The following is a 72,089-nucleotide window of genomic DNA, read 5'->3' as shown; positions in this document are numbered from 1 at the left end:
ACTATGTAGTGAAAGAGCCTGCCTGATTGGTTACTGAGTGTTTGGCTAGATCGGTGTGTCTTCCTATTATAAAGTTTTGGTAAATCTAAAGGAGATAATACAGAGATTGTACCATCAGAATGTATAGTGCATGGCCACCTTTATACACCTAAAATGCCAATAATAAACAAATTCAGTTTTTTAAAAAAAAAACCCACTCAATTGAATCTTAACCACTTGCCCTTCAGAGGATTTACCCCCCTTCCTGACCAGGCCATTTTTTGTGATATGGTGTTGCGTTAGTTTACCTGACAATTGCGTGGCCATACAACGCTGTACATAATTTAAATTTATATCATTTTTTCCCCACAAATAGAGCTTTCTTTCGGTGGTATTTGATCACCTCTGCATTTTTATTTTTTGCGCTATAAACAAAAACAATTTTGAAAACACAATATTTTTTACTTTTTTTGCTATAAAACATCCAATACAAAATTTTAAAAATCTAATTTCTTCATAAATTTAGGCCAAAATCCCAATACATGTAAATTAATTGGTTTACGTGAAAGTTATAGTGTCATATATGCTGGAATATTTTTTTTTTATACTAGTAATGGAGGCAATCAGCAATTTATAGCGGGACTGCGGGACTGCAGGACTGCGGCGGGCATTCTGACACTAAATGGGAACTAACTGCCGCTGACATTCCCAGTGACACTGACACTGTACTAACTGACACTGGGCAGGAAGGTGTTAACATCTGGGGCGATCAAAGGGTTAACTGTGTGCTATGTGTCTTTTACTGTGTGCTGAGTTCTGTGTTTTACTAGGACGACATGCTGTGCAGAGAGAAACAAAACAGCATGCCCATGCTGACAAGAAAGAGACCTGTGTCGTTTACACTCAGGTCTCTCCCTTGTCAGCTTTACCTAATGATTGCCGAGTGCAGGCTGGGAATCGCCATCTGGGACCCGGTGATTGACATCCCTAGTCGCCAATACCGGCGCAGGCAGGGCGGCACGCGTACCCCCTATCCTGCAATGCAAATCACATATATATTTGTGATTTTATGCAGCCCTGCCGCCCTGTAGCAACACTTGTACTATAGGGCGGCGGGAAAGTGGATAAATAGAACTAGTTGGGGATCAGGGGGCTTCTAGACTTTGGTATGTTCTGGCAGTCTAACGCTTAATATTCAGTTATTGTGCCATGTTTTGTTTATGGCATTTTAGTATTTGTAGGCATACTGCTACCACAGTACCATAAGTAATTCATGGAGGTACGATGCTCACACATTTGGAATTGCAGTGGAGCTGGCAAGTGCTGCAAGTGGTGATATAATGATATGGATATCATAGGACGAGTCAGTTCTGAGTGTGTCCTACTTTGTGAAATTAGCAAATTTTGTCTTTGGAGGCTGTGTACAACAGGAAGTGTAGTTTCCCTCACCATCAGGAAGGTACGCAAGTGTAACACCCTGCTGTAAATGTCTAATTCAGGATGTTGAAGCCAACACAGGATGGAAGTGAGAAGGGAGAGATCAAGAGAGGAGCAGCTGGAGTATTGGACCAGGCTACGGAGCCAGAATCAGAGAGGGAGGAGGAACAGAAAGAGTCTGCTGATCGTCAGTCTTGCCAGGCTGCGCAGCAAGCCAATCTGTAAGCAGGAGACCAGACAAGACACCGAATCAGGACCAGAGAGTCTCCCATTTACAGAGAAAGATGGCCCGTTAACACCTGTCAGACACCATCAATTGGGTAAGAGAGTCCCATACACCCACTAAGTGAACACTGACAATTTCATCACATCTGCTATCTACCTGCACATAGTTACGGACACCACACATAGTTACCCCAGTTTACGGCCTAATTTTCCCAGCCGCCATAGTTGGAACATGTTTGTGTTACAGTCTCATCATCCAAGCCAACTGCAGTACACACAGCTGAAGGCCAGAATACAGCAGTGCCAACTGAAACAACAATTTACCCTTCCCAGCTGAACGGGATTTCTACTACTGTTGCCTTTGGCCCTTGTCACCCAGAGAGAGTTGGTCTTGCTCACAGAGACTTATACCAACTGTTACACTTCCCTAATTTGAATCTGTCTTTGTTTAGTGCATTAAAAGGGACCTTGCATCAGTTCACTTCCATTAAGAGAATTAATTATTAACTATCATCTACACCTTAGATCATCTTCACACCAACTGGGCCACAACTAGCACGCAGAAGACTCCATATTGTTCTTAAAGGGACATTGGTTGATTATAGAAGAGAGCTCTCTCCATTTCCAAATCTAATCCTTGCCATCAGGTTCTGATGACCTGCAGCGAGCTTACCTGTTTATTGATAGTTGTTCTTGCTCACTGGGGATTCAACAGTCATCTCAGATTGGAGGCAGTGGATTATTTCTGAAAGCAGGCCTGATAACAGTTACTGGTACTTTACTATGGATGCTGTTACTTTTACTTAAAGTTGACAAGAGTCATTCTATCTGCTGCATATGCCAATGCTATTTTGTACTTTTTGATCAAGCTACGTTCAACTTAAAATGGTTACACTAACTTGTGTGAGTCCATTTTACAGTGGGGACTTATTCTGGTCACAAGAGTACGATGGTGTCAGCAGATGTTGGGCTTTCAGAAAGAGGTCCAGATTGACTGGGAACCCAAAACTTACTAAGCAACCCTTAAGGGGGTAGTACTTCACAAGGTAGTATGACACAAACAGTGTGTCGTTAGGTGTATTGAAGCCCCCTGAGCTTTATCTTGTGTTGCTGTGGCATCTGACATTAGTGGATTTCGTCACAGAAAAAAAATCTTTCCCAACTTCCGCCTCTTCTCTTTTTGATAAAAAAAATAAAAGATTTAAAGAAGAACTCTGTGCAAAAACATATTTACATGTCCTTGTTGCTGATCTCCTACTGTCACTGAATATGTTGTTCATCTTTAGGTTCACTCAGTAGTTGTTCTGAAATAGCCTATTCATTTTCGAAACAAACCGTTCATTTTCTTTGGTTTCCTGTTTTTAAGACCAGTGGCTGCTATGCCTCCTATTCCTCCAGTTACTGGTCTTGGCACATCATTTCTGTAGTTCTTTCTCCTGGAAGCAGTGATATAATTCAGCCCCACTTGCAGTGGTGGGCAGACCGAGACTCTCAGACACATTCAACATGTATAGGCCTAGTGTACACATATTCATAGACACACTACAATTCCCTGTGGTTGATGAGAACTGTAGATTCCTTTTACTGCAGAGACAGGAGAGGATATGATGTAATACCTGCTGTTACACCTCCTCCTTAGCAGAGCAGATGCTGTTATCTTTTGAATTACAGAGATGAGGTCATGAAATACTGTATAATTTAGACTTTCCTCTTAAATGGTAAGGTTTTTCAAAATTTTATTAAAGTGTTACTAAACCCAGGACCCGGCATTCACTTTATCTGGTCTCCCACAGTACACACAACATGGAAATGCAATTATTTTAAAAAATGGCCTGGCCAGGAAGGGGGGGGGGGATCCTTTGGAGGGCAAGTGGAACAGTTAAAGTGTTACTAAACCCAAAACAATAAAATCAGTCTGTATATGCAGTAAAGCATATTGTTATAGTCATTGTGGAACTAGTGCCCCCCTCTTATTTCCTGATAAATCATATTGTGTGGAGACACTCTGCACAAGCTCAGTTTGGTGTGTATTGCTAGAGTTTTTTTCTTTTTCTTGAGAGAGTGCATGTGATCAGCACAGGGCCAATCAGCACTGTCCAAACAGAGGTCAGGGGTTCTGCATCCTCCTAGAGCAAAATTAAAACTCTTCCTACAAGCTTTAACATGTGCTCTGCTGGACACTGATAGAAGTCACAAGACTGCTCTGACTACTGATGGGAAAAAGCATTTAGCAGTTTATATTTATTAAAATAATTGCATTTCCATGTTCTGTGTACTGTGGGAGACCAGATATAGTGAATGCAGGGTTCTGAGTTTAGTAACACTTTAAAGTATTTGTAGGCCCTAGACACTGTGCCTGCAAGGCCAACTGGGAAATCCAGTTCTGGCTTAGTGACATAGATGCTTTTACATTTGACGTGTCTCACTCAAGTACATTCTATTAAAATACTGTCCACACAGCCCAGCTGTCAAAAAAGGCTTGATATGTTCAAGTGATTAATATGTCCTGTGTACATGGAGATAATTTAGAGAATGCTGAAGAAGGATAACTGCCTGACTGCACCATTTTTCCATTGATATACTGTATATTTTTATGCATTATATGTATTTTTTTTACTGGCCAACATTTAAACATTTAACACATGACTAGGAGTGTATTCACACCTGTGACTACACCCTCCCTCTGAATAGATGTGAGAACCCCAGTAGAGGTTCCTGCTGGCTCTCGCAGTTAATCACAACCACTTGTATGTAATCTCTCATGCAGCAATCCCATGTGAGTGATCGGCCCTGGACACAGGTAGTCTTTCAGTGTTGTTGCCTCTTTCAGCTAATCACAGAAACTCCCCCTGGGGTTCTCTCAGCCAGTTGGGGGCAAGGTGCATTCACAGGTATGAATGCACCAAAAGGAGACAGCACAGCATTCGTTGCTTTCTTTCAGATAATCTGGGGTAGATTTACAATGCATCCAGAAAGTATTCACAGCACTTAACTTTTGCCACATTTTATGTTACAGCCTTATTCCAAAATGGATTAAATTACATTTTTTCCTCAACATTCTGCGAACAATACCCCAAAATGACAACGTGAAAGAAGTTTGTTTTGAAATCTTTGCCATTTATAAAAAAAAAACACATGTACACAAGCAGGGGCGGACTGACAACTCATGGGGCCCCCCAGGCAATAGGGGATCATGGGGCCCCTGTGTCCTTGCCCAAACTCAAAAAAGCCTATGAAAAAGGTACCAGGGGCATCTCATGGGGCCCCCTACAGTGCCTGAGTTTCCAAATGGTCAGTCCGCCCCTGTACACAAGTATTCACAGGCTTTGACATGACACTCAAAATTGAGCTCATTGGCGCATTCTGTTCCCACTGTTCATCCCTGAGATGTTTACACAATTTGATTGGAGTCCACCTGTGGGAAATTCAGTTGATTGGACATGATTAGGAAAGCCATAAACCTGTCTATATAAGGTCCCACAGTTAACAGTGCATGTCAGAGCACAAACCAAGCCATGAAGTCCAAGGAATTGTTTGTAAACCTTCGAGACAGGATTGTATCAAGGCACAGATCCGGGGAAGGGTACAGAAACTTTTCTGCAGTGTTGAAGGTCCCAATGAGCACAGTGGTCTACATCATTCATAAATGGAAGAAGTTTGGAACCTCCAGGAAACTTCCTAGAGCGGGCCACCCATCCAAAATAAGTAATCGAGGGAGAAGGGCCTTAGCAAGGGAGGTAACCAAGCACCTGATGGTCACTCTGAAATTAATGCTGTGCTGTCTCTTTATGGTACTGTGCTGTCTCTTTAATACCTTCTTTTCCAGTCCTCGTTGGCTCTTCTCTACTTTTAACTCCCTACATTCTCCGCCTCCACCGCCACCCAGTGCCTCACTCACTGCTCACTGCAAACCACTTCAAAAACAAGATTGACGTAATTCATAGGGACATCGCCACTACACAGACACCCACCCCACTTAGCATTCCTCATACCACACCTCCCTCAACACTTTCCTCCTTTGACCTCGCCACCACCGAAGAGGTCCTTAAGGTCTTCTCAGAAGCCACCTGCCCCCTGGACCCTGTCCTCTCACAACTCCTTCGGTCACCCTCTTCTTCCATCCTATGCTCCTTCACTCACATCTTCAATCTTTCCCTCTCTACAGGTACCTTCCCCTCCCCTCTAAAGCACGCACGCATCACTCCCATACTTAAAAAACCCTCCCTAGACGCCACCAACCTGAACAACCTAAGACCCATCTCCCTGCTGCCATTTACCTCTAAACTAGAAAGCTTAGTCTACAATCGTCTGAGCTCCCACCTCACTGACAAAAACCTTCTTGACCCTTTACAGTCTAGCTTTCGCCCTCTACACTCCACTGAAACTGCCCCACTAAAACTCTCTAATGATCTACTAACTGCTAAAACCAACGGCCACTATTCAATACTCCTACTACTCGACCTCTCCGCAGCGTTTGACATGGTTGACCTCCTCCTCAAAAAATTACAGTCTCTTGGCCTCAGAGACTCCGCTCTCTCCTGGTTCTCCTCCTATCTATCGCAGTGCTCCTTCAGTGTTACCTACAATGCTGCCACCTCCTCCTCACTCCCTCTCTCTGTAGGGGTCCCTCAAGGTTCTGTCCTTGAACCCCTTCTCTTCTCCATCTACACCTCCTCCCTTGGTCACTTGATAAACTCCCACGCCTTCAATTACCATCTCTATGCTGATGACACGCAAATCTATCTGTCTACCCCTCACCCCTTCAGTCTCCACCCGCATCTCTAGCCTACTAAGTGACATATCGGCTTGGATGTCACTCCACTTCCTCAAACTCAACCTTTCCAAAACTAAGCTCCTAGTATTCCCCCCTGCCCGTGCCACCCCCACTGACTTCACCATAAATATCGATAACACCATCCTCAGTCCATCCCCTCATGCCAGGGTACTAGGTGTAATCCTAGACTCCCATCTGTCCTTCCAGCCCCAGATCCAATCGCTGACACAATCATGTAGACTTAACCTCCGCAACATCTCCAATATACGACCGTTCCTAACCCCGGAAACCACTAAGCAACTTATTCACTCCCTTGTCATGTCACGCCTTGATTATTGTAACTCCCTCCTCATTGGCCTACTTCATCGCAGGCTATCCCCCCTCCAGTCTATCATGAACGCTGCTGCCAGACTCATCCACCTCACTAACCGTTCTGTATCTGCCACCCCTCTCTGCTAATCCCTCCACTGGCTCCCAGTTGCCCAACGGATAAAATTCAAAACACTAACAATGACATATAAAGCCATCCACAACACTGCCCCAATTTATATAACCGATCTTATCTCTAAATATCACCCAAACCGTACTCTCCGCTCCTCGCAAGACCTCCTACTCTCTAGTTCCCTTATCTCCTCCTCCCATGCTCGTCTCCAAGACTTCTCAAGGTCGTCACCCATCCTCTGGAACTCCCTACCCAGATTATCACCTACTCTACTTACCTTTAGGCGATCACTGAAAACCTATCTCTTCAGGGAAGCCTATCCCGCCCTCTGCTAATACTGGAATCCTCTACTCTTCCAACCACTCCATCCCCCACATTTATTACCTATTGTACCACTCACCCCTCCCTCCTAGATTGTAAGCTCCAAGGAGCAGAGCCCTCAAATCCCTCTTGTATTGAACTGTATTGTTACTGTATTGTCTCCCACTATAATGTAAAGCGCTGAGCAAGCCGTTGGTGATCTATAAATCCTGTAAAATAATAATAATGGTGCATTCACACCTGTGAATGCACCTTGCCCCCAACTGGATGAGAGAACCCCAGGAGGGAGTTTTGTTTCTCATGTGCTGAGAGTCCCTCGGGTGCCTTTTGTCAAACTCCAGGTGGGCTGCCATTTGCCTTTTACTGAGGAGTGGCTTCCGTCTGGCCACTCTACCATACAGACTTGATTGGTGTAGTGCTGCAGAGATGGTTGTTCTTCTGGAAGGGTTTCCTCTCTCCACAGAGAAACGCTGGAGCCCTTTCAGAGTGACCATCGGGTGCTGGGTTACTTCCCTGGCTAAGGCCCTTCTCCCTCGATCGCTCATTTTGGTCGGGCAGCAGATTCCTGGTGGTTTCAAACTTCTTCCATTTACGGATGATGGAGACCACTGTGCTCATTGGGACCTTCAATGCTGCAGAACTTTTTCTGTATCCTTCCCCAGATATGTGCCTTGATACAAGTCTCAGAGGTCTACAGACAATTCCTTGGACTTCATGGCTTGGTTTGTGCTCTGACATGCACTGTTAACTGTGAGACCTTATATAGACAGGTTTTTGCCTTTCCTAATCATGTCCAATCAACTGAATTTCCCACAGGTGGACTCCAATCAAGTTGTGGAAACATCTCAAGAATGATCAGTGGGAACTGGATGCGCCAAAGCTCAATTTTGAGTGTCATGGCAAAGGCTGTGAATACTTATGAACACATGTTTTTTTTTTTTCATTTTTTTTTTTTTAATAAATTGCAAAGATTTCTAAACAAACTTCTTTCATGTTGTCATTATAGGGTATTGTTTGTAGAATGTTGAGGAAAAAAATTAATTTTATTTTGGAATAAGGCTGTAAGCTAACAAAATGTGGCAACAGTTAAGTGCTGTGAATACTTTCTGGATGCACTGTACTAAAACTGGAGCACTCAAAATCTGATGCAGCCAATCAGCTTCTAACTTCAGCTTGTTCAGTTAAGCTTTGGCAATAAAACCTGGAAGCTGATTGGTTTCTATGCCGAGTTCCACCAGATTTAGCACTCTTCAGTTTTAGTAAATAAACCCCTCAGACTGAAATTGTGAAGGTACATAAGAAAAGAAGGAATGAGTGAATACTATGACTGTGGTCCACATGAAGCAAATTATTATTATTAAATTGGAATTATTAAATTAATCCAAAGTTATTTGGTACATTTGTCAGCCTGTCCTTCTAAGAGCAATTTACTTACCAGACCCAGAAAAAATAATAATGATACAGTGCCATGACTCTAAAAATTCAAAAGCATAAGGTCTTTGCAATAAATATGTAGCCAGTGGGAAAAAAATACTTTTTGTTTATGCTGTCTCAGGAAATACTTACACCAGGAGAGACTGCTGTCACATAATACAGAGCAGCTGGTGTTTAACAGCCCTCCGTTCACTAGAGGGCAAGAAAGGACATGAACTGTTGGAAACCTTTAAGAGGAAACATTGAGGATTGTGGGAAGTGTAGTTCACAAAAGAGACTTAGCCATTAATACAGGTTCACTCTAAACTACAGTTCCCAGAAGTAGAGAGACAAAGGAGGTATCTCCTAGACTGAGATAAAGGAAGGGCTCTCTTGCTGCAGGGAGTCAGGGACTGCTGTAGACCTGCTATGTCTAGGGCAAAGAGAAAGGTGATTTCTACCTGGATGCAGCGGAGGCAGCACTTGACAGAAGTGGTGGTAGAGCAGCCACTATAGCGGAGCACTGGGGTGAGACCTGGACTTCAGGGAGCATGCTGTTCTGTTAAATAGCTGGACACTGAAGACCCTAATAAAGAGAGATGCATATACGAAACCCCAAGTGGGACTTTACAGGCACTGCGTAACAGATTTATATAAAATCAAAATTATTGGAATAAAAAAGTAGTATCTTTATTAAACAAAGTTAACATAAAAGAGCACCGGCTTGCACCCCAATTTCTGATACATCAAATGTAATTGCTCTCAAATGATTGAAACAAACTTGTAGCAAAGCTCCATTCACCCGACGCGTTTTCAGAGATATAACATTCTTTCCTCAGGGGTTTTAAAGATGTACAATCTCTAGAACATAATAAATGTAATTTACAGTGGTCCAAAATATTCCATGTACAGTGAGGAACAGAAGTATTTGAACACCTGGCGATTTTGCAAGTTCTCCCACTTACAAATCATGGAGGGTTCTGAAATTCACATTGTAGGTGCATTCCCACAGAATTAAAAAAAAAATTCAAGAAATCACATTGTATGATTTTTAAAGAATTTATTTGTCTTGCACTGCTGAACATAAGTATTTGAACACCTAAGAAACAGCAAGAATTCTGGCTCTCAAAGACCTGTTACTGTGCCTTTAAAAAGTCCACCTCTACTCCACTCATTAATCTAACTTAGTAGCACCTGTCTGAGCTCTTTAAAGACACCTGTCCACCCCACAGTCAGTCAGACACCAAATACTACCATGGGCAAGACCAAAGAGCTGTTAAAAGACACCAGAGACAAAATTGTGGACCTCCACAAGGCTGGAAAGGGCTACGGGGCAATTGCCAAGCAGCTTGGTGAAAATAGATCAACTGTTGGAGCAATTGTTAGAAAATGGAAGAGGCTAAAGATGACTGTCAGTCTCCCTCGGACTGGGGCTCCATGCAAGATGTCACCTCGTGGGGTATCACTGATGATAAGAAAGGTGAGGAATCAGCCCAGAACTACAAGGGAGGAGCTGGTCAATGACATGAAGAGAGCTGGGACCACAGTTTCAAAGGTCACTGTCGGTAGAACACTACTGACAGGAATGGACTTGCCAATAACGGTGGGACTCACCTGCCTTGTGGGCTGCAGTACCAGAGCTGGCCAGTGGGTGCTCTCAGCAATCAGAGACTCACCCCTGCAGTCAGCCAAAACACCTGAAGCTGATTGCAGGGGTTGTATTTAAGGAATGGCCAGACACAGTCAGGGCCTTGGTGTGTGTTTTTCCATGGGCCCCTGTATCTTGTAACCTGCATTCCTGTTCCTGTTCCTGTTCCTGCCTGGCTTGTTGCCGACCCTGCCTGATCCTGACCTCTGCTGACTTCTCCGGTTTGATCCCTGGCTTGTGACCCTGACCATTCTCTCCGCCTGCTCCTCCTGTACCTACCTGCCCGATAGTTATCGACCCGGCCTGCCTGACTACGTTGTGCTCTATATGTGTATGTACCTGTGTATCTATATCAGTTTAGGTTTGGGTTTGTTTCACCTTGTTGTATGTATTTGTGTTAGTTTGGGGTTTGGTGCACTGCGTTTATATTTGTATTGTTAGTCTCAATAAATTATATTATTTACTATATCTGAAGCCTACGTTTTCCTGTGTCAGTCCACACACTTCTGGTCACACCCGCATCCCTGACATTACACCAAGGCCAATCCTGACCAGAAGTGGCTGCACAGGGAAGCCATCTTGGCTTATTGTTGCTGGGAAGGATGGATCTTGATGAGGTGGTGTATTTATCTCTGCTAGTGTTTGATGACAGGGATTATGCTTATCAGACTCTGAAGGAGTATCCCAGGGATCAACTACTAGAGTGTATAAGGATCGCTCATTGCCTAGTAGATCAGGGCACAGAATTCTCTGAGGTGCAGCCATTGATTCAGGTTTGTGCTGAGTTGGTTTCATCTGGTACCCCCGAATGCAGGGATGAATTTTTGCCGCCATTTAGTGCCGACCAGGTAGAGTCCCTGGTATGGTTATTAGAGGATGATGTGGATTACTTTCTGGAGCGTTATTCTGCATGTTCACAACAGGTACTAAGAGATTGGATAAACGCAATGCAGTCTTTGACCAGACAGGCTTTGTGTAAGCGGAGCTTTGTTCAACCCATACTGCAGACATGGTCAGACTTGTTGCACCCAGCCTCAGTCGGCTTGCAACATCATTCCTCTGCTCAAGGCACTCTTCCTGCATCCCCGACAGCACCCCCAGTGACGGCCCAGTATACTCTGCTAACTACCACATACCAGTCCCCTGCTCCCACTCGCTGCACCTATCCTTTCTTTAACCCTGTAAAGAAGTCCTCTGTAGCAACTGCTCCCTCCTCTGTTCCATCCTCCAGCTCTTCTCTGTCTTCAGCTGCTCCATTCGTTTACAGACCTGCATTTACTTACAGTGCTCCAGTAACTAAAACCAGAAAAAAGCGAAAATTCTTTCCAACCAGTACCATCCTGCCAGTATCCAAACCGGTCAGCCTGCCGTCTGAGAACCCGCCTTCCGTGGTTCAGCCTGGTGCCTCGGCACCCACAATTCAGCCTGATGTCTCTACCCAGCCTGATGTCTCTACCCAGCATGATGTCTCTATTCAGCCTGATGTCTCTATTCAGCCTGATGTTTCCTACCCAGCCTGATGTCTCTACCCAGCCTGATGTCTTTACCCAGCATGATGTCTCTACCCAGCCTGATGAACTGATCCAGCCTGATGATCCTATTATGCCAGGTGACTCGGTGCCCGCTGTCTTGCCAGATGACTCGATGCCCGCTGTTCCGCCAGATGACTTGGTGCCCACTGTCTTGCCAGTTGACTCGGAGCCTGCTGTCGGGCCGGTTGACTCAGAGCCCGCTGTTGTGCCTGGTGACTCGGGGCCTGCGGTCTTGCCAGATGACTCGGAGCCTGCGGTCTTGCCAGATGACTTGGTGCCCGCGGTCTTGCCAGATGACTAGGTGCCCGCGGTCTTGCCAGATGACTCGGTGCCCGCAGTCTTGCCAGATGATCCAATGCCTGATGACCCAGTGCCCACTGTCATGCCTGGTGACCCGATGCCCGCTGTCGTGCCTGATGACTTGATGCCCGCTGTCGAGCCAGACGATCCAATGCCTGATGACCCAGTGCCCGCTGTCATACCTGGTGACCCGATGCCCGCTGTCGAGCCAGATGACCTGATGCCTGGTGACCCGATGCCTGCTGTCGTGCCTGGTGACCCGATGCCCGCTGTTGAGCCAGATGACCTGGTGCCCGCGGTCGAGCAAGACGATCCAATGTCTGATGACCCGGTGCCCGCTGTTGTACCTGGTGACCCGATGCCCGCTGTCGAGCCAGATGGCCCAGTGCCCGCCTCTCCGTCTGGGGGCCCGGTGCCTGCTGCCCTGCCTGGGGGCCCGGTGCCCACTGCTCCATCTGGGGGCCCGGTTCCCGCCGCTCCGCCTGGGGGCCCGGTGCCTGCTGCTCCGCCTGGGGGCCCGGTGCCTGCTGCTCCGCCTGGGGGTCTGGTGCCCGCCGCCCTGCCTGGGGGCCTGGTGCCCGCCGCCCCGCCTGGTGGCCCAGTGCCCGCCGCTCCGCCTGGGGGCTCGGTGCCTGCCGCCCTGCCTGGGGGCCCGGTGCCTGCCGCTCCGCCTGGGGGCCCGGTGCCCGCCGCTCCGCCTGGGGGCCCAGTGCCCGCCGCCCTGCTGGGGGCCCGGTGCCTGCTGCCCTGCCTGGTGGCCCGATGCCCGCTGCCCCGCCTGGTGGCCCGGTGCCCGCTGCTCCGCCTGGTGGCCCGGTGCCCGCTGCTCCGCCTGGTGATCCGGCGTCCAGCCTGATGTGCCTACGTCCGGTGCCCAGCTCGATGTGCCAGTCTTTGATATCCCGCCAGTTACCAGACCCGGGCGGTGGAACATTTTACCCAGCTAGGACTGTTTGGAGCGTCCTGAGGCCGCTCCTTGAGGGGGGGGGGGTACTGTCAGGAACAGACTTGCCAATATGGTGGGACTCACCTGCCTTGTGGGCTGCAGTACCAGGGCTGGCCAGCGGGTGCTCTCAGCAATCAGAGACTCACCCCTGCAGTCAGCCAAAACACCTGAAGCTGATTGCAGGGGTTGTATTTAAGGAATGGCCAGACACAGTCAGGGCCTTGGTGTGTGTTTTTCCATGGGCCCCTGTATCTTGTAACCTGCATTTCTGTTCCTGTTTCTGCCTGACTTGTTGCCGACCCTGCCTGATCCTGACCTCTTCTGACTTCTCCTGTTTGATCCCTGGCTTGTGACCCTGACCATTCTCTCCGCCTGCTCCTCCTGTACCTACCTGCCCGATAGTTATCGACCCGGCCTGCCTGACTACGTTGTGCTCTATATGTGTATGTACCTGTGTATCTATATCAGTTTAGGTTTGGGTTTGTTTCACCTTGTTGTATGTATTTGTGTTAGCTTGGGGTTTGGTGCACTGCGTTTATATTTGTATTGTTAGTCTCAATAAATTATATTATTTACTATATCTGAAGCCTACGTTTCCCTGTGTCAGTCCACACACTTCTGGTCACACCCTCATCCCTGACAACTACGCTGTCATGGTTTCAAATCATGCATTGCACGGAAGGTTCCCCTGCTCAAGTAATCACATGTCCAGGCCTGTCTGAAGTTTGACAATGACCATCTGGATGATCCAGAGGAGGCATGGGAGAAAGTCATGTGGTCAGATGAGACCAAAGTAGAACTTTTTGGTCTGAACTTCACTCGTCGTGTTTGGAGGAAAAAGAAGGATGAGTTGCATCCCAAGAACACCATCCCTACTATGAAGCATGGGGGTGGTAACATCATGCTTTGGGGGTGCTTTCCTGCGAAGGGGACAGGACACTGTATTAAGGAGAGGATGAATGGGGCCATTTATTGTGAGATTTTGAGCAACAACCTCCTTCCCTCAGTCAGAGCATTGAAGATGGGTCGTGGCTGGGTCTTCTAACATGACAACGACCCGAAGCACACAGCCAGGATAACCAAGGAGTGGCTCCGTAAGAAGCATATCAAGATTCTGGAGTGGCCTAGCCAGTCTCCAGGCCTAAATTCAATAGAACATCTTTGGAGGGAGCTCAGCGACAGCCCCGAAACCTGAAAGATCTAGAGGAGATCTGTGTGGAGGAGTGGGCCAAAATCCCTGTTGCAGTGTGTGCAAACCTGGTCAAGAACTACAGGAAACGTCTGACCTCTGTAATTGCAAACAATGGCTTCTGTACCAAATATTAACACTGATTTTCTCAGGTGTTCAAGTACTTATGTTCAGCAGTGCAAGACAAATAAATTCTTTAAAAATCATACAATGTGATTTCCTGATTTTTTTAAAATTCCGTCTCTCAGAGTGGGAATGCACCTACAATGTGAATTTCAGACCCCTCCATGATTTCTAAGTGGGAGAACTTGCAAAATCGCAGGATGTTCAAATACTTCTGTTCCTCACTGTATATACAGGTTGTTATAAAAAAACTGTAGACAACTTACTATTCAGAGAGCATTTTTGGTCAAACAAAGCCGTTATAGTAAAAACAACAGATGGTAGTTGCTAGCCTGCACTTGACCAAGGTGGTGGAAAATCCCCCGTAAAGGAACTCCTGTGAGGGAGCTACTGTAGAGTGCCTTGATGGCCACTGGGGACCATGGGACCCAACCCTGCAATTTGAGATATATATAGCCAATAACAACTCATACAGAAGGCACATAATAATTATAAGTGAATTAAATATATAAGTACAACCAAGATAGGTATTTCTTTAATAATTAATCATGTGATCATACTCATCCATTTATTTGGATTAATAGTACAGACTTCCAAAAAGAGTACAGAGGTAGCCTGTAAATAACAATATAGAAGGGAATTAATATGGAGGTAAAGTCAATATATATACATATAGACTGGTTCCATAACAATGCAGAAAAAGTTATATAGTATGATATAAGCTCCCAGATAAATTATGCCCCATATAAGTTCATCTAGAGCAGCTCATCTCACTCACAAGGTCTCAAAAATCCATTCTGATAGATCAACGCACATAAAAGATAATGCATTGGAGCCAGATAGTCATCATCGTAAGTAGGGGAATAATTGTCCTAAATGTCTGCACCTGAGTGATTTGTTGTCCAGGCTAGCCTCCAAAGATGCCCCATAAACTCTGGCGTGAGGCGCCAACCCGCCCCCATCGGAGAGAGACGTGCGGTGTCACCATGTCCGCAGTGCGGGATGACGTCCTGCGCAGGATGCCCACTGGCATGCAAACTCTCCACTCATAAATGACGTAGCAGAGAGAAAAGTGGGAAGATGACGGCTACACAGAGCCCACACCCATCACCACTCCCACTGGCAAAAGCACCTAGGCAGCCTATGCATGCCGGGTGGCCATCCAGCGCCACCCACAGGATGGAGAGAGAAGAAGCAACAGCATGTGATTTGTACAGGAATGCGGTGCAGTTCCTGTGCGAATCACATGGGATTTACCGCACCGCTGTAGTGTGAACCTAGTCTTAAACAGCACACAGTTAACCCCAGATGTTAACCCCTTCCTTCCCAGTGTCATTAGTACAGTGTCTGTACTTTTTATTAGCACTGATCACTGTATTAGTGTCATTGGGATGTCAGTAGCAGTCAGTCCCCGCCCAGTGTCAGAATGCTTGCCGCAGTCCCGCTATAAGCTGCTGATCGCTGTCATTACTAGTATAAAAAAATAAATAGATACAAATTCCAGCATATATACCACCATTTGTAGAGCTATAACTCTCACGTAAACCAATTCATTTACATGCATTGGGATTTTTTTTTGCAAAGACATAGCAGAATACATTTTGGCCTAAATTTATGAAGAAATTACATTTCTTACATTTTTTTTATTGGGTATGTTTTTTACCAAATAGTCAAAAATGTTTTCAAAATTGTCATTTGTTTTTATTTATAGCACAAAAATGTAAAATTACAGAGATGATCAAATACCACCAAAAGAAAGCTGTATTTGTGGGGGAAAAAGGACATAAATGTAATTTATATACAGCATTACATGACCGCGTATTTGGCAGTTAAATTAACGCAGCGCCGTAACGCAAAACAATGGTCTGGTCAGGAAGAGGGTTAAAGCCTCTGAAGGGCAAGTGGTTAATGAGAGATACTGGGGTTGATTTACTAAAACTGGAGAGTGCAAAATTTGGTGCAGCTGTGCATAGAAACCAATCAGCTTCCAGATTTGTTTTTCAAAGCTTAATGGAACAAGATGAAGTCAGAAGCTGATTGGCTGCCATGCACAACACAGAGTTTGCACTCTCCAGTTTTAGTAATTCAGCCTCACTGTGTTTTTTTTAGGTTGAACGGAATGCAAAGATTTTTCATTTTGGATGGAGTAAAGTAGGATTACACCCTCTGTAATTTTTTTTGCTGTGTCCTGTTGGAGGACATGCAAGAGTACAATCTAAACGCACACGTTCCTGCGTTAAAAATGACTGTGTGTATAAGTGGGTGCTGAACCGACCGTCGGCTGGAACCAAACAGAATCAGCAAGGGAGAAAGTCACCAGCACACCAAGGATCATCAATATGGGTCCAAACGTTTGAATGAACGATCACATAGTTGCAGCAAGAGCAATGTTTCGGAGTCTCGCAGGACCCCTTCATCAGGATAGTTTTGGTGTGCTGGTGACATTCTCCCTTGCTGTTTGGGGGAGATTTCCCTTCACTTCCTTCCCATAGCCAAAACAGGAAATGAAAGAAATCCCTCCAAACTGAGGAATTCTGTGGTTGTTACTGGGGTCACCAGATCTAGTGTCACCATGATAAGTTCTCCCTTGTATTCTTGTTCTGGTGACAACCCAGAATTTGAGATTTGCTTTCACTTTAACTTTCAGTGATATTAGTAAACAGGACAAATAAAGAGAGTGAAGTTTTCTATCAGGGGCACAGACAACAATAAAAACCTGGCAGGTGTTCTAATCCCTCTCCACTCTGTCTAAAACTAAAAAAAACAAGAAAACCAAAAAAAAAAAAGCCATTAGTTATATTTAAGGGCCAATTCACACCAATGCATTTTAGCGCAGCTGGAAAACGCAGACCAACGGAAGGACATCTGACAAACAATATCCTATTGACACCATACCGTTGAGTTGCGTTGCGCTAAAATGCAGAACTTATGTCAACGGACATCAGCGTGCATTAAGACGCAACTAAAATGGATGGAACTGTACATGCATTTTAGCGCAAGTCGGTGTCAAGGGCCAATTCACACCACAAAAATGCCACAAAAATACATTTTTGCTTACAGTTCACACCGCACTCCATTCCGGGGCAGTTTTGGTGCAGTTTGCCATGTTCCAGTACAGTTCTGTGTAGAAAAAATGCAGCATGTTCTACTTTTTTTTTCTGCATTAGAAACTGCACTGGTGTGAAGTAGGGCCATTGGAATACATGGAAAACAGTGCATGCATTTTTGATGCCGAAAAAAAACACACTGGACTGCATCTAGTGTGAACTAGCCCTAAAGGCTAGGTTCACACATATGCAGTTTGCATTTGATCCATTTCTGCAGTGTTTTTTGCGGTGCGTTTTTGCACATGCGTTTTTGATATGTTTTTTTTTCAACTTGTTGCTGGGCAAAATAAAATGCAAAATGCATCAAAATATCATCTAAAACTCATAATAAATGCACTACATGCTTTTCTGCAGCGTCGTTATTGAAGTCTATAGGATCAAAAACGCAATATTTTGCGTTTAAAAAAGTCCCCGATCCAACAACCGCACCGGGTGAAAACGCAGAGATGTGAACCTGTCCCATAGGAAATCATGTTAAATGGGCTGCTGTGCATTTCTGCCAAACGCTGTGGAAAACGCATAGGTGTGAACCTAGACTTAAAGCAGAGTTCCACTCAAAAGCAGAAGCTCCACTTATTTGCCTCCTCCCTCCACTGCCATATTTGGCACCTTTTGGGGGGGAGTGGATACCAGTTTTTTGACAGGTATCCGCTTCCACTTCTGGCTTAGTTTGCCGCAGCGAAGTGAGCTGGAAGTTCGGCTTTCCTCACTTTCCTCCCACAATCTCCTGGGAGCTTTCACAGGTCCCAGAAGACTACTGGACCAATCAGAAGGCACAGTGTGACTTGCGCATGCACAGTGGGCACCAGTCTGTGAAGCCGCAAGCTGTCACAGCCTGGTGCCCACAGTTGAGATGCCGGAACCATGGAGGAGAGAAGGGACGGCGCGGTTGAGAACTTCGCTGGATCCTGGGACAGGTCAGTGTGTGTTATTAAAAGTCAGCAGCTACAGTTTTTGTAGCTGCTGACTTTTAATAAACACAAAAACGGCTGGAAAACAGGTTCACATATATGCGGTATGGTACATCGCATGCAGGGGCGGACTGACCATTTGGAAACTCGGGCACTGCCCGAGGGCCCGGGGTCAATAGGGGGCCCCATGAGATGCCCCTGGTACCTTTTTCATAGGCTTTTTTGAATTTGGGCAAGGACACAGGGGCCCCATGATCCCCTATTGCCCGGGGGCCCCATGAGTTGTCAGTCCGCCCCTGATCGCATGTGATTTGAACAGGAACCGCACAGCATTCCTGTGCAAATCACATGTGAATTGTGTGTGGTGCGATTGAAGCCTTACATTTTGTATGGCTCTAATCGCACCGTATCTGCACCAAAAAGGTCCGCACTAGAATCAGATCGCATGGGTAGCCACACCTATGCGATCCGATTCTGCACATCACACCGCATTGTGTGGACTGATTTCGGGGTGTTGCTAACTTACACACCTGCAGTGGTTTGCATGAACGGGGTGCGATTCTGATGCGGTGAGGAATTCGCACAGAAAACGCTGCAAATTCCGCACCGCATCAGTTTGAACCCAGGCTAAATGTTGGCATTGGCACATGTTCCCTGTGGTAGTGCCCAACTTCTTATGCCTTTAGTTTGACATCAGCTTGATTTTTAGCTTTACAAATAGCCAGAACTGATCTGGTTCATTTCTCTGTAGACTTCACCAGAACTTCCGTGAAGTTCACAAATTGCGTGCAAGAAAGGTGCGATATTTGCGATATTTAATTTTTCTGAAAAGGAAAAACTATTTTTTTTGTATCCTGATATAAATAAAAAAAAAATAATTATTATTAGTCAGGCAGAGGTGCACTTCCTGTTCTGTTGACATTTCCTGTTTTCACACGCAGTCACCCAGGGGTTAAAGGAAGTTTTTCTTTAATACAGGCAGGTAGGCCTAGGTTCCTGTAACTTCTGTTCCTGGAAGGTGCTGGGTGTTTCTTCGTCCTCTGTGCGCATAGGGAAGGAGGAGTGGAGCTGTCACAGAGGACTCCCTCCCTGTCAGCAAAGGACTCCCTCCCTGTCAGGTGTCTATAAAAGAAGAGTCATCTGCTGTGCAGTGCCTGGAATGAAGAGGGCAATGCTGACACTTCCTCCTTCACTGTACATTCATCCAGGAAAACACTGTGAGTACAATGTTTCTCTCCGATCCTCCTTTATGTCATCTAATAAAACACTTCAGAAACTTTGATTTCTCCCTGTCCCAGTACTGAGTATGCTCACAGTGCCTTCCTGTACAGAATGACCCCCAATATGTCACCCAAGTGACAGGTTGGAGGAGCTCGGTGTACTATAGTTGTGTCCTTTACTGGTGACATACAGGACTGGCTGGGGCGGGAGGTGCCAGTGCTGGCCGTGTGCTGTGTGCGTTCCATTCTATTGTGTAATATACTGTCCTTAGTACATTCCAAGTCAATGTCATTTCGTATCATAAATAATTGCCCTCATTTTTCCGTCATGTTTTCATGAAACATCCTTCATCCTTTTGCTGATCTCCTGCAGCCTATCTGCATCCACTTCTTGTCCACATGGCTGTATTCCGGTGGTATTTTCTCATGATGGGCTTCTGGAAGGAGACAACGGTGTGATTTGTGTTAAAACAGCCAGATGCCTCCATCAGAAGCCCCTGTGACATGGTGACAACCAAAAGCACAACTTGATAATTATATATATATAATTATAATAATAATAATTTATTATTATTATTATTTTGGGTTTTTTGGTTTTGTTTTTTTATTTTTTGCTTTATGTTTTGTTGATTTTTTTTTTTAAACCTTTTTATTATAGAGCAGAGGTCTTCAAACTTTCCAAACAAAGAGCCAGGTTACTTTCCTTCAGACCTTAGGGGGGCCGACATTGGTATCAGTGGAGGGGATATTGCCCCATTATTGGTGCCAGTGAGAGGAATGATGCCCCATCATTGGTGTCAGTGAGCGGAATAGTGCCCCAGTGTTGGTGTCAGTGGGAGGAATAGTGCCCTGTCTTTGGTGTTAGTGGGAGGAATAGTGCCCTGTCTTTGGTGTTAGTGGGAGGAATAGTGCCCTGTCTTTGGTGTTAGTGGGAGGAATAGTGCCCTGTCTTTGGTGTTAGTGGGAGGAATAGTGCCCTGTCTTTGGTGTTAGTGGGAGGAATAGTGCCCCATTATTGGTGACAGTGAGAGGAATGATGCCCCATCATTGGTATTAGTGGTAGGAATAGTGCCCCATGATTGGTGTCAGTGGGAGGAATAGTGCCCCATCATTGGTGTCAGTGGGAGGAATAGTGCCCCATCGTTGGTGTCAGTGGGAGGAATAGTGCCCCATCGTTGGTGTCAGTGAGAGGAATAGTGCCCCATCGTTGGTGTCAGTGAGAGGAATAGTGCCCCATCGTTGGTGTCAGTGAGAGGAATAGTGCCCCATCGTTGGTGTCAGTGGGAGGAATAGTGCCCCATCGTTGGTGTCAGTGGGAGGAATAGTGCCCCATCGTTGGTGTCAGTGGGAGGAATAGTGCCCCATTGTTGGTGTCAGTGGGAGGAATAGTGCCCTATCATTTTTGTTAGTGGGAGGAATAGTGCCCCATTGTTGGTGTCAGTGGGAGGAATAGTGTGTCTAATCAGTAACAGGAACAGTGCCCCAAGGGCCACATAAAGGCAAGCAAAGGGCCTCATTTGTCCCCCAGGCCACAGTTTGGAGACCACTGTTATAGAGTATAGATCTGTTTGTCCCAAGCATGTTTGAAGCCACTTACTGTTGACTGACTCACTGCATCTGCTGGAAGTCTATTGCAAGCATCAACTACTAAGTAACTTTCAGTAAAAAAATACTTTCTAAGTCTAGGTTCACACTTAAGCATTTTGCGGTGCGTTTTGCATTTTGCAGAAACACACTACAGTCCATTTAACATGATTTCCTATGGGACACGTTCACATTTCCATGTTTTCACCCGGTGCATTTCTTGGAAAGGGTCAGGGACTTTTTTAAACGCAAAATGTTGCATTTGGTTCAATAGACTTAAATCAGTGTTTCTCAACTCCAGTCCTCATGGACCCCCAACAGGTCATGTTTTCAGGATTTCCCTCAGATGAAACAGCTGTGGTAATTACTAAGGCAGTGAAACTGATCAAATCACCTGTGCAAAATAATGGAAATCCTGAAAACATGACCTGTTGGGGGTCCACGAGGACTGGAGTTGAGAAACACTGACTTAAATGGAGACGCTGCAGAAATGCATGTAGTGCGTTTTTGATGCATTTTGTGTTTTAATCTGCCCAACAACAAGTTGGAAAAAAAATGCAAAATGCATAAAAAACACAAAATGCACCACAAAAAGCACTGCAGAAATGGATCAAACACAAACTGCATAGGCGTGAACCTTGTCTAAGATTAGTTTTGAAATTTCCACCTGCTAGTTTGAGGTCATGTCCCTGTGTTCTTGATCTTGGCTTCATATTGAAAATCTTTCCCTCCTGAACCTCAGACTGTTATAGCGTATGTGAGATTATAGTGATTGGGATACTTTAAGGGCCAGTTCACACTACATGCGTTTAAGTTGCTTTTTTTTCTGCATCCAAAATGCACAGAAAGTAGGTTATATGGTTGTCAATGTCATAGTTCACATCAGTGGTTGAAATTCCAGTGCGTTCCGGATGTATTAGAGCATGCTGCATTTTTTCTGCACAGAACTGTACTGGAACACAGTAAAACGCAACAGAATGCACCAAAAACGCACTGGAATGCATATGTCCCTATTTAAATTGAAGAAAAAGAAGGGGGGAAATGAACTAGAATGCATAAAAATGCACTGTAATGTGTAAAAAAACACATTAAAAACGCACCGGAACGCGCCAAAAACGCACATGCAAAAACGCATCCAGAAAGCATCTGGACTACGTTTCTATAGTGTGAACCGGCCCTTAATCTTTTATTTCATAGGCCCCTGTGAGCCTGGAATTGCTTCTAATGCTGGCCATGTATGGTTATATTTTCATTTGAATGGAAACTAAAAGATCTTGTCATAACTGAGTCAGCAAATTTTGTTCCAAAGCCCTGATTGCATGCTGTTTTTTGAATGGAATCCATTAAACTGGTTTTATTAAAATATGTACAATTTTTCCCGATTGGAAACTGCATTCACAATTAAAATTTTAATGATGAAAAAGAGAGGAGGCCGCCTTTAAGTGCAGTATAGACAATTTATTAGTGAATAGATAAATTGTACTTACAAGATAAATAGCTAAAAAGATTCATTATGTGGTGTGTTAAGATCCAGGTGAGACATCCAGCCGTCCAGCAGCAGCTCAGTCTATAGGAATGGTTCAAATTTTGCTTGTTCAAGAAAGAGCTTCCATCTTCCTGCTCCTTTGGATTTTCCTATTACTGCAGTCAAAAACAAACATTGATTTGACACCATTTAGAAAATCGGGCCAGCTTAGCCACAGTTGCAAAGTGAAGCATTGCGACTGCAGCATGTAATCATCCCCCTCCACTGCCTATTGCAGTTTAAGTGAGCCGGTTGGCGGGCGGCAAAAATGCAGCTCACTCACGTATTTTTGCCACCTTCCCCGCCAACCGCATGTCTAAGGCCCCATGTACATGGGACACTTCTGAACGATGGAAACTGACTGCTGGAAAACGTAGGTTAAAAAAAAGTCTGTTTAGCTGCGTTTGCATAACGCATTTATGTGCGTTTGCATTTAGAAGCATTTTTTAAAGATAAGCACAGGAGAACCTTCAAAATGCCCAGAATGCACTGAAAAGTGGTAAATTATTATTTATTATTTCAGACTGTTTCAGAGAAATACAGAGAGTAGAAGCAGAGACAGCAGTATGTGTTGAGATTAGCTTAGGTGTGAGTTGCTCATTAACATTTCTTTTGTTTCCAAGGGTGGGAAAGGTGTCTGGTGGAGTGAGTCATTAACCTCTTCACGCTGGCCGAATGCAAGTGTGCGGCCTCCCTGCGTCCGGGCCTAGACGCTGAGCGGCCGCACATTTGCGTTCTATTAAAAAAGGACATATGTGCCGAGAGCGAGCTCCCAGCACACATGTCCGGTACTCACGGAAATGTCCCGATCTCCTCTTTCGATCTGAACCTTTCCCGATCATGTGACCGCCGTGTTGGCGGTCAGGTCACATGACCCTAAACCCCGCCTCCTGGCTTCTGAAACTCTTAAAGGGCCGGGAGGTACCAGCGTGAAGGGGTTAAGGCCCACCTGGCAGGGGGTCTTCATGAGGAATTTGAGATGTGAATGGTAATTAACATATCTTTTGTTTCCAAGGGTGGGAGAGGTCTGAGGTGTGAATTGGTCATTGCAATGTGTGACAAGCTTGGTAGGAACATCCTGTGTTCAGTGTTTTGTCCATTTGAGTACCTCGAAAACGCTTTGCATGTATTTTTCATGATGAAAAAAGGCTCTGGACAGCATTGGGAACTGGAAGAGTTAAAAAAAAAAATTCAGTCGAAAACGCTTATAAACACGATTTGCCACGTTTTCAAGCATTTTGCATTTGAAACGCTGATAAAATCGACTGCTGAACGTAAGTTTTCTGCATTCCAAAAAACGACTGTAAACTCATATGCCTGTTTATGACTCTAAGCGACGATGTGTACATGGACACATAGGAGAACATTAGGGGGAGTTCAGGGGCTGCTGAAAAAAAACGCTGAACAGTTCCTAAACGTGAGTTTATCAGCTGCAGTGTACATGAGCCCTTAATGAGGCCTAATAGAGATGCATTCCCCCCTCGTGTGTGTTATCTTCTGCACCGCACTATGTTGGGAGGTGTGTGGGAGCATTCACAAGGTGTGGTTAGTGATCGACTGTGAAGTTATGAACGCAGTCAATGCATTCATCTTATTTCATCACCAAGTAAATACAATTCAACTGTCATTCATAGAATTTCCTTTGGAGAGCTGGAGGTGTGTAAGAGGAATTGTCCTAGCCTGCGTGACCTATGGATTGCATCATTCATCTGTCACCGTGATTCATGAAAAAAATGGTCACTGCTTTTGTGTATATCTTGGCTTGCCAGTGTTTGACGTAAATTCACATGCATATCAAACGTGAATGCAGCTGCATAGTTCAGTTCCTTTAAAACAATACTGATGCTACTAAAAACAAAACAACATCCTTTGCAATTCTGTATACTAAAGGCAAAACTTTTTTTTCTTTTTTTCTTTTATTTTTTGAGAAGGGAACAATTAGACTAGTTATCTGTGGTGCCACAACAGGAAGTGAAAGGAATTCTCTCCAAAGTAAGGGGAAATCCCCTTATAATTGTTGCTGGAACAGGTGACCCAGTTAAGCCACATTCTCACACGTTCAATGCATTTTTATTAGTGCTTCTTGCAGAAACGCACAACAGTCCATTTAACCTCCCTGGAGGTATTCCCGAGTGTAGCTCGGGGTAAAGTTTCAGTACCACAAGCGGTAACCCCGAGCTACACTCGGGAATACCATGCAGCGTTGCTCCAGGATCTATTCTTCACTTACCTTGTCCTGCACTCCCTCGATGTCCCTCCTGCAGTGTCCCCTGTAATGTCCTCCTGCGGATGCCGGCATCTGTCTTCCGGGTTCTGTTCCCTGCGACGTTGGGACGTACGGGGGACGGAACTGGCGGGAAATTTGAAAGTTGTAAAAGTGACATTCACTAAATTCACTAAAATCACATAGTAAAACATTACTGTATCAAACCATTTCACATACATTTTGTCCCTAGTGCTTTGTCCTGTGCCCTGCCTGCATTTTTACTGTTCTTTCTGCCTGGAAACTGAGAAATGTCCATGGAATCCAAAAAGTGTCCCTTTTGGTCAAAAGCGGTTTTAGACCATCTAGAGAACAGCGATCGTAAATCAGAACCACTAGCAGAATTGAGTGATAATGATTCGTGGGGAAATTCGTCATCAGACACTGAAAACGATTCTGCGACTTTGCTCAGTGATGTGCGAACTTGGCGCTATATTTCAAATTTCAGTGTTTTTGGTTTGATTATATTATTGAATTAAATTTATTATTATATTATTATTTTTTATGTTTATTATATTATAATTTATGATTTCGTGTTTCAAATTTTATCATATCCGTAATGTTTAATAGACTCTTGTTCGGACAGATTTCAGTGAGTTATTCCTAAAAATTACAGGCCTACAATAAAAAAAATACATATTTCCATGTAAAAAAATGTACCGCTTTGAGCACAGAAATATGGACATAATCAGACCGCTAGGGAGGTTAAAAAAAGCAATTTATCAATCTGACTAGTCTACTACAGGAATTAAAGCGGAACTGAAGGCATTTTCATAACACTTGCAAGTAGGCAGGTCATTTACCGCAATATTATAATTTATGATTTTGTGTTTCAAATTTTATCATACCCGGGATGTTTACTAGACTCTTGTACAGACAGATTTCAGTGAGTTATTCCTAAGAATTACAGGCCTACATTGAAAAAAATACATATTTCCATGCAAAAAAATGTACCGCTTTGAGCACAGAAATATGGACTTAATCAGACCACTAGGGAGGCTACTATGGTTTCCTATGGAACCTGTTCACATCTATGCTTTTTTGAGCTGCTGCATTTTTGGAAATGGTCATGGACTTTTTTAAAAGCAAAAAGCAGCGTTTTTGCTACAATAATGTTCAATGGAGAAGCTGCTGAAATGAATGGTAGTGCGTTTTTATTTTTCCCAGCAACCAAAAAAATGCAATTTTAATAAATAAAAAAAAAGCTAATCAAAACGCAAGCGTGGTAAAAACGCATGTAGAAAGAAGGCAAAGTGACCTGCAAAAAGCCCTGCAAAACAGGCAAAAAGCAATCTGCATAGGTGTGAACGGATCCTTTACCCCGGTTCACATATATGCGGCTGTGCGGGCCGCGTCTTGCGGGGGCACGAGAGCCCATTCATTTGAATGGACTCCCATGCCCCGTGACACGCAAGGGAGAAGTCCCTTCCTTCTTTGGAAACAGCAGCCCGAGCGGGAACCTCAGTTCCCAGTGCGGTTGCGATTTCCAGTGCGGGCGGTGTGCCATTAGAATTAATGGCACCTGCCCGTGAGTCCGTATTCTTCTGTGTGGGTGGTGCGGGTGCATGGATTTGTGTGCGGATCCGCAGTGGCACTACCCGCATAGGTGTGAACCTAGCCTAAAGGATTCCCCCTCTCTTCCTGTTTTAGTGACAAATGTAACATTTATGATTTCTCATCACTCAGAGGGGAATTTACTAAGGCTAAGTTCACACCTGACTGTACTGGAATGGTGGTTGTGGGAAATCGCAGCTGTTCCTGACCCGCAACCACCCGCAGCCAAATTGCACTGCTCTGTAGAGCAGTGGTGTATTTAGGTTTTGTGCTGCCCTAGGCAACACAAAAATCAGACGCCCCCCCTCCCCCCCGGCGGAGAGAGAAAGACATCCAACACCAGACCTCCCCCCCCCCCCCCCCCCTGCCACGGGAGAGCCTGACAGTGACTGTCAACACCCCTGACCTATCCCCACCCCCAACCGAGAGAGACTTCCACAAATGCCTACACCCCCCCCCCCCCACTGGCAACAGAAAGTAAGACACTCACCTCCACAGTTCTGGACATCCTCGGGAGCGACAATCGGGCTCTGCATACACAATCAAGCAGCCCACAGCCTCTCTCAGATCCCACCTGGTCCCCATGCCGCATATGTCCTTTCTTCCGGGGGGCAGTGCTGCCCCCCTAAAAATGACACCCTAGGCAAATGCCTTGTTTGCCTTGTAGTAAATACGCCCCTGCTGTAGAGATGCGCGGGGCTGTCATTCATTCTTAAAGTGGTCCTAAAAGCTCAAGGTTTTTACTAAAAATCTTCTGTGTGTAGCAGCCCCCCCAAAGCCTGAGCCCCATCCCGATCCTGAGCAATGTCCGTGAGAGCCTCGGTTCTCCAGAGACTCTCACTCCTGATTGGCTGAGGCAGCAGTGGGAACCAATGGCTCCCACTGCTGTCAATCACAGCCAGCAAATCAATCAGGAGAGGGAGGGGTGGGGCTGAGCCGCGGCTCTGTGTGTGAATGGATGCACAGAGCCGCAGCTCGGGAGCCCCATAGCAAGCTGCTTGCTGTGGCGGCAGCCGACAAGAGGGAGGGGCCAGGAGCGCTGGCAGGGGACCCGAGAAGAGGAGTCTCCGGGCTGCTCTGTGCAAAACCACTGCACAGAGCAGGTAAGTGTGACATGTTTGTTATTTTACAAAAAACAAGACTTTACTATCACTTTAATGGCACCCCCACGCATCTCAACCTGCAGTGGGTTTGTGGGTGCGGGAACCGCAGAGAAATCACATGGTTCATGCACCTTTTTTCTGCCGGAAATGCAGGCACAGCAGCCTATTCAAATATATACTGGCCGCAAAACCGCTAAAGTGTGAACCTAGGGTAAACTGGAGCAGACAGAATCTGGAGCATTGTAACCAATGAGCTTCTATCTTCAGCTTGCTCAGTGAGAGACACAGAACTGGCCAGGGGGAGCTGCTGGTGAGAATCACTAGATTCTCACCCATGGTTTCAAATGCACCCTGTGCACAAACAGCTGCAGCTGTCAGATTTGTGTACCGAATGAATCACTGTCCGGCACCGCCACTGTTCACATGTAACTGCTCATCTGAATGTTTGTGTTGAGTTTCTGACCAATAGCGTGCGTCCAGGATCAGCGTTTCTGCAGAGTTTTGCCCGCACACTGGCTGCAGCTAATTGGCCTGTTTTTTATGTGACCATAGCACAGTGTTGCTGCATCTATTACTGTATGCCATCACCTGTGTAGTGCAGGGACCTGACTGTTTGAATGTGATTTAAATGGATTGTTTAGGTTTGTTCCCAATGGTATGCCGCTATTCTAGTTTCTAGTTAATTACTAGCCACAAACCTACACATTGTTTATGATTTAGTCCTCATGCACACTGGACATTTTTACAGCGGCTGTTTTTGGCTTTTGACGTTTTTTTCTACAGCCAGTAAACCCCCCAGCATGTTATCCTATATGTCCATGCACACATAGACTGTAATCAGCGTTTTTTGGCAGAGACGTTTTTGGCTGGAAAAAAAAAACAGGACTCGTGGGTTTCTAGAGGAGTTTTTTAGCTATAAAAACGCTCTAACGCTGAAACATTCGGCAAAACACGATAGAAGGCCGGCGTTTTTGGACCTTTTTTGACCCAAAAACAATTTTTTTGGGAAAAAAACACTAAAAACTGCAAACGTGAGACAACTCCGCTAAACGCGGCAAAACGCCAATGCAAAAACACTAAAAAAGCTGAAAAACTCACGTTTTTAACATGACTTTACACAGCTAATGTTACCAGTGTTATCAAAACGTCCCATGTGCATGAGGACTAATTCAGGCCATAGACGGTCCGTTTATCGGCCGATTTTTCATCTGAAAGAATAATTGGCCGATTTTCGCACTGTTAGTGAGGCAATGGCATCGACCGATTTTCGTGGTTCCTCCTCATTTCTTTTATCGGTCATGCTGGAAAATTTGTGAAAAATGGCCGATTTTCGCAATTATTGGTGGCAACAGAACAACCGATGTTTAGTTTTTCGGACGAAAAATCAGCCAATAATGAACTATCTATGGCCTGAATTAGGCTCAGTTCACACTAGCTTTGTCAGCAGGCGTCAGACAGGCGTTTCGGAAGCGTTTTTAACACTTTTCAAACTCCTATGAAAATTCTGCACATGGCAGCACACAGTGCTGTTGACACTGAAGCGTTAGCGATGCGTCACATTGCGTCACGACAAAACTGATGCCTCTTGTCGAGTCAGGAGGAGTTGAAGCCTCCCATTCAAGTCTATGGTGTCGCTCCGCAAATGCCTGGCAGGCTTTTGCGGTGCGGTTACAACGTGGTTGCGGAGCGTTAATATCATTTAACTTCATTATAGGCATTTGTGGTGCAGTTTTAACGTTTGGCAAACTCCTATCAACTGCCTCAAAGCCGCACATAGGGCGTTTGGGGAGCGTTTGAGGAGCGTTAAAAACAATTCCCAAACGCCTGTCTAACGCCTGTCAAATGCTATAGGGTCGTTTGGCAAGAGTCAGAAATAAAGTCAAGTGTGAATGAGCCCTAAATGTGCAGATAAGGCAACTCCAATTAACCCCTTGGCGCCGGCGCCTCCCGGCCCTTTAAGGGTTTCAGAAATCGGGGTTTTAGGGTCATGTGACCGCATTTTTACGTGCTTTTTGCAGAAATGCTCTAAAGTCCATTTCACATAGTTTCCTATGGGACACGTTCACACCTATGCATTTTTTCGTGCTTTTTGCAGAAACGCTCTAAAGTCCACTTAACATGGTTTCCTATGGGAAATGTTCACATCTATGCATTTTTCAGCCGCTGCATTTTTGGAGAGGATCAGGGACTTTTTTAAACGCAAAATGGGGCATTTTTGGTTAAATGGAATTTCTGCAGAAAGCACATGAAGTGCGTTTTTGAGGCGTTTTTCCCTTTTTAATCTGCCCAGCAACAAGTTGGCCAAAAAACCCCCATAAAAACCGCAAAAACGCATGAAAATGTGTCAAAAAACAAGCATGTAAAAACGCAAAAGGCGCTGCAAATAGCACTGCCAAAACAGATCAAACGCAAACTGCATTGGTGAACCAAGCCTTTCACTTTCGATGATAATGGTAAACAGGACAAATTATTTCATGTATTTATTTATTTCAGGTACTTATATAGCGACGTTAATTTACGCAGCGCTTTACTTATATATTGTACATTCACATCAGTCCCTAACCCTCAAGGGGTGTACAATCTAAGGTCCCTAACTTACATTCATACATACACATACTAGGGCCAATTTAGACAGGATCCAATGAACCTACCAGCATGTCTTTGGAGTGTGGGAGGAAACCGGAATACCTGGAGGAAACCCACGCTGGCACAGGGAGAACATGCAAACACCAGGCACGTGGTGCCTTGTTTGGAATAGTGGGGGAGAATCTCCATAAAGGGGACAAAGACAGGGGCAGACCGACCATTTGGAAACTCAGGCACTGCCCGAGGGCCCAGGCTCAGTAGGGGGCCCCATGAGATGCCCCTGGTACCTTTTTCATAGGTTTTTTTGAGTTTGGACAAGGACACAGGGGCCCCATGATCCCCTATTGTCCGGGGGGCCCCATGATCCCCTATTGTCCGGGGGGCCCCATGATCCCCTATTGTCCGGGGGGCCCCATGATCCCCTATTGTCCGGGGGGCCCCATGATCCCCTATTGCCCGGAGGCCCCATCAGTTTTCAGTCCGCCCCTGGCCACAGACAGCAATTAAAACTTGAAAGGTGTTCTATTTCATCTAATTTTTATCCAAAACTAAATAACAAAAACAATTTTGCATTTAGTTCTACTTTAAAGATAATTCTGTATACTTTTTTTCTAACTATATTCATTTCAAACATCCAATCATGAGCAGGAGAAAGAATATATTTTTTTTAAATTCCTTTACACAACTTCATTAAACTTTCTATGATGTTAAATGAAGTGAGGATTTCTGAATATAGATGTAAATGATGTATATTATATGCGATCCCTTTAAATGAATGTTTGTGTGCAGTTTGGTGTTGAAGTTGTAGAATGGATTCTGCCTGCTGTTAACTGTCTTGATATTAAACACCAGATGAGTGTAGGAATGTGCAGTTACTGAACTTGCATGCAGTTCTATACTTTACTATGTTTAGCAAGTGACAGTCAACAGCAGCAGATTGTATCACTAACAAGTCCACAATTTGCAGTAAATGTAGCTTTAAATCACCGGATCTGCCTTTGTCATTACCACCCACATGTACACGCCCGACTGACTATACTGTAGCTTCCTGTTACATAAAAACACAGAGGAAAAATGTCACAGGCAGGCCTTCGCTGCAAGTCTGAGCCTGGAAACTTCAGCCCTTCTATTCTACTTGTCTGTGCGGCCACGATCATCTGGTAAGAAAGACCAGTCTTCTACGCTAACTTCTCTAATGTCGCCAGGAGCTGTGACACCATAGCTGGGCAAAAAAACACCAAAAAAGCAATATCATCGCAATATGTAACCTTTGCCTGTGCTTTAAAACGAAGAGTTTTCAGCCATTTCACTCTTTTCTCTTTATTGTAGATGCACAGCTGGAGAAACTTTCCATGTTTATGATTTGTGATGTTTTATTGTGTATGTATTTGATAGGTGTTTTTTTGTGTTAAATTCATCATTGTTTGTTTTGAAGTTTATTATTCTAGTCTACTTAACCTTCCAGAGGATTTACCCCCCTTCCTGGCCAGGCCATTTTTTTTTGCGATACGGTGCTGCGTTACTTTAACTGACAATTGAAACTGACAACTGTCAAATTAAATTTATGTCCTTTTTTTTTTACCACAAACAGAGTTTTCTTTCTGTGGTATTTGATTACCTGTGCGGGGTTTTTTTTGCGCTATAAACAAAGACTGACAATTTTGAAAAAAAAAAAAAACAATATTTTGACTTTTTGCTATAAAACATATCCAGTAAAAAAAATCAAAAATCAAATTTCGTAATAAATTTAGGCCAAAATGTATTCTGCTACATGTCTTTGCTAAAAAAAAATCCCAATACGTGTAAAATAATTGGTTTATGTGAAAGTCATAGCATCTACAAATGGCGGTGGAATACTGGAATTTTAATTTTTTTATATACTAGTAATGGCAGCGATTAGTGACTTATAGCCAGGGGCGGACTGACCATTTGGAAACAAAAAAAGACTGACAATTTTGAAAAAAAAAAGAATATTTTGACTTTTTGCTATAAAACATATCCAGTAAAAAAATTAAAAATCAAATTTCGTAATAAATTTAGGCCAAAATGTATTCTGCTACATGTCTTTGCTAAAAAAAATCCCAATACGTGTAAATTAATTGGTTTATGTGAAAGTCATAGCATCTATAAATGGCGGTGGAATACTGGAATTTACATTTTTTTATATACTAGTAATGGCGGCGATCAGTGACTTATAGCCAGGGGCGGACTGACCATTTGGAAACTCGGGCTCTGCCCGAGGGCCCGGGGTCAGTAGGGGGCCCCATGAGATGCCCCTGGTACCTTTTTCATAGGCTTTTTTAAGTTTGGGCAAGGACACAGGGGCCCCATGATCCCCTATTGCCCAGGGGCTCCATGAGTTGTCAGTCCACCCCTACTTATAGCAGGACTGCAGTGGGCATTCTGACACTGGGTGGGAACTGGCTAACTGCCACTGACATCCCCAGCAGGGGCGGACTGACCATTTGGAAATTTGGGCACTGCCCGAGGGCCCGGGGTCAGTAGGGGGCCCCATGAGATGCCCCTGGTGCCTTTTTCATAGGCTTTTTTGAGTTTGGGCAAGGACACAGGGGCCCCATGATCCCCTATTGCCCGGGGGCCCCATGAGTTGTCAGTCCGCCCCTGATCCCCAGTGACACTAATACAGTGATCAGTGCTAATAAAAAAGCACTGACACTACTAATGACACTGGGCAGGAACAGGTAAGCTTTTGGGCGATCAAAGGGTTAACTGTGTGCTGTATGTGTTTTACTGTGTGTGCTGTTTTACTACAGAGACATGCTGCTTTGTATTTCTCTACTGCGCAGAGAAATACAAAGCAGCATGTCCTTGCTGCCAGCAGAGACCTGTGTTTACACACAGGTCTCTCCCCTGTCAGTTCTACATGGCGATCACCAGGTACCAGCGGGGAATCTCCAGCCGGGATCCCTAGCTGCCAGTGGCGGTGCGGGTAAGGCATGCGCGTGCCCCCTACCCCGGAAATGCAAATCACACATATATATATATATTTATATATTCGTGACTTTGTGCAACCCTGCCTCCCTGTAGCAGTAGTTCTACTATAGGGCGGTGAGCATGTAATTAAATTTGTATCGCACTAACTATTTTATAAGCCTGCTGGTTTATTGTGATCCTTTATTTAAAAAACTGACTTGGTAAAACAAAATTTATGATTGAAAATGTATACTGAAAACATATAGGAACACATAGAACACGCAGGTTATGCAATAGGTATTTTTACGGAGGTGCTTTTTAAAATAAATCTTTTATTATACTATGTGTTTTAAGGTAGAACTAGGGGAAAAACTTTTTTCCATTTTGGATAGACTAAGGGAGGGTTATAACCCCTGTTTTTTTTATTTTTTGTGCTGTATGTGTCCCATTGGGGAGATCCCCCTACTATTCCTTTCCCACAGCTAAAGCAGGATTAGAGAGGAAATCCCTCTAAAACAGCCTTTCTCAACCTTTTCAACACAGCGGAACCCTTGAAATAACTTTCTGGTCTCAGGGAACCCCTGCTAAAAATGACTACATCTACAACTCTTGGTACATTAGTGTTATGGTCAGTGGGGAGAATGCACCTTACACTTGTGGTCATTGGGAAGAATTCCCCCCTTACAGATAGCAAGAAAAGATCAATGGTGCCAGTGGGAACATATCTGAGAGGAGCCCTAATGTTCCATGGAACCCTGACTGAGAAACCCTGATCTAAAGTAATGGAATCCCTAATTGTCACCAGAGCTAGTGTTTACAATGGAGGATATACTCTCTCTTCCTGTTCTGGCAACAACCCAAAATTTGGGATTTCATTTTCAGTGATCACGGTCACCAGGAAAAGTATAGAGGGTGAATCTCCTAATGGGGGCTCTGACAGGTGTTGTAACCCCCCTCCTTATAATACAATGGGAAAAATTCTAGAAAGGTGATAAGCAGCATGAAACTACAGCCCCCTATCCTTCCTTGTAATGTATTTTCCCCTCTTTGGTGCTTCTTGTGAAGACAAAACTCCAGCCATTTTTTTTTCAATTTTGGATGGAGCCGTGAAAAGTTTTAACCTTTGCTAGGTTTCCAGAGAGACAAACAGAAGTAAGTGAAAGTCTACTGGAAACTAGGGGAATTTCACCTGATGCATTCATTACTAGAACAGGCATCCTCTTTAAAAGATATTCCCTTTACCTCTGTTCCAGCGGCAACCACTTTGCTATCCCGTTAAAGTGGTCACCATGAATAGTTAATGTAGATCTCCCCAACAGTGACACAGACAGCCATAAAAACCAGACAGAAGGTTCTCAACTATTTCTCCATTCAGAAGTAGAAGAAGACCTATTGAATAGCGTTCTGCTAGACTGGTAATAAAGTACACTGCTCAAGAACATTAAAGGAACACTTTTTAATCAGAGTATAGCATCAAGCCAATTAAACTCCTGGGATATTGATCTGGTCAGTTAAGTAGCAGAGGGGGTTGTTAATCAGTTTCAGCTGCTTTGTTGTTAATGAAATTAGCAACAGATGCACTAGATGGGCAACAATGAGATGACACCCAAAACAGGAATGGTTTTACAGGTGGAGGCCACTGTCGTTTTTTCCCTACTCATCTTTTCTGACTGTTTTTCACTAGTTTTGCATTTGGCTAGGGTCAGTGACAGTACTGGTAGCATGAGGCGATACCTCGACCCTACAGAGGTTGCACAGGCAGTCCAACTCCTCCAGGATGGCACATCAATACGTGCCATTGTCAGAAGGTTTCCTGTGTCTCCCAGCACAGTCTCAAGAGCATGGAGGAGATTCTGGGAGACAGGCAGTTACTCCAGGAGAGCTGGAGAGGGCTGTAGAAGGTCCTTAACCCCTCAGCAGGACTGATATCTGCTTCTTTGTGCAAGGAGAAACAGGATGAGCACTGCCAGAGCCCTACAAAATGACTTCCAGCAGACCACTGGTGTGAATGTCTCTGAGCAAACAATCAGAAACAGACTTCATGAGGATGGCCTGAGGGCCCAACGTCCTCTGGTAAGCCCTGTGCTTACTGCCCGGCACCATAGAGCTCGATTGGCATTTGCCATTGAACACCAAAACTTGCAGGTCCCCCACTGGTGCCCTGTGCTTTTCACAGATGAGAGCGGGTTTACCCTGAGCACATGTGACAGACGTGAAAGGGTCTAGAAAAGCCATGGAGAACGTTATGCTCCTTGTAACATCGTTCAGCATGACCGTTTTGGTGGTGGGTCAGTGAAGGTCTGGGGAGACATATCCATGGAGAGATGCACAGATCTCTACAGGCTAGACAAGGGCACCCTGACTGCCATTAGGTATCGGGATTAAATCCTTGAACCCATTGTCAGACCCTACACTGGTGCAGTGGGTCCTGGGTTCCTCCTGGTGCAAGACAATGCCCAGCCTCATGTGGCAAGAGTATGCAGGCAGTTCCTGGAGGATGAAGGAATTGATACCATTGAATGGCCCCCACACTTGTCTAACCTAAATCCAATAGAACACCTCTGGGATATCATGTTTCGGTCCATCTGAGGCTGCCAGGTTGCACCTCAGACTGCCCAGGAGCTCAGTGATGCCCTGTTATAGATCTGGGAGGAAATACCCCAGGACACCATCCGTCGTCTCATTAGGAGCATGCCACGACATTGTCAGGCATGCATACAAGCACATGGGGGGAAATACAAACTACTGAGTACCATTTGGAGTTGCTACAATGAAATTTCAGCAAAATGGACTAGCCTGCTGCATCATTTTTTCACTTTGATTTTCGGGATGTCTGACTTCAGTCCTCTGTAGGTTGATAATATTAATGCCCATCAAACGATGTGGCATCCTTATGTTCCTAAAATATTACCCAGTCCATATTAGTATAGATATCCAGCATGATATTTATTCTGATGTGTTTTCAAAGTGCTCCTTTAATTGTTTTGAGCAGTGTATATTACTAAATTACTGAAATTTGGTTTCTTCTTAAATTCTTCTTATATTGACACTTATAAGGTAAAGTGCTTCTTTTACATAGTGTCCCACCTTTACTAATGAGTTATGATGTGCTGTATCTCTATAAAGTTATACATGACCCTCTTGTTTTACAGCAATCTCTCCATACGACTTCTGAAAATACAGTATGGGGGAGATTTACTAAATTTGGAGCACTCAGAATCTGTCTCAGCTGTGCATGGTAGCCGATCAGCTTCTAACTTCAGCTTGTTCAATTAAGCTTTAACAATAAAGCCTGGAAGCTGATTGGTTTCTATGCAGAGCTGCAGATTTTGCATGCTCCGTTTTTAGTAAATTTCCCTCTATATGTCCACCAATATGCTGTGATGCACAGCTTCTTAGAAGTTTGAACTGGAAATTGCCATCTTTTGCTTTGTTTGACCATAGTCAATAGCTGCCACTTACGATCAGATGGTATAACCCCATTCCCTGCCTGATACAGTATGTAATCTACTAGTACTACAGATGTAGGTGGTCACTGTTGGACTTAGACTAGAAGGGGATTTGGAAACACATCCCCTGCTGCTTTTTTGACATTGCACTAAATGTGTGGTTAGCTTCTTGACACTTTCTGCATTTCTTGTTTTGGTTCCAAGAGTCGTGGATCTCTCCAAGAATGCTTGCAGTTTGTCATTTTAAAGTCTAGGGAGTGTTTTCTGTCTAGTAACAAAATGTCTTGTGGTGACTTATTTCACAATGTTCAGCCTGTCTTACCTAATTGAGTTACTGACCTTATAACTTCAATATTCAGCCATATAACCATTAAGAAAAGCGGAAGTCAAACCACAGTTATAGGAAATTGAAACTTTTAAACTATAAATAATGTATATAAATAATGTATGGATCATCACATCAGTAGATTAGGTTGATTGAGCAATGCTGACGTTAGAAGAGTAAAGCTGAAATCAGGAAAACTAAAAAGTTCTTCTTTACAATTCTTTGCACTGCAAAGGTCAACTGGATGGTTAATTCTAGAGGACTGGGTACAGCAGTTTTATTTACCCGATCCTCTGTTTCCGCAGGCCCTTCCATGCTGCTAGATCAGTTCCCACTGCCTCTTCCCCTGCACTCCAGCAGTCTAAGGTCCTCCATGGTCATCAAGAGCTGGGGAACCGCAAGGAATGAAACCTTGCATTGGACATGCGGTAACTGAGGAACAGTCCACTGCTGGAGCGGAGGGGAGTGGTGTTTGCTGGGGAAGCGTATGATCAGGTCAGTAAAACTGCTTTTTCTGTCCCCTAAATGAGCAGTTAACCCTTGTAGATATCTTGTGTAACAGTTGGGATTCCAAAACTCTAACATGATAATCATTCCCCCATAATAACTGTACTTTTATTTTCTCCATCAGCCCATTCCCCACAGCTAATATCTTTTGCATCTTTTGGCCCTCCCTCTTAGATTGTAAGCTCTTATGAGTAGGGCCCTCTAATTGCTACTGTATTGAATTGTATTGTAATTGTCCTGGCTGCCCTCAGGTTGTAAAGCTCTGCCTAACCTGTTGATACTAAATAAATCCTGAATAATAATAAAAATAATAATTCTAGCTGTTAATAAATGTATACTTCATCCTTTTTAAACATCCATTCTAACCCTACTTGATATCCAGGTCATAATCACCTTGAAGGTATCCTTAGGAACTGCTTTTTTTCCACTTATAGTTTTGGTTCATTTTTACAAGGAGAAATGTTTGCTGGATGAATGCCATTGATCATTAACCTCTGTAGAAAGTTCTTGGGATAATGTAATGAGGGGAAGTGAGGTATGACATACTGCAGTTAATACCACTGTTAAAGGAACTGAAGTTAATAATCTATTTTGTGTTTGCAGTTGAAACTGGAGGTCATCACAGCATTATAGACTAAAGAACTCGGTATGGATAGTCTTCCATATGATTTCAACCAATATTTGGATATTTCAAGATGGAATGAGCCCAGTAAGTCAAAGGGGAATGAAATGCCAAAGAATGACACAACTGTGAGATATGGGGACACATGTGACTCTGGCTTTCAAAGCCTAAACTTTGTTCCCTCCCGAGGAAAGGCTCATAACGGCAAAGCTGACTGGTCACCTGAAAAGTCCAGTTTACCTGATGTTGCGGACCAATCAGAGACGCAGATGAAAGTGGATTTCTTCCGAAAACTGGGTTACTCTTCAGAAGAAATTCATTCAGTCCTGCAGAATCTTGGTATTGAAGCAGATACAAACAGTGTGCTGGGAGAACTAGTGAAACATGGAGGAAACCCGGAACGGGAGACTGTGCCTGAGGAGACCCAAGATCCTACTTTAGTCTCTCGAGGAGGTTTGGGGACAAGGGCAACCACATCTTCTGAGGAGGGTGACAGTAACAACCTAAGGCCAATTGTCATTGATGGAAGCAATGTTGCTATGAGGTTTGTTGTGTATCTTCTTTGATTGGGGGGTCATGACAAAACAATAATTTCCAAGGAAGCTGTAGATAGCCTGTTTAGTAACCTTTTCTGAATGTTTGACATTTCTATTATCTGGCCTACTGCAGAACTGTGCTGAGATAGATATTACATGACTCATATATTTGCCTATGCAAATATGATACCATAATGCTGGGCAATACGGAAAAGCACTACAGGATTTCTCACAATAGGGAGTGTATGCATATATGTTTACATGAAACAGGACGTAGGTAAAACAGGTCATCAGCAATCATTTGAATCAAGCTTGTTAAACATAATAAAATGTAAAATACAATTTGTAAAATGTAGCAATCCACACAAAAATAATCTTTTATTGGTAATTCTGCTGTGAAAAAATCTGACTGGCTTGGTATAATTGGCTATACATTTGAATAATCTTTGTATATTCGGTTAATTTGACCTTTTTTTAGAACTGATTTATTTCCTGAAGCAGTATTAAAAACGTGTTGGTGGGGGTGAGCTTTCACCAAAACCTGCATATAAGTTGGCACATCCGTCTTTTGTGTCCTTCAAAAATGATGGGTCCAGGATCCTGTTAATATTTCACCCCCCAATACCACCATCTCCACTAATGTTTATTTTGGGCTCTGCAGCGATCCTCTTTCGCCAGTGGATGATACCCAGCTCTACAAAATACTGTACACCTACGTCATGCAGTGTACAGAAAGTACACATAGTCAACAGGAGCCAAGGCTAATCATTTTTGGCAAAACAGAATTTGCATGATTCTTTTGCTGGAAAAACTCTACCTCCTGGTGATTTTTTGATTGGGGAAGTTTAGTTCCACTTCCAGATTTTGCCAAGTTTACCATTCATGATGTCATGTTCCCTTTGATTTAGTCAAGCACAATATGAGTTCCTGACTGCAGCAAGTATGTTGCCAGTGAAATGTAAACCATCTGAACATCGGTGCCACCTGTCATCAGTGTCAGCACCTATTTTTTATTCCTGCAGGTTTCTTTTAATTCTTAGTTTTAGCATTACCTAATTTGGGAGTTTTGCACACATTCTAATCATCACTTAATACTGACTTTTTGGCCCAGTTAAGTAGGTCAGTAAGCCTGATGTGTTTCGTGTGACAATCAGTAAGCAGCACAATACAAGTTGGTAAAGCCTATGCAAAGTAATGACGCGTAGACTCTGTTGATTTGTGTAGTTTACAAGCAAGACTTGCTGCTGAATCATTTCCTGTTCTAGAATGGGTTTGCTAGCTGATTTTGAAACCTATTTCAGAGAAATTAACTCTACAAGATACAAACTCTTTGACCCATATTTAAATAGTAAAACAGTCGCACTTATGGCACTTTTTTTTTACCTTTTTTGCTTTTTGCTTTTCAGATGAGTTTTGTTTTAAAAAGTATATAAACGTTTAGGAGTGTACTGTATACATACCAAGAAAAGTAATAGGATTTTTTTTTGTTTAGATTTGGACTGTGAGGCGAAGGGTTAAAACCTCTACCAGGGTTTTACTGCTGATGTATGACCCTTGATGAGATTCTCCTTCACTTTATTTTTTGATGACAGCTGGCTAAAGCAGTTGGTACATATACCCAGTGAAGTGACTGTCCTCGGGTGATACATAGAGATGAAGTAAATCCTCCTACATTAGTTGTACCTGTCTATCTACAGCAGGGGCGGACTGTGCCCAAGTGCCCACGGTCAGTATTTGGCCCCATGAGATGCTCCTAGTACCTTTCATAGGCTTTTTTTGGGTGTAGTTTGAGTGTGGGAGAGGACACAGGGGCCCTATGATCCCCTGTTGCCTGGGGGCCCCATGAGTTGTCAGTCTGCCCCTGATCTGCAGTCTATCAGCCGTTTCAAGTGCTGGATTTATAAAGCTTGTCTCAGAGTTCAGAAAAAAGGGAGCAGAGAGCTGATTGGAGGGAAGAGATCGACCCCTCCCTCCACGCAGCTTACAGGTACATAGCAGAGTCTCAAACTATTGGAGGTCTCGCTCCTGTCAAAACTTGTCACAAGTGACTCATGCTGATAGCGGAGGAAATGAGTACACAGAAATGGCATTTAGTACTCTGGACTGAGACAATTACATACTATAGAGGGATGTGCTTTGCTCATATTTCATGTTTGAGGTTTACAACGACTTTAAAGTGTACAGTTTTCAGTTGAACAGTGGATGGGAAGTTTCCAAATATGGACACTTGCTCCACTGATAGCAGTCAATGGTGGGATTTCTTGTAAGTTTGAGATTTCCTCTTGGTTCTTGTCATTTCTATGGACAGAAGAGGAGGAGAATCTTCCCAGCAAGCACCCATTCAGCCATGTAAACCTGACATATTTAGAACATTTTCCTTTTCTATTTGAAAAACAGTTCTGGCTTAAAGTGTAATTAAACCAATCGTCGTGTGCTTTAACGTATGTGCTGTATAGAATAGCATTATAACTGTGGGCCATATATTGAAGCAATAAAATGGCTGCCGATATCTTTATCTTGATTTTCTGTAAGTTGGTCATGTGATCAATATACAGCTCCACTGCAGTCACTGTGTAGCATGTGGGTGGATCTCAGCATTTCACATGTCCTGCACACGTCACAGCAGTGTTTGTATACCTGGCTGTTGGCTGCCCAGAGCCGGTTGGTGCTCTGGCAGTCACCTGACAATTTGTAAAAAAAATCTAAATATTAAAACAGTAATGAAAAAGCTAATTGAAACCATGCCTGCTTTATTAAAATGATAGTCATTAAAAAAAAAAAAAAATCTTTATAATGTGGTCAGCCTCCCCACGTGACACACCTACAGGTTTGGGGGGCCAGGGAGTTCCCAGCTCAGGATTGAGAGCAGATTACTTATTCTTTTCTCCCCCTGTGGTTCAACTCACCTGACACGGGTGATTGTGTGACCATGAGTGAATGGAAACGGAAATCTACATGGATGTAGAATCATATAAAAAAAGAATTATATACATCGACAATGTTTATTTAAACACAATATTTATTATAATCATTTCAGTGCTTGGAGCAGTTTATTTTGACTGATAGCAAGGAGGAGTTTGTGCGCATTGACTTCTCCTGTCACACCCAGCATCTATGCACAGGAAAAATCAATGCATATAAACTTGCGATCAATCAACATAAACTCCCCCCTACCCCAATCATTAAAATGACTATAACAAATAATGTGTGTTTAAAATAAGCATTGTCAATGTAAGCAAGCATAGGCAATCATTCATTCCATGAACATTTTATATGATTTTACATCCATTTAGATGTGGTTTGTTTTCCCAGTTACTCATGGTCACGTGATCCCCCATGTCAAGTGGGCTGGACCACATGGGGAGAAAAAAAAGTAATCAATCTGGAGGTTTGGCCACCCTGTTTATACCTAACTGCTCTATGCAATACCATCGCCTGATCCCCCCCCCTCCTGGGGTCCCCCGTTGGTGCTCTAAGCTCCTCCTCTTTTCCGGTGCCACCATAGGAATCCACTTTCTTTGATGGCATACATGCAGGAGCACTCCAGAGCCCCACTCTGTGTGTCCATAGACACACACAGCGGCGCTCAGCCCCGCCCCCCACTCACTGCTCACCGCCTCATATGACATATAGGAGTGTCACATGGTGAAGAAATCAGGGGAGGAAATAGTGCCTGGTTTCATCTACACAGAAAATGGAGCATGCACAGACAGAGTGGCAATGCAGAAGACTGTGGATCAGGCTCTATAGCATTGCCACTCTCATCAGGGAAGTCTTAGGCACTGGCAAAATCAACAAGTGTTTACCACCTTATTTTTTCAGTACACACAGTCTCCTATAACATTTTTAGAGCTAATAAAGAAATTGATTTTGGAATCACTGACACTGAAGATTTTGTAAACCTTGTAATACCACTGCACAGAGCAGGTTTATACCCCCCTCCTCTGTGCAATGATATTTTACAGAGCAACCCCGAACCTACTCTTCTGGGGTCCCCGGCTGGCACTCTTCTTCATGTGCCATCATATAAATCCACTTTATGTGGCAGCATACGTGCGGGCTTGTTCCCAAACCCTGCTGTATATGTACATAGACACACAAACTGCAGCTGCCCTGCCCGCGCTCTCTGCAGTCAGGATTTGATTGACAGCAGCAGGAGTCAATGGCTCCTGCTTCTGCCTCTCTGTCCTGTGAGAGAGGGTAGAGAGCCACTGCAGATAGGCCCAGCACTGGATTGACACAGGACTCAGGTAATTATATAGGGGGTGAGAGGGTAATACAAATATTGGAACATTTTTTACATTAATGCAGGGAATGCATTAAAGTAAAAATGTTTCCTTTTAGAACCACTTTAAAGTTTACTTCTATGGTTTGTAGGTTTCTATATTTATTACTCTAGGGCAGTGCTGTCCAGACTACAGCCTATGGGCCGGATGCAGCCCTTTTCCTGATTTCATCCGGCCCTTGGGGCATTATTCCACTTCTGTCAGCAACAGTGGGGCATAGTTCCTGCCACTGATAACAACAATGAAGCATTGTCTCTCCCACTGACACCAATGATGAAGTACTATTCTTCCTACTGACATCATTGATGGGGCACTATTCCTGCCACTGCCACCAATGATGGGGCATTGTCTACTGACACCAGGACATTTTCTACTCCCGCTGGCCACAGTCCAAGCCCTCCCCCCAAAGTTTGAAGGACAGTAAATGGGCCCTTTGTTTAGAAAGTAGAGACCCCTATTCTAGGGTATTTGGAAAAAAAATTGATGTATAATACCATATTTGTTTAAAAGAAAAAATTGGGCCTTATTACCAGATAAGCTAATTTAGTAAAGAGCAGTTTTGCTCTTTCATTTGAAGTCATGTTAAGTGCATACAGATTCCTAAACTCATCCTTCTACAGTGTAGATTTGACAATTTGTCTGTGGAGTAATATATAAACTCGTTTTTTTTTTGGCTGTGCTTTTCCACTCTTTGGGGTTAAAGACATCTGACAATAGAACTAATAAGCATGCACGACGAAGAAAGCAGTTTCAGACACTGTGAGCACTTGTTTATTGTATCCAACCAAAGAAATATGTTCGAACAACGTGCAGAACAAGTACAAAGTTTAATCTGGTGTCAGGTGGACAGCAGGGAATTTCCACCTTTCTGTTTCCTGTTTGCTTAATCTGCTAGTACTACATTATTCTCTACTGATTCACATGCACAAAGTCCTACCTGCCTGAACAAGCTCCCTACCAACATTATGCAAATGCAGTTTATGTAAATATACCTATTCTTCCTCCTCCTGGGAATTTCTCGGCATTTGAAAAAACTCATACCCCCTTGTTAAATGCTCACGCCTTTCGGCCTTAGGCAAATTTTGCAGGTAGTTGCAAGGCTAGTGAGGATTTTTACATTTGAAAACTCTTTAAAAATAAAAAAAAAAACTAATATGAAATACTGTATGTGTGTGTGTATGTATGTATATGTGTATATATATATATATATATATATATATATATATATATATATATATATATATATATATATATATATATATATATATATATACCGGTATATGTAGGAAAGCGCCCCCCATGCTTTGGATTAGCTTTTTCTTTGTGTAATGTTGTTAAGTAGACAGATAAAGATAGTGTGATAAGTATTCATTCCAGTGTTTTTTTCTGACCATTCAGTCAAATAGTGACTTTGTTTTTCAAAGGGGAATACATTTGCAGAACTGACTGTTGTGATTGCAATTAGTGATATCACCTTAGGGGCCATCAGCCCGCTTATCTGTACCATGTAATTGTTCTCCATTCACTTCGTGAAATGTTACATTGAATGCAGGAAAGCATAGCACTCATTCCAAAATTTCTGAAAACTGTGCGGTATCAGTGATTGATGGCATAGGAGTGCAGGTACTATCAAGAATACCAACCGGTGAATGCCTGTTAGGAGTCCCACACTGCTTTTTACATTGGAATGTAAAACTTCAGCTTATCATATAGACATACTTCACAGATATTAGGGCCTGACTGAAAGTAATATTAAAGGTTCAGCTTTTTTTTTTTTTTCTTTAAATAACAAATATGTCATACTTGCCTGCTCTGTGTAATGGCTTTGCACAGAGCAGCCCCAATCCTCTACTTCTCGGGTCCCCCTTGGCCTCCAGTAGCAATCTGCTTGCTTTCTCCTTCCATAAGTCGTCTAGAGCCGTGGCTCGGCCCTACTTCCATTCTCTCCTCATTGGCTTAATGGCTGTGATTGTCTCAGCCAGTCAGGAGAGGGAGTCCCAGGACAGCCGAAGCTCCCATGCACATCGCTGGATCAAGAGGGGGATCAGGTGAGTATTAGGGGGGCTGTGGGAGGAGCAAAACACAGAAGGTTTTTTACCATAGAATGCATGAAGGTAAAAAAAACCTCAGCCTTAACAACCGCTTTTAATGAAGTTAAAGTGGTTCTAAAGGCTGAAGGTTTTTTACCTTCATGCATTCTATGGATGAAGGTACAAATACATTTAGCAGCCCCCCTAACACTTACCTGATCCCCCTCTCAATCCAGCAATGTCCACGAGAGCCTAGGTTCACTGGAGACTCTCACATCTGATTGGCTGAGGGACCTGAGAAGAGGAGGATCCAGGCTGCTCTCTGCAAAACCATTGCACAGAGCAGGTAAGTATAATATGTTTGTTATTTTAAAAGGAAAAAAACAAGACTTTAGTATCTACTTTTGAAGTAAACACACTTTGTCCATGAAGGTTCCCATTTTTCTAGGTCATGGTATACCTTGTAGTAGTTAGTCACGTTACACTGGACATGTTCTGTAATGCTGAAGATGTTTAGCAGCTTACCATATATATCCACACAGGTAGTACAGACACTTTAGCACATTAGCATTATGGAATATGTCAGTCTCACTAGGACAGAGATGGAAATTGGAAATACATGTGGTAGACATATGATATTGAAGGTTCCCACCCCTGATCAGAGATGGTTGTTCAAGTTTGATGTACTGTAGATGGCCTTTTTAAGGCCACTTGCAAACCAGATTTTCCCTATCCAAAATGTCCACCTTACTTTCCTCAAAAGAATGTTCCTTTTCCTAAGGTGTAGGAACAACCATCTCTGAATAGGAATGGGGGCCTTGACACCAGTTGCCTTAAGCTAACCATAGATGGAGTGATTTTCTTTCCTGTGACCACAGACGGTGGATGGGGAATTCCTCCTGTAGAGCCACTTGCATTAATTGCATGTAAAATCCAACAGGCTGGTTGTACCCAAGTTGATCGACCAATCAACTTGGGTGCATTCAGCCTGCCCCATACATGGTTCAAATCTCGGTCAGTCCCTGCTGAACTGGCCAATATTCGAATCGTCTATGGCCAGCTTTAGGCCAATTTCTAAAAGATAGTTTAACCGGTGGTGCCTATTACAATCTGATGCCATTCACTGATATGAAGATTGCCTGTTAACCCAACTTCAATCTCCTTACTGAGCTACAGTTTTTTTTGTTCTGTTTTTAAGGGGACTTTAGGATTTCTTGAAAGAAAGGTATACAAGGTACTTATGTGTGGTGGGAACTTTTTTTATTCTATAAAACACTGCTTCACACTTTGAAACATGCATGAACAGTTGATGCATGCAAGACTGTCATTTCAACATATGTAAACCAGGAAGTTCTAAAATCTAGTTGATTTGTACCTGAGACTATGCAGCTAAAACAACAGCCTTAATGACCATGAAAGCGAACCTTGTTCAACACAGAACCAGGAAATCATCTCCAAAAATATACTTGCAAAATAACAAGGTGAAGGTCGACCGTAATATGAGATGAGTGCTATTTTAATTCCTCTTAATTTCCCGTTCTGTAACCTATGATGAAACAGTTGTTTGTCACTCTTGACTTTAATAGCAAGGCATATTGAAATTCAGCTAGAGGAGCCAATAAAGTTAACACTTTACTTGGACAATCTGATTACAAATTCCTTTCAAAGATGCAATTGTTTCTATAATCTTTTTTTTTTTACTATAAAAAAATGTAATTTGAGACTGTAATAGAACCTGCATTTCCAGTTAATCATTGGATGTATGACAAAAACTACATGGCACTTGGGCAAAATCTTAAAAGGTCAGTACAGCTTTTTTACTGTCAGACCCAGGGGTGGACTGACAACTCATGGGGCCCCCGGGCAATAGGGGATCATGGGGCCCCTGTGTCCTTGCCTACACTCAAAGCACACCCAAAAAAGCCTATAAAAAGGTACTGGGGGCATTTCATGGGGCCCCCTACTGACCCTGGGCCCTCAGGCAGTGCCCGAGTTCTCGAATGGTCAGTCCACCCCTGGTCAGACCAGTAAAAAAAAAAAGCATGTGAAGTAAAGAGCATTTGGTAAAAGGAGCACACAGCTGGTAAACAGAAGGGGAAGGAGGCAGTTATGTTTTAGCCCTACTCTGTGGTCAAACGACTTCAAGTGGAAGTTCAGCCAAAACCTTGGGAGAAAATGGCAGTTATAATTGTTTGAACAATCTCTATTGCACATCCTTTTCTATGAGCAATTCACAGTTTTTGATTCATCTGAATATTTTTATGTCAAACTGCCTGATCTGTGAACAGTCCCACAGTTGAGAAATTCAGTGGTAAACCTGGACAGGGATCTGTTTTCTTTTGCCAGTTGAACAAAATCTGCAGTAATTTATTTGCTTGAATCAAATTAGACCAGGATTAACATTTAGGCAGTTAGGTTATGCTAAATGTCTTCTAAAATCTATGGTTAACCTTGACCAGACTTGCTGATTGTGTGAAAGAAATCCATCAAAGATTCAAAATAGCTTGTTAAAGTGGAGGTCCAGGCAAAACCTTGATAATGTTAAACCTACTCCCAGTCCAATTCTAAACCTAATCTATCTAACCCTGTAGAGAAAAGATTGCTATACCTACCTATTCTGAAGCCGCTGCAGGCTGAGCTGTCACTGGCGGCCTCTGTATAGGACAGAGGTGGCCGACAACGGATGCCCAGTAGTAAGTCTATGGGTGATGCCATCTCCTATTCATTTCCCAGCCGTTGTTGGCTTTCTCTCTCTACACAAAAGCCACCGCTGGAGACCAGACCAGAGGTCTTCAGAGCCAGGGGCGGACTGACAACTCATGGGGGATCATGGGGCCTCTGTGTCCTTGCCCAAACTCAAAAAAGCTTATGAAAAAGGTACCAGGGGCATCTCATGGGGCCCCCTACTGACCCCGAGTTTCCAAATGGTCAGTCCGCACCTGTTCAGAGCAACACGTTGTGGCTTCGGATGTCTGCAGGTGCAGGAACATATGCAATTTAAAAGCATTCCTACACCTACATTAGTGTGAACCTAGCCTAAAAGATAAACAAAGGCTTTATTTTAATACTGTTTATTTTGAAGCAGAAAATTATTTATGCCCCTGGCAAGTTAAGTTTTGTCTACCTACAAAATCTAGTTGTAAAGTTGTGAAGCTCTCCAGGTTATCTCCTCTGCCCACTGCTCATAAGACCTTACTGACCCTTTTAAAAAAAACAGGAAAACAGAAAGTAAAAAGGAAGAAATTTCAACAATTTTGCTATGGGGGAAATTGTTTAATTAATTGGCTGCTGGGCAGGAATGTAGAGCAGGAACCTGTGGCTGGAATTTAGTATCTGGTTCAAGAAGTATAATACCAATTATGTTTTAAAGTGGTTGTAAACGGTAAAGGTTTTTTTTACCTTTGTGCATCCTATGCATGAAGGTTAAAAACCTTCAGTGTGCAGCAGCCCCCCCCAAACTTCATCCAGTGCTGTGCACTGGAGCCTCGGCTCTCCCGGGTCTCTCTCTCCTCATTTGCTGGGACACCGTAGCGGGAGCCATTGGCTCCCGCTGCTGTCAATCATAGCCAGTGAGGAGGGAGTGGAGGACGGGATTGAACCATGCTCTGTGTGCCCCATAAACACACAGAGCTGGCTCGTGAGCGAGCACTTGGCAGGGTGGTGAGGGTTACAAGCTCCGGCAGGGGACCCTAAAAGAGGAGGATGCTCTGTGCAAAACCATTGTACAGAGAAGGTAAGTATGATGCGTTTGTTATTTTAAAGAAAAAAAATAACCTTTAGAACCACTTTAACTTCTACCTGCATGCTTACAATATACAGTATAACAATCTGTCCTTCTACCTCCTACTCTATATTTTTTTAGTTGATCTCTGAAAACTTGTCTCTGCGGGAAGGCTACCCCATCTCCACCTAAAAAACTGAACTTTTAATGTTTCTATCAGTTCATCCCTTTCACAGTTATTATCTTTTTGAACCACTTGCCCCTCACTATTAGATTCTCAGCTCTCACGTGCAGGGTCCTTTTGACCCTCTTGTATTGAATTGTAAAGACTGTAAAGCCCTGCACAAACTGTTGGTGCTATATAAATCCTGTATAATAATATTCATTCTGTGTAGCTTTTCTATTTCTGCTTGGATTTTAGCTTTAAAGTGATTGTAAATCTTCACATATAACCAGTAAAGTGACTGGCCTCAGGTGATACACAGAGATGAGACAAATCATCCTGCACAAGTTGTACCTGTATATATGCAGCCTTCTCCTCTCTATTTCCATTCAAAGAGCTGAATTTATAAAGCCTGCCTGAGAGTTCAGAAAAAAGGGACAGAAAGCTGAAATTACACACTGCAGAGCTCAGTGAGGAGAGCTCTGATAGCTGACTGGAGGAAAAAGACACACTCCCCCTTCACACAGCTCATATGAAAAGAGCTGAAGCTGTGAAGCTGCTGTGGAGATCCCTTCCCTGTCAACATTTTTCTCTTGGTGACAGGAAAACTTGTCATATGTGTTTATGCTGATAGCAGAGGAAAACGCAGCAGGCAGTAATGGCACTTAGTGCTCCTAGTTGAGGCAAGTACACACTATAGAGGGATATGCTTTGTTCATTTTTTATGGCTGAGGTTTACAACCACTTTTATAAATATTGTTGTAAAAATTCCTGCTACACTAACCATCAGAAGTCCTTTAGTACCTATATTTTTGCCGTGGTATTTGTTTAAAATAAGTAAATTTTTGAGTTATGTGTACATTTCAGATGTTAACTCATCTGCAGGGGAATCTAAACAGCAAAGACTTCCCTTTGTACATGGCTGGATAATTCAAATGGATGCAGCTTTATGTGGGAATTTTAATCCACCCCATGGACTCTCTTTATTTGTCTAGATAGTAAGATATTTTTTGGGATGGATATTCATTTAAATTTACAAGGGTGGAATGCAAGTCAATGGTCCTCCATATGGTATATATACATTTTATTTGTCCAGTAATTCTCATGTATTTTTCTGAAAACTAAACCCCCCAATTTACTTCTTTTTGCAGTCATGGTAACAAAGAAGTATTCTCATGCCGCGGAATTTTACTTTGTGTCAACTTCTTCCTGGAAAGAGGCCACACGGATATCACAGTGTTTGTTCCGTCATGGAGAAAGGAGCAACCTAGACCTGATATGCCTATTACAGGTAAACACTGATGTTTTTAATGGCATGAAATAATATTACCCCAAATTAGGTATAAAATATGTTTTTGTTTTTTTATATGGGCTGTTACAGGTAGCTAAGAAAACAACAAATCTGACTTAAAAAAGAAAAAAATATGTTATGTTATTGCATTCACCCTTTATCCTGTTTAACTGAGCAGTATTCTGGATACAAAATGTGTGATTACAGGAAGAGGACAAAATTATTGGCAGAGGATATCATTATACAGTATGTTAAATATGAAAGCCAGGTATGGCCTTTGTTACATGGTTGCATTGGTCTAGATTGGACCAATGGAACTATGCATATGCTCACCTGTGGGATCCCTCTAGAAGCTGGAAATCACTGTAATAGACACTGCCAATATGGTGTTCTCAGCTAGCTTCTGGGTTGAATAGCGAGCAACTGCCCTGCTGCTTTCTGTAGTAGGGAAGCCTATTACAGTGATTTCCAGCTTCTACATGGATCCCATAGGTATGATATATGCATAATTACATTAGTCCAAGCTGAACCAATGTAACTATGAATAAAATGCCATATCTAGAATTCTTCTTTAATATTGTAGTGCATGCCAGTTGTTGTATAGAAAGCAGAAGACTTTGTCCGGGTTCACACTGGTGTGCTGTGATTTGGCCACAGTGTGGGTGTATCCTCAGTTTTTGTGCATTTTAGCCTTGGTCCCACAGACTTCTATTAGATCACGTATTTTTACCACGTTTTCTGAAAGCGCGGCAAAGATGCAACAAGCAGGACTATAAAAAAAAAACAAGAAAAAACATGTGACCTAATAGAAGTCTATAGGTCTGCTACTAAAAACAAGGGTAAACATACAAAAACCACACATACACCCACGCTGAGGCCAACTATGGTGCACCAGTGTAAACTGAGCCTTTTAATGTGGGATTGGAATGTGGTATCCAAGGAACTGTGGACAGGATCTTTTCCAATAACTAACAGCAGTGTAAAAGAAAATAGCTTAGATTCGACAACCAAAAAATCAGGCAATGCACAAAATAAAACAATGAAGACTAGATTTTATGAACAGACTGGGACATACAACAGATAAGCCACCACTGGTGGAAGAGTTCCTTCAGAAATCGAAGGAAAGGGCATGGGTTTTCTCTTACCTCTTGTACTCTCCCTTTAGACCCCATTCACAGTTGCGACTTGGACATCAAACACCGGATGACAAGTAGTACCCCATGTTTTTCAACTATAACCATTTATGTATGTGCGACTTAAAATTGCAGTGACTTCAGAGTAGTTCATGCACTACTTTGGTCCGACTTTCATGCAACTTGAGGGCCATAGACTTCAACAGTTGCATTAATGTCATACCTGAATGTTCTAAATGCAACATTGGTGCAACAGCGGGTCCGACTTTGCAGAGGGACAGGTCATATCTAAGTTAAACCCATCCAAAGTTGCAACAAAATTGCACCAAGGTTGCACTCAAAAGTCGCAATTTGGAGTCATACAAGTGTGAATGGAGCCTTAATCCTTTTTTACAAACATGTCAGGAGCAGATGAAGTTACCAGCTATTACTGGATACTGACAGGAAGAGGACAGAAGGACACTGGACAGACAGTGAGCTAGAAATAAACATGCAAGAAAACAGGCAATAAACAGAAAAAAAGGAAAACAAATTAACAAACAATATAAAGGTAGCAACAAAAGAGGAAAGCAAACAAAAAAAATCAGAAGATAGTCCAACAATGAAAACTGAACCAGAAGATTGGCCCCAAAAACACAATCTGAAGATAATCACATGAAGCTGGATGAGAATATTCTTCAAAACAACATGAATACAGCAGTTTCCCAAAAAGGTTAAAATAGTAAATTAAGACAAGCCACTCAAAACTACACCAGCTCATGGGAAATTACATACTAATAGATATACGGACAAAACTGCATGGGTTTGACTGGGCAAAATTTCATGGGTTTGACAGGACAAAACTTGATGAAGTTAAATTGCAAGGCTAGAGACATAAAGCCAACAGAGTGAAATCCAGTAGAGGCCTAGAAAGAAGAAGTAACAAAAATCAGAGAAAGGAGCACCATAGTAGGTAATATCAAATCGAGATGGAACCTTATACTATAGGACTACTGTGTATGTTAGGTTATTATTAAGTAGAGGAGAAATATACTGTATTTTGTGCTCAGTAATAGCTTTTAATAGCATATAAATAAAATACAAAGACTATTAATTTTAAGCAGCACAATAGTTATTGTATAATGATGCATGCATTGTGTGTATGTTTATGTCTGTTTATTAATTTTTACTCAAACGTATTATTTTAACTTTTATCTAGATCAACACTTTCTGACTGAACTTGAGAAGAAGAAAATCCTGGTCTTCACTCCATCTAGGCGGGTCGGCGGGAAACGGCTAGTGTGCTATGACGATAGGTTTATTGTAAAGTTGGCTTACAATTGCAATGGGATCATAGTCTCAAATGATACTTACAGAGACCTCCAGAGTGAGAAGCCAGAGTGGAAGAAGTTCATAGAGGAGCGGCTGCTCATGTACTCCTTTGTCAATGATATGTAAGAACATTTTAGTATGTTACATTTTCTAATAACGTAATGGAACAAAATATGTCTATTCATTAAACAGAAAGATGTAACATGTTAGGGAAACATTTGGAATTATTTAATATTTTAATAATTGTAATCATTGTTTTATTTTAGGAACACTATTCTGTTTTAGGAGGCATATGTTGTGCCTCATAGGGGTTAATTTACGTGACGCGTGCAAAAGCTGGAGCAGCTCTACATAGAAAGCAATCAGCTTCCAGGTTTTATTGTCAAAGCTGAAGTTTTTATTGAACATGCTGAATTTAGAAGCTGATTGGCTACCATGCACAGCTGCACCACATTCTGAGTGCACCATTTTAGTAAATCCCCCCCCCCCCCCCCCCCCCAGTGCCTTATTATTGTACTAATATTTCTTCTGGCTCTAGGCAGACATTTCACCAATATATATATATATATATATATATATATATATATATATATATTACAGAATTATCCTCAAAAATATGCCTCCTCTGTTGAATTCATATTATTCTATTGTAACAGGCATGGTACAGTAGAGCCCATGAAAGGGCCGTGTTTGCCACTGCTATAATGCACAGGTATTCCATGCATCCCCATACAGGCAGTCCCAGTCATGTCAATTAGGATGCAGAGGCTGCACAGAAGCTTTAGCATTACAGTAATGACAGTAACCTGAAAAGTGATGTCACGTGGTGTTAGATCTATATTTTATGTCTTAACAAAAACCTTTTAGCATAAAGAAGCTATGTCACCTTAACTGATACACTTAGGTTGCAGTGTGAGTAGGAGTCTTAATTGCATGGGGGCTAACTTCAAATTCTAAAGTTGCAATTGGCCCTGCCTCTTTTTGCCATTCTGTCATCGTTGTTGGTCATTAAAAGCCTACCATCAGAGCTTGGGACCAATAGCTACATATCTGAGATGAAGAAGGCCCATGTGCAACTTCTGCATCTTTTCTGTTGTGCATATATTAAAATAAATGTAGTAACAGTTTGCATGCTGATCAGTTCTAATATGGTGGCTTATGCTATGCATTTTGTAATTTAATCTATTTATTTATTTATTTTACATTAGATTTATGCCTCCAGATGATCCCATGGGTCGAAAAGGACCAAACTTAGACGATTTCCTAAGAAAAAGGCCTCTTGGACCAGAAAACAAAAAACTGCAGTGTCCTTATGGTAAGGAATACTTGCTAGTAACTATTATGTGCGCATTTAATGAAAGCAAGATTAAAAGTAATGATATGTCTGTACCTTGAGTCATTTTATTGATTAAAGAAAGCAAAAGTTCCCCAGCACACTTTTTGTTGAGTAAAGCTGACAATACACTGATATATTTTTTTGTGCAGCCTACAGATGAATCTGCTGCTGTGGCTATTGTATTTTGACTGCCAGCCCTACCGGCTGTAAAAATACCCAAACAGCAGCTGCATCAGATTGGTTGCAGATGATCTTTGTCCAACAGTTATCTGCTTGGCTCCTTAAAATTTTCAGTCAAAGTTTGTTATGTGGGGGGTAGCCAACAGGGCCACCCACTAAATGCATTCTGGCCAGTTCATGAGGAATTGGAAATAATGTACATAGTGTATGGTCAGCTTAAGACTATCATGTGAAGATGATGGGAAACCATGGTCATGATATTGAGAAATGGACAGTTATTGCTGACTTTACATAAATTCAAGTTACAGTGCCTAACTTTAATTAATAATTAAGACCCTCTAGTGTCAGGTTAGCACCTTCTAGGTCACTGTCCTGGAAAAAGTATGTCAATCGGGAGTTCTGACTTTCTGCATACTTAAGGCAAAAAAGCAACTATGCAACAAATAATGTATTTTTAGAAGGAGATCAGTGATGGATGCCCATGTATTCCTTATAAACATAGTATATATACCTTGTAATACCTCTGGCCTCCTGAATATATAACTTATTTATTGCTTTGTTTGTTTCTTAAAAGCTATTTTTTTACTGTGTAACTCACACGATCTTGCTTTTCTGAATGACAATGTAACTGCATCATGTGAACTTTACAAATGCTTTATGAAACTTGCTGTTGTATGGTATTTAGTACCATGAAACGTCCATATGAATACCTGGATTATGATAACAGAGAAGGTTTTTGTATTGCATTACGGTCATATCTCTATTCTATTTGTTTCTTTCAGGTAAGAAATGTACTTATGGCATGAAGTGCAAGTTTTATCACCCAGAAAGGATAAACCAGACTCAACGTTCAGTAGCAGATGAACTCCGTGAAAATGCAAGACTTTCTCCCACCAAAAGCACTACTCACTTGGAAGACAAGAAAACAAGAAAGCATTCTGTTGACACATCCAATGTAGATGCAGATGCTTCCTCTTTCCAAAAACTTCCTTTAGAGAGAACTGGATCTTCTCAAAAAACAAGGCCAATGGACAAGAAAGCATTAGCACAATTTTATGCCAATGGGGCTTCTGAATGGTTTCCTCCATCAGTTAGCTCCAAGGATTCACTTCCTCATAACTCTTATGACTCTGGCGTGGAGTTGTGGACAAGTATATCAAACAGTTGCTGTGATCCTTCTCATGACCCAATGAAATACTGCAGCTCTAGTCAACAGATACCGTGCTGTCATCATAGACCTGATATGGACTCAGATCCTCGTAAACGCTATAATTCTCAGAAAATAGTTCCACATGGTCCTCATTCAGCACCTTACTTTACCTATAACCAATCTTCTCCATGGTCAGCCCCAAATATGTCACATCACATGTACAGAAGGGAAATGTCAGAAACGGTTCCGTCTACTCATAGTCTTCCAGCTGACTACCACACTTCAGCTACTCGCTGGACTGATCCTAATGCAATCCGTCATTCCTCAACTAGATCCCAGTCTAATTACCAAGAATACATACCAGTTCAACCTACAAGCAATGATTACCATCAATGGCAAAACCAGGAAACATACAAAGCAGAGAGATTGGATCTGCGCACTAAGCTTTGTGCTATCTTCAACCCCCAGTTAGTTGATGTTGTCATGAAAATGCACCCACAACAGATGGATCCACAGAGATTAGCAGCAGAAATATTCAATTACCAAACACAAATCCGAATGTGAAAGAGACACGTTATAAGGCAGCCCCGAGATTCATATGGAAAATCCATAGCTTTTAATATCAAAGCTTGAAACAAAAAAAAACAGTGGTTCTATTTCATTCACCAAACTGTGGGTCATTGTTTTGTGGTATATAATGGTTTATGAGAAGCAGCCATGATCCAGATTCATTGGCTTTCTGTGCTGTAATGATGTTTTTTTTTAGCTAGCAGAAGTTTGTTCACCTCATTGTAAACTTATAATAACAGTTAGCAGGGCTTTTTTTCAAGTTAACCACTACCCCCCAAAACCCCTTCCCCCACACACTCCCCCAAACCGTATGAAATAGTGGGTATGTTCAAATTTTACAAACAGTGAGAAGGTATTAAAGGGGATATTAAATACCAGGAGTGCATTACACACAGAGTGCAGAGTTCGATGGGGGGGAGTGTTTTGCACAGAGTGTTTTGCACAGAGATCAGGGGTGTGCAGAGTGCAGAATTCAATTTTCTTCCACAGCTGCTTACCTCTGCATCCCTCATCCACATCTCACTTTCACCCTTCTTCAACTCTTCTGACCTCTGCCTACAACCCCCCCGCCCCCCCCCCCCCCCTCCAATGTCCTCATCTTTTCCTCCCTTCTTAAACGTTCCACCATCTTCCACATATCTTACTTTTGTTGCTGTATTACGTGGAAGCACTCAGCAGGCTTTAGTACTTCCCTGCACACTGTAGGTGGCTCTGCCTTTCACTTGCAAGGAGATCATCCAGTGGGGGTATCGGCATCTGCATTACACCATGGCAGCTGCATCTCCCTTGTCCCCAGCCTGCACTCAGTGGGAGCCACTCAGGAGATCAGAGCTGTGAGAGCCATTGGGAGACAAGCTGTCACTTGTAACACAGAAGCTGGACTTCTGTGTTTACAAGTGATAGTAGTGAGCAAGGAGCAGTGCCCAAGCCAGAGGTAGTGAGTTCCATCAAGTTCCAGCTGAAAAAAAGCCCTGACAATTAGTATTTCTTGTGATTATCCAGACTAAAGAGGTATTCTATAACAGTGGATACAAACATAAGTTGAGGTATTGCACATTGCAAAACCTGTATTTTAACTGCATTAGATATTTAATAGAGTTTTACTTTTAAACACTTGTATATGATGTCTTTTGGGATTGATCCCTTCTTTCCCTTTTCAAGCCTGGGTTAGAAGAATAACATATAAATTCACCTCCACCACTACCATTACCTCTACTTTTCTTTTTCTCCAAAATAAAAATTATTTCTGTTATACCTTTCTTTTAATATAACACATTATTGTATATGTAACTGCATTTTTGAACATTTGAAAATATTTTAGCTAAAATGAAACGTTGTATGTTTCAGCTACAATTTAATAAGGATATTTTATCAGCTCATGCTTTTCTACAGAGCTATTCTTTTTTTTATGTCTGTCCTGCACAGATGCCTAAATGTTTTCGTAAGGGATGCAGTGATTCCAGTATGTGGAATTCAGCTAATCCTTTTTGTAGTATACAAAAGATTCAGAACAGAAAACTGGGACTCATTCAAATCTTTTTCTTTTAATTATGACTTCAAATAACAAAATTCAAAACCAGATGCAAATGAGAACTAGTATTGAGCATAGTATACCTTTTTGATGGGGCTTCAGTTTTCTGTCAAATTCACATGTATGGATTAGGTAAATCCCTACGTTTTAAGCGAAAAGAAACTTGGCATGTCCTCACAAGAAAAAGATGTGAATAGAGCTATAAGTAGATTTTTTTTAAACATCTGGATGTGCCTTGTGAAAGGAAAAAAAAAAAAAAAACAATTGCTAGAGAGCAGTTGGCACGTTGATACATATTGTATCTTATGCAAATGTACAAATCCAGTGGTTGGTCTACAATTGTCTAGTGAGACGGTTAACACAATGCTATAGAACATATATATAAATATATATATATTTTTATATATATATATATTTTTATATATATATATATATATATATATATATATATATATATATATATAATTTTATCTGCCTTTAAAGTGCTTTGTTGTTCCAAACCAATCCTCATTACCTGGGAAGAATTCTTACAGGTGAAATGAGCATTGCGCTCCATGAATGACCTGTAAATGGTAATTATGGGCCGATGAAACACTAAAGTGCAGTAAAATGTGTGCTTTCGATTACGTTTGTCTAAATAATCCTGTGTTGGAACACAATTGATATGTCTGTTTGTGGTCAGGTTGGCCTGACCTGCACTTGTTTTGTAATATGAAAATGTTTATTTTCCACTCAATGACTTGTATGACCAGTTGAATTGACACTATGTGCCATTTCACCACCAACAATGCAATCATTTTATTGTTGATTGTACACATTACATAAATTGTAATGTTTTATAATGGTAAGCAAAATGCTTTCTTAATTTGGTTGTTATAATAGAGACTGTGTAATAATGTTAATATAGTTGGCTAAATCACTTGGTTGGGTTTCATTCTGGCTAAGACTCTGGTTACCCAGTGGGTTATTCCACTATAACAGTGGTTTATATATTGCTGATTGCATGAATAAACCTAAAAATTTAAACGGATGTTTCTGTGTATTTTTTTCAAGCAATTAATATTAAGAGTAAAGCTATGAGATTGAGAACAGTATCCTATTCAGCATTGTGTTTTTATGTTTTGGGTGTGTTTTGTCATGTATAATGAGCTTCTTTGTAGCAGGATGTGTTGACATTCTATTTTTTCATCTTTGACTGTTGTTTTCCCTCCATTAAAGCTTATGAAGAAGACATGTATCATTGTTTAACCCATAATAGACTAACTTGAAGGCCTGTAACACAGTAGTATTCTCATTTTTATGTAGTTATTTTCTACTGATAGTATTTTAGTATGATGTGGCATTTTTTTTGTTACACATCCACACGTGTACCTCCTTGAAGTTTAGCTTTCAATTTTGGAAACAAAAATTTCGTGCTCTTCACAGAATACATTACATCAGTCCCTGACTATGTAGAGTGAGTCTACAGTGTAATATATCTTCAGTACAAACAAATGACACAGTTAAACAAGTTATAACCTGTATAGGTTTGGGAGAAAATGTGAATAAATACTGGGAGATCATACAAATACCTGCAGATAATGCCATAGTGGAAATTTGGGGACTACCACTCTGTTATAAATACTGTCTTGTCTCACTGAGCCTGGATTGTAATGTAAGTGGAACAGTTTAGGCGACTGGTATCTTGTTCTAGTGGACAGTGTAATGGTTGTGCACAGTAGGCACATGTAAGCTGTAAGCGACAGCCATCTTGTTCTGGTCTCAGCCATTTTTGTCATGAGCCAAGTGATTTCTCCTCCTCCCTTCCTCATAGAATTCATAGCCTTAACCTCTTCATGCCAACAGTATGCAAATATGCAGCCTCTCGGGCCTTGACACTGAGTGGCCACATATTTGCGTACCATTTGTAAACAAACGTGCTGAGAGCGCGCGCCCTGCACGCTGCCAGCACATGTGTCACGGAAAGGTCTAGATCTCTCCTTGCGATCGGGAACTCTTCGATTATGTTAATGCCGTGACAGCCAATCACGACGGTCACATGACCCTGCCCCGCTTCCTGGCATCAGAAACCCCTTAAAGGGCCAGGATGCACCGGCGGGAAGCGGTTAACTTTTAACACTTCAAAGAGCTTGTTATCCTAACTTAGGTACAGCGAACACCAACACACAGGCCTTGGTCAGAGCTGTAAACAGCTAATTTAGTCCTGGTAGGGTGTCTGTTAGTTTCTACTGACCATAAAACACTTCCCTCTGACTTATCGTAAAACTATGACAAAATCCTTTTGCTCTGTCACACATGGCTTGTAGAGCAATATAAAGCACTAGGAACACATAGCATGCCATAAAATGTTTACCCAGAAAGCAGTCAGACATGGAGTGACCTCTCCGAGACCTCTGCTCAATTCACAACTTAACAAAATCCACACACAATTCATAAAATCCAACAGCACCAAGAAACATTAATATTAAGTAAATATTTGAATGAAGAATATTATACCGAACAAATCAAGGTTATAAGTGACTAAGGTAGCACATGAGAAAAGGGAGATGGCAGTTTCATACCTCCTGGGTGACAGGCCCATCCGAAATACTTTGTGTTTGTTATCCCTGGACACAAAATACAATGTTGAGCAATAATCTACCAGTTTGCAGAATGCAACCTGTACATACTGGAAGATATTAATATTAGTATATGTGATGACCTCCTAGTCCCCACCCTTTAAACTGGATGATTGGTCAGATGGTCTCTGTGAACACCCCTTTGATACCACAGAAAAGGGAAAAGTGAGGACGTTTTAACAGTTCTCCTTTTAACATCAACCAAGGGACACCTAACAGGACTTGAGTGAACCACTGTACCATTTTTGCATGATCAATTGGACTCTGCTACAACCAAGGACTTTGCAAGTGTTCTTCATTATCTTTAACTCCTTTTTCTCTGTTGCTTTATTGTTTGTTTATCTCCTTGTAATACTCTTTTCAGTAAATATTTTATTGCACCATTTTGACCTTTTAATTATTAAACCCTATTTTGAAAAGTATTAAAAATGTCCCTGATGCTTTTAAAGCAAACAAAAGAATCCCTGTCTCTTGAAGAGTGCTACTCTATATGATTAATCTCTGAATATAATAATTACCCAAATGTTTGGTAAAATATAAAAGACAAGGTTGTGCTGAGTAAATAGATACCCAACATGCCAAACTTTAAATTTGTGTGCACCTATAAAGTTGTGTCAAACTTCAATACCTTATATTTTCTATAGATGATGCTTCAGAAGCCCCTATAGGTCATCAGTTTAGCGATACAGAGGAGGTCTGGTGCTAGAATTATTGCTCTTACTCTGGCGTGTCCAGCAATATGTAATATATGTATCACAATCAAAGTTTTCACACGTAGGCACGCCGATGCATGCATTTATTTATTTATTTCAGGTACTTATATAGCGCCGTCAATTTATGCAGCGCTTTTACATTTATATTGTACATTCACATCAGTCCCTAACCCTCAAGGGGTGTACAATCTAAGGCCCCTAACTCACATTCATACATACACATACTAGGGCCAATTTAGCATTTTTTTTGGGGGGGTGTTATGTGTTTGGGTGTAGTAAGTTTATTTAAGATACACAATGAAACACGGTAAACATTGACCGAACCAAACAAATGTAAAACTTCTTTTATATGGCTGAAAAAATGGCCTAGCATTACACTAAGGCTAACCATACACACTTAGATCTCTCTGATGCAGCACACGTGGAAGGATAAAACTCTTGTGCCGGCTCTTGTATTCAGACAGCTGCAGCAAATGGAACTGTCTAAATACCCGGACAGTGACTGCATCTGATATGGTGCATTCACTATTCAGCCAATGATTTTCCACCTGGATCAGGCAATTGTAAAAACAACTTTTGTTGAGTCAGGTACTATTGCACAGCCATCCACAGCTCAAATTTTGGCCAATTCAGCAGGAATCTACCAAATTTCAGACCGCGTATAGCTAGCTTAAGAACCGATCCACACTCCAGATCAATGAAAGAAGAAAACATTCTGCAGTCTAAACATACTGTATACTATCTCATGTATCTCCATGAACTGTAGAAAACAAGCAGGAATGGAATGCCCAACCATATTTCCGGATAAGAGCATTTCATTGAGACACATCATTTACCAGAAGCTTATCTTGGATGGTTAAAAGAGAGGCTAGACTTCAGTTAGGTGATAAGGTCAATTAAAATGCAATATATCATAAACAGTACATTTAACTGCTTCCCGTCCTCCCTAGAGCAGAAATACTTCTACAGGGCAACACGGGTGCACAAAATCACGTATATAATCACGTGATTTTGCACGCCCGGGTAGGGAACGCGCGCGCCCTATCCACGCTGCCAATCACCGGCTCCCGGACAGTGATTACTCGTCGGCACCTGGTGATTTTCAATAATCTGTGACCTTGGAGGAGGCTGTTTTGTTTACTTATAGAGGTAAATGATAATGTACACATGGATAGTAGGTAAATGACATTGAGGTAATTACTATAATAATACTTACAAAAGGATTAAACATGCATTAATCAGAGCAATTATAAAATAATGGTGTCCAGGATGAGTCTGCATATTCCAAGGCCTTAACGGCATGGACCATCAAGAAGAGCAAGGGTGGTCAGATATCCATCTTATGGCTGACAACAACTAGGGAACACCAAATCACCCTCAATATTCCTCTATAAACATCTATAAACATTTATAATGTAAATTAGATACAAGGCTAATTAGACAAGTCTAAAAATGTATATTCTGATAGATCTAGAAGAACAAGACTAACCACATTGAGAACATGGTAGCTGAGCACAGAGAACTAAAGTGCTTATTGCTATTATGGTGAACATGTCAAAGATCTCACAGAACTACAGATTTAAAGCAATTACAGTATAATGAATATCAAAATATTTTAAATATATTGGCATAACTGCCTATATTGATACAAAAAATTGCTGTTGCAACTATTCATAATGCTTACTGAGGTGTAGAGAAATAGAGATATTCCAAATCTCAGCGCCCAGCGTACAACCACGGTGGGCGCATGTGCAGTCCTAGGATGCCGCTGTCATGGGAAGTAGCCCCCTACAGGCTAGAGGACAAAGTGACCTTCCTCAACACTTCAGAAGGCGTCAGATAGCCCACAGGGAAGACCTACCCGTAAAGCCAGCCATATCCTGTGTCAGGTAAAAAATACATTTTAGGCTCAAATACATTTTACTTGTAGTGAATGCTGAAACTGCAAAATCTGCTTAAAATTGACTGACTGACTGTAACTATGGCTCCATGTATGACAGAATTACTTTTAAGAAACAAAATACTTCAGAGAATTTTTTCTTATTTTAATGTGACAGAAAATCTAGCTATCGTATAGAAATATGATGAAATGAAAATACAGTGTTCATCTGGAAATAAAGTAATGAACTGCCATCTTTATATTTTAATATGCCTATAAAGAATATGTGACAGAATTACCTTTGTATAAATCTCTGAGGGCATGTTGTCATAGACTCATTGACGTTTCTTTGGATCTAGGTTGGGTTTCCAAGTTGTTAATAAGACTTTGAGTAATGGATTTCCTGTTACTTCTGATAGCTTGAGCTTCCAAAGATTTATACGCGCACAAGGCACGACTAATAATGTGACATTATATTAATAACTGTTCCAAAATGTTACCTTTATTAGCATTAATTGTGCAAAAGCCGCTACCACACATGCAAGGTCAGAATTTTGTCTGAAATGTTTTGAGATACCTTCAACCATCATGCATAGGTTTACTATTGCTGCAATTGTGCAGCAATTTTAGTTTGGTGCCTTGGTTTTTTAGGTTGCTCATGCATATTTTTATATTATTCACTTTCTCTGTCCATTATTTTTTCAGATTTTCATGTAGTACTGCATCTTTCCTTCTCTATCTGCTTTAAAGCTGACTTTCTGTCAAGACCATATTTAAAGCAGAACTCAACTGGATCAGAACACCACAAACTGAAAATGCTGATTCAAGTGTTATTAATATTCAAAGTAAACTCACCCATTCATCCATGTCTCCATGCTTTATTTTTTAAATAACTTTGAAAAACACTCCACTAGCATTTTTAGAAGCAGCCATCTTGAGTAAAGCACAGAAGAGCATGGACAATAACCATGAAAGGGGGGTGTGGCTTGGCTCACGATCCGCATGGCAGTACACTGACAGAGCTTCGGGGAGCTGATCGATTCAGAGCCACTCAGCGGGTACACAGTGCGGCGACCATGGGCAGGATCGTCAATCCCACATCGCACAAGCACTCAAACCGCTCAAATTAAGTGTCTTCGGCGTGCCAGATTCCTGAACTTTTCCAAAGCAGAGGGACACAGAGGAGTGACTCTGCAGGGGGCAAAATGAGGTCTATACTCCATGAGGCGGATCACAGTGAGGAGTACCTGCCAGCTTCTGAGGACATGGTAAGAGAGAACACTCGCCCTGATCCACCTCCCACTCTGAGATGACACAGATCGCTGCAGATCTTAAGAGATCATTCACAACAGCTATCACTTATCTGAAGGAAGACCTTCTCACTTTCTCAGAGCAAATGACAACATTACAGAGAGCTGGCACACAGAGAGACAGAGCGATTTCTAGGCTAGAAAAAGTATCTGAAACACATGCCACACATCTGATTACTGTGAATCGCCATCTTGAGGATTTAGATAACAGAGGGAGAAGGAACAACATAAGAGTAAGAGGCATTCCTGAAACAGTGTCTACTGAGCAAATTAAATCAGCATTACAATCCATCTTTAACAACTTACTAGAAAGGCCTGCTGACACTACTATTGAGTTTGATAGAGCACATAGAGCTGATAGACCAAGAGGAGGGACAGTATCTGTTGTGTCACTAATTTCCCATTGAAGGAAGAAATCCTCAGGAAAGCCAGACATAATGATCTTTTAATGGAGATGAACTTCCTCTTTTTCAGGACTTGTCCCCAATCACTCTGAAAAATAGAAGAGCACTATGCCCTCTGTTGACCGTCTTAAAAGATAAAGGGATTCTGTACAGATGGCGGTTTCCTTTTGCCTTACAGGCAACCCAAAATGGCAAACACTACCTGTTGAGACTGCCTAACGAAACACGGGGTTTCTGTGACAACCTACAAATTCCATTCGTAGAACTACCAGAATGGTACGAAGAATTCAAGCTTCCTACGGCTGCATCTAATATCCCATCTATGCCACCACAAACCCCATCTAAGTCATAGCATAGAAAAACCAGACACCAAAAACAGAGCGGACTGGGATCCAGCTTCTCCTCACCAAAATTTAAGCAGTTTAGAGTCAGAGAAGATTTGGATGACATTTGACTTTTATTTGGCCAATTTTATATTTTCTCACTACTTTCTTCATCTTGACACCCTGTCCTGTCCATAGGCAATCCATGATGAAGAGAACACTGCCAAGTTACGCAGCTAGGGAAGTATTCTCTGCGGTATATACCCATTGAATCATTCATTTTTTATTATGTTTACCTTGGATGTTTTCCATCCCATTTGATGCTGTTTTTCTGGATTACCTACAGGGTTATTTACCTTGTTGGTTGCCTTGACCGTGTGCATGGCATTATGAAATCTGAAGACTATCAAAGAATTCTGGGGTGCAATGTAGGGTCCAGTGTCAGAAAGTTGGGTCTCTGTCAGAGGCCTTGGGTCTTACAGCAGGACAGTGACTGAAAGCACACGTCAAAAAGCACCCAGAAATGGTTTTGACAAAGTGCTGGAGAGTACTGAATTGGCCAGTAATGAGTCCAGATCGCAATCCCCTAGAGCACCTGTGGAGAGGTCTCAGAACAGCAGTTGGGAAAAGGAACCCTTCCAATCTGAGACCTAGAGCAGTTGGCGAAAGAAGAGTGGTCCAAGATTTCAGTAGAGAGGTGTAAGAAACTCATTGATGGTTACAGGAAGCGATTGATTTCAGATTTTTTTTTCCAAGGGGTGTGCTACCAAATATTACATTGAGGGTGCCAATAGTTTTATCCAGTCCATTTTGGGGGTTTTGCATGGAATGTGTCAGATGTGGCTTTTTGTTTCTCCACTTTTTTATGTCATACCAATACAAACAAAATAAATGTCAAAAGAATGCCTAAACATTTATAACTGCAGCAATTTCTGGGCGAAGTGGTGCATAATCTGACAGAAATGCAGAGGTGCCAATATTTTTGGCCATGACTGTATATATATTTCTTGGACAATCAAGAGCACTCCCTTCAACTCTGTGCCGAAGGTCTGCCAGGTAGTGCATGAGAAAAGAATCTGGCAACTGCATGAGGACATATGGAAGAAAAAAAAAATTGGGGAAATCACAGCATCGGGGCCTGAGGTGCTTTTATTTACTGTTAGATTTTAATGATTAGGCACCACAGTTACCAGAGGGAGGGTTGTGACAGCAGAAAGAATATAGCAGCAGAAAAAGAACCATTTTAGCACACTTAGTGTTAGTGCAACGTACTCTGTGCATTACTTACTTCACTCTGTACATTACTTACACTTAACCTTTGCGCCTGATACCTGTACTCTGCATGTTACATACTCTTGAGCCCTACACTCTGTGTGTTATGTTCTCATTTTCTCCTTTTTCCTGCCATCTCTGCATTACTTACTTCTGACCCCTGCAGTTTGTGTGTTAATCTTTCCTGGCCCATGCACTTTGTGCATTATTTACTCCTGCCCCCTACACTCCGTCTTTTCCATGTGCATTGTTTACTCCTGATTTCTGCACTCTGTGGACTACTTACTCTTGATCCCTACACTTTGTACATTACTTACTCATAACTTCTTTTCCATGTGTGTTATATACTGCTGACCTCTGCACTCTGTGCACTACTTACTTCCTACCACTGCAATATGCGTGTTACTAACTCTTGATATCTGTATTCTATACATTACTTATGCCTTACCCCTGTACTCTGTGCATCACTTACTGCTGACTCCTGCACTCTGTGCATTACTTACTCCTGACCCCTGCACTCTGTGCGTTGCCTACTCCTGACCTCTGCACTTTGTGTACTACTTACCCCTGACCCCTGTACTATGTGTGTTACTTACTCTTGACCTCTTTACTCTTGAGCACTGCACTCTGTAACCTATGTACTTAATGCATTGATTACTCATGACCTCAGCAATCTGACCCCTGTGCATTACTTATTCCGAACCTCTGCACTTTGTGCATTACCTATTCCTGACCTCCCACACTCTGTGTTACTTACTCCTGACCTTTGAACTCTGTGCCTTCCATACTCCTGACACCTGTACTCTTTACATTACTGACTTCTGGTCCATACATCCTGTGTGTTACAAACTCCTCTTCCCTGCATTCTGTGCATTGGTGATCCCTGCACTTTGTGTGTTACTTACCCTTGACCTCTACACTGTACTATTTACTGATGATTTTGTAGTCTGTGTAATACTTACTTATAACCTCTGTTACATAATCCTGACCCTTGCACGCTGTGCATTATTTGGTACCTTCTGCATGACTTAATCCTGACCTCTGTACTCTGACAATTTTCGAATGACATTCGTCTATTCATCGAATGTTCAAAGAATTTTCGTACAACTTTTCTTACGAATATTCTCGCCTGAAAAACTACACATGTATGGCCAGCTTAGGGGTGAGTGTGCTGAGAAGTTCTAAAGGCTATGAAGCCATGGGTCATTTCTGTAAAAAACTCTTCTCCTAAGAGTGAGTGCTCCTTTAAATAATGCCAGTGCCCCAATTTTGAAATACTCTGTACAACTAATTAGGGCCTCTGTATTGCAGATACAGTAACTCTACATGTTTTCTCTTACAACTAGTGACAATCCTTGGTCTGGTTGTGACCACACTGCATGGGTTAAATGCTTATTTTTGTCTAGGGGCTCAGAAAGCAAAGATATACTTACCTAATCTGCCAATTTTCCGAGCACAAGACCAGTCCCCACCACTCCTGCCCCCCCCCCCTACACACTAGCACACTAGTGGTCTTGTAAATGGGCTGTTCCTGACATCATCAGCTCCAGTCGTGAGGATGGCATGAAAAGTCCACTGCTGGACATGGCAGAGCGCGGTTTACTGGTGGATTGGAGGAATGGGTATGTACAGCTTTTCTCTAAGCCCTTGGGCAAGATGAGCACAAGCCCACTGCATGGGAAAATAAACGTTTTGACCGAAGTTCTGCTTTAAAGGCTAAGTCCACCTTTTGCACCATTTTGCATGTTACACCCCCAACACCAAAACACCAGTTTATCCTTTAATGTCCCATGCCAAACTTGGTTTATCTATGCAACTAGGAATGAATTAGACATATTTAGGGTAAAAATAACTAAAATGTAATAACTAAGAAAGATCATAATTATGCAGACATACAGTATGATGATGCATGTTCTAATACGCCTCTACACAATTAATAGATAAGTTCTACATTTAAATAAGTAGCTACTACACAGAAAACTGGGGCAACATAGCAAAGATCAGCATTTGATTTCTGTAACAGATCTCTGTCTGCAATTGTGGTGCACAGTAAACCAGGTCAGTGAAATATAATGAGGGTTTTTTGTGACCTGGATTTTGCTGAGATATATTTATATGACCCATCTCTTTCTATGAAATTATTTTTTGCATTAGAATTAAGATTGTAAAGCTCCATGAAATTATTACATTTGCAAAGAGGAAAAGGAATGTAACTTCAAGCTGCATTACATGTTAAAGACATTTGAGAAAAACCTTGGAGCACCTGGTCACGTTTATCCAAAAGCATACCAGTAAAAGAGTGAATAAATGAGTGAATATACTTACAGTGCCTTGATAAAGTATTCATACCCCTTGAAATGTTCCACATTTTGTCATGTTATAACTGAAAACATAAATATCTTTATTGCGATTTTATTTGATAGACCAACACAAAGTGGCACATAATTGTGAAGTGGAAAGAAAATGATAAATGGTTTTCATTTTTTTTTTACAAATACTGTATATATCTGAAAACTGTGGCATGCATTTCTATTCATTCCACTTTTCTCTGATATCCCTAACTAAAATCTAGTGGAGCCAATTGCCTTCAGAAGTCACCCAATTAGTAAATAGAGTCCACCTGTGTGTAATTTAATCTCAGTATAAATACAGCTGTTCTGTGAAGCCCTCAGAGGTTTGTTAGAGAACACTAGTGACCAAACAGCTTCATGAAGGCTAAAGTTTAAAGCAGGGTTAGGTTATACAAAAAATATCCAAAGATTTGAACATCTCACGGAGCACTGTTCAATCCATCACCTGAAAATGGAAAGAGTATGGCACAACTGCAAACCTACCAAGACTTGGCCGTCCACCTAAACTGACAGGCCGGGCAAGGAAAGCATTAATCAGAAAAGCAGCCAAGAGGCCCATGGTAACTCTGCAGGAGCTGCAGAGATCCACAGCTCAGGTGGGAGAATCTATCCCAGGACAACTATTAGTCGTGCACTCCACAAATCTTGCCTTTATGGAAGAGCGGCGAGAATTTGTTGAAAGAAGCCATAAGAAGTCTTGTTTGCAGTTTGCGAGAAGCCATTTGGGGGACACATATAAGGAAGAAGGAACTCTGGTCAGATGAGACCAAAATTAAACTTTTTGGCCTAAAAGCAAAACGCTATGTGTGGCAGAAAACTAACACTGCACATCCCCCTGAACAAACCATCCCCACCGTGAAACATGGTGGTGGCAGCATCATGTTGTGGGGATGCTTTTCTTCAGAAGGGACAGCGAAGCTGGTCAGAGTTGATGAGAAGATAGATGAAGCCAAAATACCGGGTAATCTTAGAAGAAAACCTGTTAGAGTCTGCAAAAGACTTGGGCGGAGGTTCACCTTCCAGCAGGACAACGACCCTAAACATACAGCAAGAGCTACAATGGAATGGCTAAGATCAAAGCATATTCATATGTTAGAATGGCCCAGTCAAAGTCCAGACCTAAATCCAATTGAGAATCTGTGGCAAGCCTTGAAAATTGCTGTTCACAGATGCTCTTCATTCAATCTGACAGAGCTTGAGCTATTTTGCAAAGAAGAATGGGCAAAAATGTCACTAGATATGCAAAGTTGGTAGAGACATCCCCAAAAAGACTTACAGCTGTAATTGTAGTGAAAGGTGGTTCTACAAAGTATTGACTTGGGAGGCTGAGTACAAATGAATGCCACAATTATCACATATTCATTTGTAAAAAATTTTGAAAACCATTTATCATTTTCCTTCTACTTCACAATTATGTGCCACTTAGTGTTAGTGGTCTATCACATAAAATCCCAATAAAAGACATATATGTTTTCAGTTATAACATGACAAAATGTGGAAAATTTCAGGGGTATGAATACTTTTTCCCAGTGACCCATGTGTTGAAACTTTACTTTGTTGCTTCCAGCCCTTTGCATGTATTCCACATATTCAGGTATGTGGAATACCTGCTTCAGAGCAATAGGCTGTGGCTTCTCCTCTGATTTGTATACAGAGGCGTAGCTTGAAGCTTGTGGGCCACAATGCAAAAGTTGACCTGGGGCCCCACTACCTTCCACAGTGCACCAACATGCTCCCACCACTCCAAGATATGATAGCTGTATGGTAGCTGTCTCTATTCTCTCTCCTGCTGCTGTCTGCAGGTGCATACAAAGTGGGGGCACGCAGGCCACACTCTGAGCTGTCAGGTGAAAGAGGTAGGTTTGTATGTAAAAGAGGAAACTCAGCAGAACCTCTGACTTCCAGATCCACATACAAGCCCACTGCTTTCACCCAGCAGCTCAAAGTGTGGAATGCCTGCCCCCACCTTGTGTGCACGTGCAGGGCTGAGCAGGGGTGGGAGGGGGGTACTGTACTGGGCTGGGTGGGGGGCTGATCAGAGAGAGTGCCACTGCAGATATCACACCTTTTTTTTTTTAAATACCTTTTCTTTTATACATTATTAAACAGCACCCAGTTACTTCTCTCATGGCCAGGCTGCAGTTATATGGAGGTGCAGGATATTAGGAAAACGTAACACCCCCCTTCCTGGTAATGACACATGCCCTCCTGCCTCCTCTTGGTATTGCCAGATGACTCCTCCTTCAAGAGCCCCCCCACTTCATCTAATCATAGATGATCCCCTCCTCCTGTAAAGACAGATGACTTCCCCTCCTGGTAAGACACATATTCCTCCACCGGATAATGACAGATGACCCCCTCCCCTTACCAGGTAATGACATATGATCCTTCTCCCCCACCAGATAATGACAGATGACAACCTCCCCCCACCAAGAAATGACAGATGACCCTCCCCCCACCAAGTAATGCCAAATTACCTCCCTCCCCCCAACAGGTAATGACAGATGGCCCCCTTCTCCCCACCAGGTAGTGAGAGATAACCGCCCTCCCCCCAAAAAGTAATGACAGATACCCCCTTCCCCACCAGGTAATGACAGATGATCCCCTTCCCTGCCAGGTAATGACAGATGACCTCCCACCTTCAGTTGCCCTCCTCTTAGTAACAACACATGGGAAATACTGATTCCAACCCCCCCCCCCACTATTCTGGTAATGTCACATTATCCCCCCCTCTATGCTGACAATGACAGATTCCCCATCCAGCTCCCCCTCTGCTCATCCTGCTCAAACTGTCACAGTAAAATCTCTAGCCTCTGGAGCCCGCAGTCTCTCGGGGGCCCCTCAGGAGGTGTTACATAATTTTGTGAGAATTTTTGTGAGTGTCAGCAGGAGTTGTGGGGAGGGTGGTATGTCTGTTTTGTGCACAGATCCGACCGGTATCTTTTTATGTTCCCAATGACAGCAGTACCAGCTCCTGGACAGTGCTCTCCTCCTCCTCCCTTGCTCAGCCCGGTGACAGCTCGGTGTCCATCCCTGCCTGGTTGTCAGCGCTGACACTTTCCAGTCCAGCAAGACTGGCCTCACCCTGTCCTTCCTCCGCTACTCTCCAGCTCAGGACTTGAAAATGGAGCCAAAAGCTCAGAGCTTCCGCTTTGCTCCAGATTTTTCTTTGCCAGAGATAGTGACAGGGAGACAGCAAGGGCCCCCTGGAGCATGAGAGGGGTCACAATTGTGACCCCTGACACCCCTGATGCTACACACATGTTTGTACATTACTAAAGCACCTACAAACCTGCAGGAGGAGCCACAACAGGCAGTGAGGGTAACATAAATTTCTTTCTATCCAAAGGGTCAAATATTTGCAGCAGGCATGGAGCAGCAAAGCATGGGTGCTGACAGGGTCACTTCAAATTCATATCATTTTTTGGTATATTTATTTGTACAGATGCAGGAATGGAATACCTTCAATGTAATATAAGAATTTAAGCCTCTGTAAATACAAAACAATACAAGAGCAGGCATAATCACACAGGCTCTTGAACAAACTTAGTTTACAATAGCAAACAAAGAAATACGTAAGTACATTCTTCCAGAATGCAGGTCTGACCTGCACAAGACACTCAACCAGTGTGATGTCAGATCTGTCTTGTGTGGAAATCCCCAATGAAAAATAGCCTGTGCATACAGGTACTTTTCTGAAGATGGCATTTAATTTTTTAATATACTGTTTTCATCTTTTTCATCCATTGTTGTATATCAGTGCTGCTGATCTTCTTAAGCTTCTTCACATCAACTTACTTTCTATATGCACTCGTTACACTGATAAATGTATAGCATTGCCCAGGGGAGTGATTGGTGAAAGGGTTTTCTGATAGAGGAGAATATTCCTGTATAATGTGTGTCAGCATGGCTACTTGTAGTCCTCATTGGGAAAGTTGGCAACAGGGTGACAACACACGGGA

At 42.5% G+C, this 72,089-nt stretch overlaps 1 protein-coding gene across 2 annotated transcripts; it reads left to right on the top strand.

Moving 5' to 3' along the window:
* Positions 1-19,432: 19,432 nt before the first annotated feature.
* Positions 19,433-58,283, top strand: ZC3H12A (zinc finger CCCH-type containing 12A). 2 transcript variants are annotated; one of them, XM_089688808.1, is made up of 6 exons: positions 19,433-19,564; positions 38,001-38,563; positions 49,907-50,046; positions 52,378-52,612; positions 53,699-53,805; positions 54,789-58,283. In XM_089688808.1, exons 2-6 carry the CDS (start codon positions 38,046-38,048, stop codon positions 55,718-55,720), a joined length of 1,932 nt encoding a protein of 643 aa, XP_089544934.1. In that variant the 5' UTR covers positions 19,433-19,564; positions 38,001-38,045; the 3' UTR covers positions 55,721-58,283. The 2 variants fall into 2 exon arrangements, with proteins under 2 accessions (XP_089544934.1, XP_089544933.1); XM_089688807.1 differs by lacking the exon at positions 19,433-19,564 and adding an exon at positions 31,232-31,342.
* Positions 58,284-72,089: the final 13,806 nt, after the last annotated feature.

This window comes from Staurois parvus, unplaced genomic scaffold (assembly GCF_062004578.1).
Source record: "Staurois parvus isolate SC_StPar_1 unplaced genomic scaffold, SC_StPar_1.0 ptg000454l, whole genome shotgun sequence".
Classification (NCBI taxonomy): domain Eukaryota; kingdom Metazoa; phylum Chordata; class Amphibia; order Anura; family Ranidae; genus Staurois; species Staurois parvus.
Note: the sequence above shows the minus strand (reverse complement) of the source record. Positions and strands in the feature narration are given on the sequence as shown.

What these genes read in the sequence shown, in the direction of transcription:
- ZC3H12A (XM_089688808.1), top strand. Translation starts at nt 38,046, where the DNA reads ATGGATAGTCTTCCATATGATTTCAACCAATATTTGGATATTTCAAGA. An exon ending in GGAAGCAATGTTGCTATGAG is followed by an intron (nt 38,564 to 49,906) that starts GTTTGTTGTGTA and finishes TTCTTTTTGCAG; the next exon opens with TCATGGTAACAAAGAAGTAT. An exon ending in TACTCCTTTGTCAATGATAT is followed by an intron (nt 52,613 to 53,698) that starts GTAAGAACATTT and finishes ATTTTACATTAG; the next exon opens with ATTTATGCCTCCAGATGATC.